Source organism: Papaver somniferum, chromosome 5, assembly GCF_003573695.1.
Source record: "Papaver somniferum cultivar HN1 chromosome 5, ASM357369v1, whole genome shotgun sequence".
Classification (NCBI taxonomy): Eukaryota; Viridiplantae; Streptophyta; class Magnoliopsida; order Ranunculales; family Papaveraceae; genus Papaver; species Papaver somniferum.
This window is the reverse complement of record NC_039362.1, coordinates 158056561-158128649: the sequence shown is the minus strand read 5'-3', so window position 1 is coordinate 158128649 and position 72089 is coordinate 158056561. Positions and strand designations below refer to the sequence as shown.

The 72089-nt window shown below is 37.5% G+C and overlaps 1 protein-coding gene across 1 annotated transcript; it reads right to left on the bottom strand.

The window, feature by feature from the left end:
• Window positions 1–38943: 38943 nt before the first annotated feature.
• LOC113279935 lies at window positions 38944–39591 on the bottom strand. The gene has a single exon (XM_026528573.1). It carries the CDS (start codon window positions 39589–39591, stop codon window positions 38944–38946), a length of 648 nt encoding a protein of 215 aa, XP_026384358.1.
• Between the last annotated feature and the right edge of the window lie 32498 nt (window positions 39592–72089).

The window sequence follows — 72089 nt, the reverse complement described above, 5'->3', positions numbered from 1 at the left end:
GTATAAATAGGTTCCTAGGATCACATAGAAGGAGGTCGGGAGAGTTTGGGAGAGTTTAGAGTAACAATAGAGGAGATTGATCGTGTTGCAGAGAAAACTTTTCTGCTGCTGCTAGGAAGAACACGAAGAACAAAAGACCACCAGAGGCAGTCGTTTATCAACAGTGACAACGACAGCCATAATATTTTTCATCAAGGCCGAGTTAAGAGAGAATTATCTTGAGTTATAGCGAGATTTATTGGTGCTACTGGGTATAAATAGGTTCCTAGGATCACATAGAAGGAGGTCGGGAGAGTTTGGGAGAGTTTGGGATAACAACAGAGGAGATTGATCGTGTTGCGGAGAAAACTTTTCTGCTGCTGCTAGGAAGAACACGAAGAACAAAAGACCACCAGAGCCAGTCGTTTATCAACAGTGACAATGACAGCCACACGAGGGTCGCAGAGATACAACAACAGTTCTTTTTTATCGTTCTTTGTAACAATGTTTTGCAACAATTATAAATGTTGCAAACACCCGATTTTCATTATTTTCTCTCCATTTCATCTTTGTAAACAAATTTTGAGCATGAATCAATACTTTGAGCAAGTTTATACAATGATGAGCTAAACCCATCCTCTGGGGCGACGGAGGAAGCTATTTCGCCAATAAAATGTGGTAATCTCTATTTTATTTTATTTATGCAATTATTATATGATTATTTGCCTTGATAAATAAATAGAAAAAAATGGTTTTTGTTAAACAATTGTTATTTCAATTGATGGAGCATGCTAGCCTAGGGTTTTGATGTCCCATACTTTCGATTTACAATTGTTATTTCTAAAAAAATCAACTTTTGCAATATTAAGAATCAATTTGAATGAAGGATTTGCATAATCATAATTAGAGAATAGAAATCACTTTGATATTGGTAATTAGTGGAATCCATAGCCCCAGGCTTCTCCATATTTTTCATATCACTTTTATTTAAGTTTCCTATATTTGTTATTTAAAATTAAGTCTAAAATCTGCTTTCACAAGTCTTGAACGAATCTTATTACTACAACAATTTTGAAAATACATCAAATTTTTGGCGCCACCGACGCGGATTTGTCTTTAGGCTAGAGTTTTTTGATTTTTTTTTTTAGGTTTTTATTTTATTTGTTCTTCTTTACCTTTTTGGGTTTTTGTCTTTTTCTTACAGAATTCGGAATTTGGAGCGAAAGAAAATTTTGCCAAAGCTTTTGGTGAATACTTAAAGACTTCGAGTGAAAGGCAAAGAGAAAGGTGCGAAAGAAGAAGATTTTTTTATTTAAAAAAAAAAGAGAGAAAAAAAAAAGAGACATTTTTATTTTTGTAGATTTTTTTTTTAAACTTTCTTTCTCTTTTGCACTTTATATTTTTGGACTTTGGACTTTAAATTTTGGGACGTTATTTTTTAAACCCCACGGAAGGGTAGTTTAAATATAAACTGTTTGCAGAGAAGGACGGTAATTACGATATCACCTTGGCCCCTCGGGTTCGTGCATGACATAGGAGTCGTGGCTCGAGTCGACTACAAAGGTTCATCCCCCGTCTGGTACGGGAGGTAAGTTTGTCGAAACACTCGCGAATCCCCTGTCAGCGAGTTACTGTCTTCCTTCGTATGCATATATGTTGAGGACTTGAAAACGGCTGCTTTAATTTCCTAGTAAAGGGCAAGGACTGACCATACAAGATAAGGGTTCGGATTTCATCACCGTTCTCTTCTTTCCCGCCTTAGGAAAACGACACCAAACGCGAACCTAAGCCTAAAATTTTGACTAGAAAGAGACCGATAGGGTAACGAGCTTAACAGGAAAGTCATTCGAAAAATATTGGTTACTCTTTTAAGCATACTTCGAAGTTCTTTACGGTTTCTGTAAGTTGAATGCGTGACTGCGCCGCCTTGTAATACCGGTGAGGCATTGGGTATCAAAGCTCCACCGAGCTTCCCTCGCCTCTATTCAACTTACTTTAACTCGGATTGATTCCAGAGGGGTTTGCTTAAATTGTAACGAATTCCCGTTCGAAGGATTATAAGCTGGTCTAGAAACAATCTAAGTTGAGCCATCATGCTTTTTATTTGCTAGAAATCAGTAGGTTTGCTGTGGTGGAGTCAGCCTTGTTTGTGTTTGCATAGAACATCCCTTCCTTTTTAGGACTTTTCTTTTTGATTTTGTTTTTCTAGTGTATGCACAAAGTTTTTAAACGGGCTTGGAAAAGAAACACTCTAGGTCGTTTGATTAGTGAAAAAACTAGTAGTTCTTCTTGTGAAGGCGGGGAGCTCAAAGACTCTTCTTTTGAGATCCCCGTTTTTTGGAAACTTCAGTTTTGAGAATCTGTCTCTTCGTGAGGAAAGTACCCCTAGTACTCCTAGTCCTTTGGTAGTGCCAGAAATGGAAACTTTGAAAGCTTTGCTAAACCCAACTAGGACCTCTCGTCCGTCTTGTATCAAGTTAGCTGAAACCGAGGCAAATTATGAACTGAAACCTGGGACTTTACAGATGCTCCCAATGTTTTTAGGAAAGGAGAATGAGAACCCCTATTTTCATGTTAGGGAATTTGAGGAAGTTTGTAGTACTCTGAAAAATTAAAAACCTAAGTGATGATGCGTTGAAACTTAGGTTATTCCCTTTTTCCTTAAAAGATAAAGCCAAATCTTGTTTGTATAGTTTGGACTCTGAGTCAATTGAAACCTATGACCAACTTACTTCTGCCTTTATACATAAGTTTTTCCCAAGGCATAAAACATCGTCTATTAGGACACAAATATGTACTTTTTCCCAACAAGAGGGAGAATCTTTATATAGGTACTTAGAAAGGTTCAATGACTTGATATCTCAATGTCCTCATCATGGTTTGGAGAAGGTTTGGTTAGTTCAGATTCTCTACGAGGGTTTAGATTATTCAACAACAACCATGGTTGAGTCCTTATGCACATGTGGGTTTGAGAATAAAACTGTTGATGAAGCGATGACATTTTCGAATGAAATCGCCGATAAGACCCAACAATGGGAAAATAGTAGGGAAACCCAAAAAACAATTCTTCTAAGTAGAGGAAATGTTAATAGGGTAAAAGGATCTCATGAGTCAGATGCCAAAATAGCAGCTATAGCCAAAAGATTAGAAGCCTTAGAATTAGGTCATTCTAGTGGTAGTAGTGGAAGAAATGAGCCTTTTTGGGAAGGCCATGCTGTTTCAGAGCAAGCCAATGCTATTTATAACAACACTAGGTTTGATAACCGACAAAAGTTTGACCCATATTCAGAAACCTATAACTCTGGTTGGAGAAACCATCCAAACCTTTCTTGGTCCAAGGGCTAGAATCAAGGTCAGTCTAGTAATGCTCAGGTTCCCCCAGGTTTTGGCTATACTAAGAATCCTTCAGCTCCGGCACAGTTCAGAACCCTTCGAATAAGAAGATTATGAGTTTAGAAGAGTCTCTTGCTTTGTTAACTCGTAACACTGTGCAGTTTCAGCAATCTGTTGCTCAAGGTTTAGAAGAAAATAAGAGAATAGGTCAGGCTAACTCTCAGGCTATTTCCGAGTTGAAAACCCAGGTTAGTCAGATAAATGAGTCTTTAAGAGAAAGAGGTAAGTTTCTTAGTCAGACTCAACCCAACCCTAGAGGAATTAATGAAATAGGTGAAAGACCATCTGATCATGTGAATGCCATTAAAACCCTTAGGAGTGGTAGAGTGATAGACAATGCTGATAGTGAACATGCTGTAGTTCACCCTTCTGAACCAGAAACTGAGGAGACTGATAGAGTCTCTAAAGAGACCAATGAGGGTCATATTGAGCCCGACTTTGTCCCTAGAGCCCCATTCCCACAGATGCTAGCTCCAACTAAGAGGGAGTCCAATTTTAATAATATATTGGAGGTTTTTAAGCAGGTAACTATTAACCTTCCACTACTAGATGCAATTAAGCAGATTCCCTCTTATGCCAAGTTTCTCAAGGATATGTGTACGCGAAAGCGAAAGCTTAATGTCCAGAAGAAAGCCTTCCTAGCTAGTCAGGTGAGTTCTATTATTCAGAATACCACTACTCCTAAGTATAAAGACCCAGGGTCCCCTACCATTTCTTGCACAATAGGTAAATACCATGTTGAGAAAGCGTTGCTTGACTTAGGAGCTAGTGTGAACTTACTACCATATCATGTGTACCTTAATCTAGGATTTGGTGAGATGAAACCTACCCAGATGAAACTTCAGTTAGCTGATAGGTCCATTAAAATTCCTCGTGGTGTGATCGAGGATGTTCTCATAGAGGTTGACAAGTTTATTTATCCAGTGGATTTTGTTATCCTAGATACCCAACCTGTCCCTGACCCAGAGAACCAGATACCGGTAATTTTAGGTCGCTCGTTTTTAGCTACATCCAATGCGATCATTAACTGTCGAAATGGTATTATGAAATTATCTTTTGGTAATATGACTATTGAGCTGAACATTTTTAATATTAGTAAGCTACCCTCTGAACTAGATGACTCGAACATAGAAGAGGTGAACATGATAGGAACATTAGTCGAGGAGTCATTACCAAACACTTTGTTAGAAGATCCATTAGAGAAATGCCTAGCTCACTTTGGGATTTATTTTGATGATGATAATGTGATTAATGAGGTGAATGCTTTGTTAGATTCAACCCCTTTGTTAGATACTAGTAATGAATGGAAACCTAAGTTCGAACCACTACCAGTTTCTAAGTCTACCCTAGTTCCTTCGTTAGAAGAGCCTCCTAAGTTGGACCTAAAACCATTGCCAGATTCCATGAAATATAGGTTTTTAGGCCCGTCTGAGACTTTACCTGTGATTATTTCTTCCGTCTTGGATAGTGACCAGGAAAGTAGGCTAGTAACCGTCCTTCAAAACAACAAGGAAGCTTTAGGGTGGACCATAGCTGACATTGAGGGTATAAGTCCCACTGTTTGTATGCATCAGATCTATTTAGAGAGTGATACCAAACCTTCTAGGGAGATGCAACGTCGACTAAACCCTAATATGAAAGAGGTAGTTCGAAACGAGGTCTTTAAGTTATTAGATGCAGGCATTATCTACCCCATTTCAGACAGTAAGTGGGTCAGCCCCGTTCAGGTTGTACCCAAGAAATCCGGTATTACTGTAGTCCAGAATGATAACAATGAGTTAATCCCGACCCGAGTGACCACGGGTTGGCGTGTTTGTATTGACTATAGGAAATTGAACAAGGTCACTAGGAAGGACCACTTTCCCCTTCCCTTCATCGATCAGATGCTAGAGAGATTAGCTGGACATAGTCACTACTGCTTTTTAGATGGCTACTCTGGATATAATCAGATCGTTATTGCCCCAGAAGACCAGGAGAAAACCACTTTTACCTGTCCCTTTGGTACCTTTGCGTATAAACGCATGCCTTTCGGGCTTTGTAATGCCCCTGCGACTTTTCAGCGTTGCATGATGAACATATTTTTTGACATGTTAGAACGGTTCTTAGAGGTCTTTATGGATGATTTTTCAGTGTTTGGTTCGTCTTTCGATGAGTGCTTGCATCATTTGTCACTAGTGTTGACTAAGTGTAAGGAAAAAAATTTAGTGCTTAATTGGGAGAAATGTCACTTCATGGTTCGTTCAGGAATTGTTTTAGGGCATATCATATCTTCTAAGGGTATAGAGGTAGATAAAGCCAAAGTTGACCTTATTAAGACTTTACAGGTCCCAAAAACCGTAAGAGATATTAGGTCATTCTTAGGGCATGCAGGTTTTTATCGTCGATTCATTAAGGATTTTATCCTAATTTCTAGACCTCTTTGCAATTTGCTTGCAAAAGATGTTAAGTTTGTCTTTGATGATGCTTGTTTAGAGGCTTTTGAGAAGCTTAAAAATTTACTCACTACCGCCCCCATAGTCCAGGCACCCAACTGGAACCTACCCTTTGAGATCATGTATGATGCTTCAGATTATGCTATTGGTGTTGTGCTAGGTCAGCGAGAAAACAAATTACTTCATGTGATTTGCTATGCTAGCAAAACTCTGAATGATGCCCAGTTGAACTACACCACTACCGAGAAGGAACTGTTAGCCATTGTGTTTGCCTTAGACAAGTTTAGACCCTATCTCTTAGGTTCTAATATCATCATATATACTGATCATGCTGCTTTGAAATATCTTGTGTCTAAGAAGGATACAAAACCTAGATTGATTAGGTGGATCCTTTTGTTGCAAGAGTTTTCTCTAGACATTAGAGACAAAAAGGGTGCCGAAAATGTTGTATCATACCACTTGTCTAGGCTAGTTGTTAGTTCCCCTGATGATTCCCTTCCTATAAGGGATAGCTTTCCTGATGAATAATTGTTCTTCGTTACCCAATTACCTTGGTATGCGAATATATTGAACTATCTTTTTACTGGTCGAATGCCCCAACATTGGGGTAAACAAGATCGTTCTAGGTTTTTAGCTGAGGTTAAGCACTTCTTTTGGGATGATCCGTATTTGTTTAAGTATTGTCCAGACCATATTATTAGGAGATGTATACCTGAGAGTGACCAGTCCAATATTATTTCCTTTTATCATGATCATGCTTGTGGGGGTCACTTTAGTGCTAAGAAAACTGCTGCTAAGATATTGTAGTGTGGATTCTATTGACCTTCGTTGTTTAAAGACTCCCACAATTACTATGTGACTTGTGAACGTTGCCAGAAATTAGGAACCATTTCACGTAGGAACATGATGCCCTTGAAACCTATTTTAGTTGTGGAGGTCTTTGACGTGTGGGGTATTGACTTTATGGGTCCGTTTCCTAATTCTTTTGGTAACTTATACATCCGTGTTGCTGTAGACTATGTCTCTAAGTGGATTGAGGCGGCTGCGTGTAAAACCAATGACCATAGGGTTGTGATTGAGTTCTTGAAAAATAATATACTTACACGTTTTGGTACACCGCGAACTATAATTAGTGATGGAGGGTCGCACTTTTGTAATGGACCTTTTAGGCTTTTGATGAAGAAATATGGTATTACACATAAGGTAGCTACCCCGTATCATCCACAGACTAGTGGTCAGGTAGAAGTTTCCAATAGGGAGATAAAACGTATATTAGAGAAAACAGTTAATCGTAATCGGAAAGACTGGTCGTCTAGGATTACTGATGCCTTATGGGCTTACCATACTGCGTTTAAGACCCCCATTGGAATGTCACCTTATGGAAAGGCATGTCACTTACCTGTTGAGTTAGAACATAGAGCTTATTGGGCTGTTAAGCAGCTAAATTTTTCACTTGACAAGGCAGGAGCCCATAGGAAACTCCAGCTCAATGAGTTGGAAGAGATTCGTAGAGATGCATACGATAGTGTTAAGGAGTATAAGAACAAAATGAAACTTGTGCATGATAGAAATATCTTAAGAAAGTCATTTTCTCCAGGTCAAAAATTTCTTCTGTATGATAACCGCTTGCATCTTTTCCCTGGGAAGTTACGTTCTCGGTGGACGGGTCCTTTTATTGTTCGCACTGTCTTTCCTCATGGAGATGTTGAGATCGAGACACCGGATGGTAGTAGTTCTTCGAAGGTTAACGGTCAGAGATTGAAACCCTTTTTAGAGCCCTTTCCTACAGGTGGTATTGAGGAGGTCCCTCTAGAGGACCCTGTTTACCCTTGATTGACCATCGAGGCGATTGTATGTTGTTGTATATTAGTTTTTGATGTCTCTCTTCACCCAGGTACTATCTTTCCGACTTCTCTCTTTACTAATTCCTCATGTTACTTTACTGTTTGGTATTGCTCTTTCTTTAGAAACATTGAGTAAAATGTTAGATTTAAGTTTGGGGGTGGGGAAGAAACTTTTTGTTAGCTTTTAGTTGCAATAAATAAACTCCAGAGCCTAGAAATTTATGCTTATTAAGGTTGGCACTAACCAATCTAAGTGGATGGGAACATCTTGGTTGTAGGAGTTGAGGAACCAATCTGATTAGATGGAAACATCTAAAGAGTCTATTCATAAAAGCACAGAGCTTAGGTGTTAGAATTAAAAAAAAACATGGTAGTTTCGCCATATCTCGTTGAATCCTAATCCTTCTGTTTTTATTTTTTAAGTGATTTGGTGGGGCACACGATTCAAGTTGTTACCTTTGTTAGGGTGGAATAGAGTGATAGAGAATACAAAAAAAAAAAAAATTGAAAAAATAAAATAAAATAAAATGAGACCAGACCATTAGACCAACCAGAATAAATTCAATAAAGTCGACCATTGGTGCCCTTGTATATGCCAGTTGTGTTGATCTAGAGTTAGGTTTATCGACCACTGGTCCCCTTGTATATGCCAGTTGTGTTGATATTAGTCAGACCGGTATCTCAGTCCATTAGGATAGGTTCATCTTGGCAGAGGCCTTCAGACAGATATGGGAAACACCGTTCACTTTTAACCATCTCTTTATCCATCTTCTTAATCTTTCCATGTGATTGGTTGACTCCGGTTATGATGTACATAAACTATCTGAGTAGAGCTCTGTCACTTATATACGAATTTTAGTATGCTGAGTGCAAACTCGTGTACAACAATTGGAATTTCTCATCAGGGTACTTCCTATTGTAGTCAATGAGAGTATGCCAACCAAGGAGATTCTTTAGTGCCTTCCAAGGTTCTGCGTAGATAGCTAGGGTCTGGAGTAATGGTTTTGTGGGTACACCTCTGGTAAACCCTCCGGAGAAAACACTCCGCCATTAGGGCCACCTAGTGGTTTAACAGCTTGCTGCACGTGCTAAGTGTAGTCTTTTTTATTTTCCAGATTAGATTTGCTCGAGGACTAGCAAATAATAAGTTTGGGGGTATTTGGTAGACACATTTTTGTGTCTGAATTGTCCTCAGTGTCTCTATTGCTAGTGCTTGATTTTGTACTTATTATGGTGTTTTTATGTTTGTGTAGGTGTTTTTGGAGAAATACACTTGTGTGGAAAAAGTTGCTCAAAAAGTGCTATTTGGACCCCTGGAGGACATTTGCTATACGGACCCCAGATTTGGCTAAGGGACACCCAAGGTTATGCGTAGCCCAAATTCATCCTCAGCACCCATCTGCTATTCGCACCCCAGAAAAGGATAGGGGCACTTCATCTTCAACATTTCAAAAATAAAAAATGGCGGGAAAAATATTCACTTCACTGGCAGATTTTTCGATCGGATTTTGAAGGAGTTTTTGTGCGATTCAATCGTTGAAACTTCATGGGTAGTTGTGATATGTCCTAACAGAGCTGGTATGGGTGTTTGTTTCGATCAAATTTGGCTAGATAACCCAAGATATGAAATCAGAGCATCAAGGGTTGGTTTTCCGTTCTGAGTCCTGATTGAGTGACCAAGAGATTTTCGCGTGGCTGCTGCATGTTAGAACACTTCTGGACAATGATTGGATGCGTTGAGAGTAATTTGGCGTGGGGAAACAGCGTGAGAAGCTAAATCAGGGAAGAAAATATTCCCAGAATATTTTTCATCAAGGCCGAGTTAAGAGAGAATTATCTTGAGTTATAGCGAGATTTCTTGGTGCTACTGGGTATAAATAGGTTCCTAGGATCACATAGAAGGAGGCCGGGAGAGTTTGGGAGAGTTTAGAGTAACAATAGAGGAGATTGATCGTGTTGCAGAGAAAACTTTTCTGCTGCTGCTAGGAAGAACACGAAGAACAAAAGACCACCAGAGGCAGTCGTTTATCAACAGTGACAACGACAGCCACACGAGGGTCGCAGAGATACAACAATGTCAGTTCTTTTTTATCGTTCTTTGTAACAGTGTTTTGCAACAATTATAAACGTTGCAAACACCCGATTTTCATTATTTTCTCTCCATTCATCTTTGTAAACAAATTTTGAGCATGAATCAATACTTTGAGCAAGTTTATACAATGATGAGCTAAACCCATCCTCTGGGGCGACGGAGGAAGCTATTTCGCCAATAAAATGTGGTAATCTCTATTTTATTTAATTTATGCAATTATTTGCCTTGATAAATAAATAAAAAATATGGTTTTTGTTAAACAATTGTTATTTCAATTGATGGAGCATGCTAGCCTAGGGTTTTGATGTCCCATACTTTCGATTTACAATTGTTATTTCTAAAAAAATTAACTTTTGCAATATTAAGAATCAATTTGAATGAAGGATTTGCATAATTATAATTAGAGAATATAAATCACTTTGATATTGGTAATCAGTCGAATCCATAGCCCCAGTATTCTCCATATTTTTCATATCACTTTTATTTAAGTTTCCTATATTTGTTATTTAAAATTAAGTCTAAAATCTGCTTTCACAAGTCTTGAACGAATCTTATTACTACAACAACTTTGAAAATACATCAATTGTCATAAGTTGGTACATGCTTGTAGTGAACAAAGAACTACCCGCTTAGCTCAACATCTGAAAATATGCCCCCAGAAGCCTGAAACAAGCCAGGCCAGATGAAGATTACCACTGCAGTTAAAAAAGCAGGTACTAACCAAGTTAAATTACTTAATTACAAGTATGATCCTATAGTTACTAGGAACTGCCTTGCTAAAATGATTGCTAAACATGATTACCCACTCAACATGGTTGAGCATTTCTATTTTAGAGAGTTTGTTAAGTCATTGAACCCTGCTGCGAGAATGCCATGTAGGAACACAAGTAGAGATGATGTGTTGAGGTGTTACGCTTGAAATGAAAGATGAATTGCAAGCACAATTAGAGAATTTGACTTCCAAATGTAGCCACAACTGATATGTGGACTGCCAAACACACTAAAGATGGTTATTTTTGTGTAACATGCCATTTTATATATGATGAGTGGAATTTGATTGCCAAAACCGTAGCTTACATTGTAGTGCCATCACCGCATACAGGAGATGTTGTCTCAGATTTTATCAAAACTTGCACAATGGAATGGAACATTGATAGGAAGTTTTTCGCTTTGACTGCTGATAATGCTCCAGCTAATGGTGTTATGATGAGAAATCTTATTAAGTGGCTAGATGGTAAGAATTGTTTGTTGCTTCAAGGAAAATTGTTTCACATGAGGTGTAGAAACCACATACTGCATTTGATTGTATTGTATGGCATGAAAGTAGCTGCTGGGTTTATAGAGGGTATTAGAGATTGTGTTAAGTATGTAAAGTCTTCAAAAGCTAGGAAAGAGAAGTTTGAAACAACATTGACACAAAGTAGCTTGTCTGGAGAAGTTAGTTTAGATGTGGACACAAGGTGGAACTCCACTTTTACGATGCTTAAGAATGCAATTAACTGCGAGAAGGTTTTGAAAGACTTAGTGAGTTCGATTCTGACTTCGATATTCTGCCATCAAGTGAGCGGTGGGAACAAGGAATAGAAATTTGTAATTGTTTAGAGGCTTTTAATAATATTTCAACTGAGTTTACAGGGATTAAGTATCCAACTGCGAATCTTTATTACAATGGGGTATATAAAATTAACCAAATCATCAGAAGGGAAGATAGTACTTTTGAGTATGTCAGAGAAATGGGGTTGAAAATGAGAGAGAAGTTTAATGCATACTGTAGTGAAAGTAATTTTATTATGAGCATTGGAGTGGTTTTAGATCCAAGATATAAGGCAAAATGGGTTAGGTTCACATATAAGATATTTTTTGGGGATAATGAACGTGCATCAGTTGAGTATGAGAAGTTCAGAACAGACTTGACCAAAATTTTCAAGGCATATGAATCTCAAAACAACACTTCAACTCCTGCTTTCTTTAGCAACTCTGTCTCTCACATGGATGTAAGAGGCCCAGGTACAACTAACCCAGATTATGCTACTTTTTTGTTGGAAAATGATGAATATGATGTTCAGAAATCTGAGTTAGAGACGTACTTAGAAGAACCAATTCTTCCAACTGTGTTACCCCAAGATGAATACAATTTTTATATATTGAGTTATTGGAAGCTAAATGCCGCTAAGTACCCAATTCTATCAAAGATAGCAAGGGATGTGTTGGCTGTTCCAGTGTCCAGTGTAGCATCAGAGTCCATGTTCAACGATGATGGAAGGGTTCTAACAACACACAGAGCTTCATTAAGTCCAGAATTAGTCCAAGCATTGCTATGATTAAGTGATTGGTTGCCAGGCTTCTTTGATGCAGGTAATCTTCTTTTCCCTTGCTTAGTTATTTGTTAAAAATTGAGACTATATATTGATTTTTTGAGTGAAAGCCTATGCATTTTGCTTGTTTACATTCTTCATAGTAGTGGTATATGCAAGTATTTTATAGTTACTGCGAAAAATCTATAGTGGAAGTGCTATTGAATCTTGTAATGTGAATGACCTAGTACCAACAACACCATAGAACATAAAGACTTACTCAGACTAGTTGAGATGATTTAGATTGAGTAAGGACAATGGCTTATGTCAAGTCCAAGTTATCATGAAAATTTGTACAATATAGGCCAATTTTTAGACTAGTACAAGGATAGAATATACAAAAGGGAAGGCAGTGATTCAAGATTTATTAGCATTCTTGCATTTTTGAACATTGATGTAAGAATGAGATTCAAGGAAGGAAGATGGAACTCTTTACGTTTCCCTCAGATATCCCCTTGGCTAAGGTCTGGCAACATTCAGCTCAACACATTCAGCTCAAAATTGCTAATGTTGAGATCCTATTACCAGTTTTATATGAATGCTTGACTAGGCCAATCCTGTAGTTTCGACTGATTGCATACTAACCATCTTAGTGTTCTGATTGTGGCTGTTAGTTCTCTACCCTCATTGTCGCTCTCCTATATCTCTCTGCACCTTGTTACCTCTGTGAATTTTTAGATTGCATATCTTTTGCTTGGTTAGCATGTGTGTTGCACTGTTGCTTATAGTGGTGAAAGCTTTGAGAAAATGAAATGTTGGATATTATAATTTTCTTATCAAGTGATTCTTTGTGATTTGTGAATGCAGATATGGAAATTGTGGAATGAAGTGAAGTTGATGCAATGATACAACATGCCAGGCAGTGAAGCAAGATCACACTAAGTTACACTACTCACTGGCGTGTTGAGATTGTTAGCCTCTGTGACTGTTAGACATTGTTTTTTTTTTATTTGGCTTTGTTGTGTACTTTCTTTTGCATTCACTAGACTGGGAGTAAACTCTTTAACTTTAAACATTGTGCTTGTGTGGGTTTTTACTTTTCACTGAACATTTTGAACTTAAAAAGACAAAGTCTCTGTTTTTTTCAAGCTTTTAGTTTTTTCCTAGTTATCGGATTTTAACGGATAAAAATCCGATAACTTAACCTTAACCTTATCGAATTGGTTTTTTGATATCCACCAGAAGTTATCGGATATTGGATATCTGATAATCCTTAACCTTAACCTTATCGGAACTATCAATATCCGCCGGATATTTATCCGTTGCCAGCCCTATTCGGGAATGACATCATATGGGAGAGAGTTCTTATTTGAACTTGTGCTTAATTGCCATATCTTTGTGGGGAGTGCGACTGTGGAATATTATAGGGGTTATCTTGTATCTTTATAAACTCCTTGATGAATGCATTTAGTTTCGGCTATGTGATTGCATCTAAAAAAAGTTGATATGTGATTCTCTTTTGGTCATGAAGTATCTTTACGGAAATTTCATTAGGATCCCACTAGTTTTCGTACCTTTGCCAATTTATATTGACAAAAAGGGGGATAATTAATTTGTAGTTCACACTACAAATAAATATGGTTTACGGATCATTATGTAACGGGGAGTGGTTTTCATGTGAGATGAAGTATTGAATAAGGAGGAGTGATACATATCACCATAGTATTGTTGTCAAAGTTGTGATACAATTGAACTTTGATGCTGTGTAATAATACTATGACATTGTATAACAATGATTGACAGCTATTGTTTTCTCATTGTTATTGCTACGTATCTTCAACAACTATGATGCTGAGTTGAACACATTTAGAACCATTGGAGTACTTGGAAGTGACGAAGATTTCGAGTAATATTGAAGAACCAAGAAGATCAAGAATTTGGATGAGAAGCTACAAACTTTATTCATTTTGTAATCCATATGTATTGATAGTTTCGTCATTAAAATTGACAAAGGGGGAGATTTTTAGAGCATTGCTCGGTCGAACTCGCAAGCGTTGCTACCTCAAGCTTGTTTGTCAAGTTTAGTTGTCAAAATTATAAGTATTGATTTCTAGTCTACTTATAGCTAAGTCTCGGATTAGGATAGTAAGTGTAGTTGAGCTTTAGACTCCACGGCGTTCATCGAATGGAGACGAAGAACTACTCAAGGGAAATTGTGGGACTTCATCAACAAAAGGTATGCAGAGACTTGAACTCATCTATCACTAAAAAGTCTATCTACTTTATCCCCTATTTGAGACAAAAAATCGTATTGATATATAGACTTTAATCATATACATATGGTATTTCGAGCTGAGTTTATCTCACTTATCTATTTCTCGAAATATGTGTTGGTAAGCTTTCGATTTAACCAAGTTCATCTTTTATTCTTGACGAAAGTCAAAAGATGATTGTGTGAAAATCGCCTTGTAACATCTTACATGATTTGTGTGAGACAGTCATTTGATGTAGACTCAGAATGTTTCGTATTGATCATTCGATCACTTGAAAATTTCTTTGAAGCTAATAGTTTGTATGAGATAGATATTGTCGTCTTCCGAGAATGTTTCAATGATTGAAATGAGGGTTTACAACATATAACCATGATTGGATATAAAAATAGTGTGTGTATTCACATTTGTGAAAGTCCAAGTCAGGGAACCATGGTATGCGTACCCGTACGCGTACTGGTTGGTTGATGGAAATTCGGACTTAAGTATGCGTACCCGTTCGCGTACCGGCGGAAGTTCAAGTCCGTGAATTTCTGCTGGAGTTTGGAAGAGTACTAGTATGCGTACTCGTTCGCGTACTGGCGAAACCCGTCCGGCTACTTAAGTATGTGTACCCGTTTGCATACTTCAGTAAGTTATGTTCTAAAATCGGTTTGTTCATGAACTAATACATTTATATAATAAGGAATGAAATCTTTTGCAAACTGTGGCTATAATGTTCATGAAATGATTCAAGTGAATCAAAATCGATTTTGCTTCAATTGTGTCTTGTATACTTCTATATGAATATAAACAATTGAACAACTCTCTAACTAGTTTCATTTGAGTCATTTGAACTAGTTATGATAAAGGTGAATTAGGTTGATATGAAACTGCTCATATGGCTAACCATTGGTTAACTATTGTTGAACCAACTAAGTGTACACGTTTAGGTACGGTTACCTTTATATGAATGATAGTACATTTGATTTGTGTATAACAACCTAAGTTCGATCTAACGGTTGAAAGATATTAGCTTGAATCTAATCAGGTTTTCATCTGACGATGAATATTGAATGCTTTGTTACGAAGGTAGCATTGATTGCAAACCCTGATTTGAAGACTATATAAAGGAGAACTCTAGCAACTGGGAAGCCTAATCCCCACACCTCCTGCGTGATACCACTTGCGACTAGAGTCGATTCTCCTTTAACTTTAGGTTTTTCTAAAACTCTGTAGGCTAACGACTTAAAAACTTATTGGGATTGTGAAGCCAGACCCAACTATTTTCTCTGTAGTTGCGTGTTCTGATCTTGTTGTTTCCTATCGTGATTGAGTACTATCTTCTTTAAGATTTACTCGAGATTTAATCTCCGATAGACAAGATTGAAAAGTAGTCGCAAACATCTTCGTCTCATCGTTTGTGATTCCATAATATCTTGTTTCGCTAACCGATTAAGATTATTGTGAGGTGATTGATAATACTAGACTGTTCTTCGGGAATATAAGTCTCGTTTATCAATTGGTTCCTGTTCACCTTGATTTATCAAAAGACGGAAAGCTCGGAGGTATATCTGTAGGAGACAGAATAGACTTTTCTGTGTGATACAAATTTGTTTATCAAGTCTTCGACTTTGGGTCGTAGCAACTCTTAGTTATAGGTGAGATCAGCTAAGGGAATCAAGTGCACAGAATCCGGCGTGGTTCAAGAGGCATAAGGAACGCGAATGTACCTTGATCAATGTGAGATTGGTTAGGGCTCAACTACATTCCAGTACGAAGTTAACTGGTAGTAGGCTAGTGTCTGTAGCGGCTTAATATAGTGTGGTGTTCAAATCTGGACTAGGTCCCAGGGTTTTTCTGCATTTGCGGTTTCCTCGTTAACAAAATTTCCGGTGTCTGTGTTATTTCTTTTCCGCATTATATTTGTTTAAATAATTGAATATCACAGGTTGTGCGTAAGTTCAATCAATTGTGAATCCGACCTTTGGTTGTTGATTAAATTGATTGACACTTGGATATTGGTTTTTGATACCGTCCAAGTTATTTCTTATATTCAGCCGGGTTCGCAAATTCTCATTTGTTTGATTGCGGATTGAATTGAGAAATTGAGATATAACTCTTGGATATATTTCCATTGATTGAGTCTGACTGTCTAGTTGATTCTCTTGGAATTATATTGGAGTTTGTCCATACAAATTGCTAAGAAAAATATTGGGTGTGGTTTTTAGACCCCTGCTTTTTCATGTTCAACTCAGCATCATAGTTGTTGAAGATCCGTAGCCATAACAATAAGAAAACAATTGTTCTCAATTATTTTTATACAGTGTCATAGTATTATTACACAACAATCAAAGTCCAATTGTATCACAACTTTGACAATAATAATACGGTGATATGTATCACTCCCCCTTAGTCAATAATTCATCTCACAATAAAAACCACTCCTCCTTACATAATGATACGTAAACCATATGTATTTCTAGTGTAAACTACACATTAATTCTCCCCCTTTTTGTCAATATAAATTGGTAAAGGTATGAAAACTAGTGGGATCATAATGAAATTCTCATAGAGATACTTCATCACTAAAAGAGAACATATCAACTTTGTTTCGATGATTTCACATAGCCGAAACTTAGTGTATTCATCAAGGAATTTATAAATATACAAGAAAACTCTTAAAATATTCCAAAGCCGCAATCCCCACAAAGATTTGGCAACTAAGCACAAGTTCAATTAAGAACGCTCCCCCATAAAATGTCATTCCCGAAAGGAACAACAAGAGCGACCTTACTTCCACAAGAAAAGAAGGATTTCTATGGACATTAACAAATCACATGAAACATGAATTTGTATCCAGAAAACTGAATTCCTATGATTAATTCAATCGGAAATGCTCAATATAAGGGAACTTAAGGATCCATACAGTAATTTCACATAGAAGTGGATCATGGAAAGATCAATACTACGAAATATTCAAAGATTCATTCTATTTTTCATCAATATTTTCATAATGATATCATAGAATTAATCTTTGCAATCAAAAGTTCATCCTATCTTTCGTCAATATTTGCATAATGTTATAATAGGCTTAACTTTTGACATATATGGGACAATCACGGTTCACGGACGCAAACACACATATCCCATAATAATTTTTTCAATATATAAAACCAATAAAGATTAATACTGCAAACTCATCTTCCAAATAAACTATAGATTTAAAGAAATAAATCTAAAAACATTGCAAGATGAAAAGCGTTGACAATAGTAATATGTGATCACAATATAGGCTATTCCAAACCCTAGTTATCCTTTTTAAAACACAAGAATAAATTCTCAAAAGAAGTTTCCTAGAAAAAATAAAAACCAACAAGCTAAAAACAAAGAGACTCCTAAACCATCAAACCTATCATGAACTGAAATCAATGAGCTTTTCCGGAACCCTCACGAGTCTTGAGACCTTTGAGCTTGTGATTGACAACATCCACTGCTTCTTCAGAGAAGATCTTTAACATGTGACTTCATGGAAACAAGGTCAAAATTAACCTTTTTCAACTCAGTTCTTAACACATCGAGACCCTTCTTAGTGTCAACGAGATGCAGTTTTGCTTCGTCAAAGTATTTAAGAAAATCATGAACCACTTCGGCCGAAACCATCTCATCATTCTCAACATCTTGATGAGAATAGGCATAGTAGCATGAGGTATCAGGATTTTTACCGTCAACTTCTACTAAGGTTCTTTTCTTCCTCTTTTTGGACTCGAAACCGATACCTTTATCAAGAAAACCTCTTGCAAAATCACAAGTGCGAGAAGGTGAAGACATTCTTGACAAATAAAAAATAACCTAGAGTACTCGTACGTGACTCAATAGGTTTGGTATTTAAATGGTTTCTCAGGGACGGTAAATTTTAGGGTTTCTAAAGAAAGTTCGTGACAAGTAAGTCATGGGTACCTGTACGAACACAACCCGAACCCAAAAGAAAAACAAAACTAAAAACGTAACGAACCCTTTTACAAGTTAAAACAAAACAATATAATTTTTCTACGTGAAGACTCTCTTTCACAATTTTTTGGCTCAATAAATTTTATATTTCCACAGAGAGAAAAATTTAGAGCACAAGATTAGCAGGCAACATAGTTGTGACAATTTTTTTTCTTCAAAAGACGACAATCGAAGAGATTTTCGAGACGCAAACAATACTTAGGCAACACTTATCCGTAGACAATAGTTTAGCTATAGACGATAAGAGAATAACTTAACTAAGAAGAAAGCGTTTTACCAATAAGTATACCTGATTATTAGTAAAACTTACTCAACATGATTTTTGTGAGTAAGGATTCAACCCTTGTGATTAATTAACACAGGTATGAGCATTACGCTCATCGAATGAATATTGTTCATGGTTGATCCTCTTTTTCCTTCTAATTTTTGGAGGAAACCCTTTGTGATGTGAGAAAGTATCATAAAACCTACTATCATCAAAGTATGAGACTAAGTTCGAATCCTTACGAGAAGAAGTTTGTATGGAGGACTTTGACATCCTGTTGATAAGATCCTTGTATCCTTGAATTATCAGATTAAGGTTATCTTTCATATCCCCATTGTTGCATCCACCTACTGGTACCCTTTTCACATCTTGAACAACATTCTTCACATTAGGTTGAGAAGAACGTCTCTGAAATCTACTTGAACGATTTGTAGTATTGCCACAATCGGTTCGAACGTTCGATGAGTATATTGAACTGACTTTCCTGGAATAATTCACAAGAAGAGTACTAAAACTAATAGGTTTAGACATTCGGATGTCAGTTACACCTTTGAGTATTAAATCTAAGGTATGCCGAAGTCAACCAAAGTAATTTTCATTCTTCAGATCACTCTTTCGTTGAACATGTCCTTTTGAATCACAAAAAAAGACATACTATCTGATCACCGGAGTGATTAGAGTGTGTAGCATTAGACACATCGTTAGAAGATTTCTTCCTTCCATGCGACGTGGTAAATCTATGATCAATGGAAGAACCAAGCACTTCTTTAGCAATAGGAAGGGTTTGCAGTTTATCTTCTGAAACTGTTTTCATTAGAGAAACATGATTAGAACTAGACACGTTTTCTAATATCACAACAGAGTCATAAGTGATTGGTTTGACGGACTCCACAAAATGACTTTTGTCTTGAATAGAGATATTACTCAAAAGTCATTCTATTTCAAGGGAATCTTCCTTGAGTTTAGCCTCGAGTAAGGTTCTGGAAGAGCAAACAACAACATTTTCCTCACGAAGAACCTTTAATTGGGAATCACGGTCTTTTACCATACCAATCATAGTATTGACTTTGTGTTCCAGCCTATTGATTTAAACTGCCTAAATTATAACAAGTTTTAGAATCGGTGCACTTTCTTGGGATACTTCCCTTTCTACTTCAGACTCAGACTCGTCAGTAAAATAGTTAGGGTAACACATAACAATACTTGTGTGTTTCGTGTGAACCGCATGTTCATCTATATGTGAGATCGAAAAGTATTTCTCTTCCATAGATTTCATAGAAGCAGAACTTTTATTTCTGGTGATACGTTTGTCAAAGATAACACAACTGTCCATAGAGTCAGATTGCTACAAACACAGATTTATGAGGTCTTAAACGTGTTTGCGTGCTCTGATACCAATTGAAAACCCGTGGGTCAAACAACCACACTCAATATTTTGTTTAGGAAATCTGTAAGTACAAACTCCAATATATTTCCAAGAGAATCAACTAGACAGTCAGACTCAATCAAGGAAAATACATCCAAGAGTTATATCTCAATTTCTCAAATCAATTTGCAATCGAACATATAAAAATCTATGAGCCGGATTAATATGAGAAATAACTTGGATGGTACCAAAGACCAATATCCAAGTGTCTATCAATTTATATCAACAACCAAAGGTTGGATTATTTAAATGATTGAACTACGCACAACCTGTGATATCTCAATTATATAAAAATATAATGCGGAAAATAAATAACACAGACACCAGAAATTTTGTTAACGAGGAAACTGCAAATGTAGAAAACCCCCCGGACCTCGTCCATATTTGAACACTACACTGTATTAAGCCGCTATAGAATCTAGCCTATTACAAGTTAACTTCGGACTGGAATGTAGTTGAGCCCTAACCAATCTCACACTGATTAAGGTACAGTCGTGTTCCTTACGCCTCTTGAACCACGTCGGATTCTGCGCACTTGATTTCCTTAGCTGATCTTACCCATAACTAAGAGTTTCTACGAACCAAAGTCGAAGACTTGATAAACAAATCTGTCTCACTTAAAAAAGTCTATTGAATAGATAAATCTGTCTCCCACAGAAATACCTATGAGTTTTATTCCGTCTTTTGATAAATCAAGGTGAACATGAATCAATTGATATACCAGACTTATATTCCCGAAGAACAACCTAGTAATATCAATCACCTCATAACAATATTAATCATATGAAAGCGAAACAAGATATAGTGGAATCACAAACGATGATACGAAGATGTTTGTGACTACTTTTTATCTTACCTATCGGAGATTAAATATCGAGCAAATCTTAGAGAAGATAGTACTCAAACACGATACAAAAAAGTAAGATTAGAACACACAACTATAGAGAAAATAGTTGGGTCTGGACAATGAAGTCATCAAGTCGTTAACCTATAATGGTTTTAGGAAAACCCTAGGTTAAAGGAGAATCGACTCTAGTCGCAACTAGTATCACACAGGAGGTGTGGGGATTAGGTTTCCCAGTTGCTAGAGTTCTCCCTTATATAGTCTTCAAATCAGGGTTTGTAATCAATGTTACCTTGGTAACAAAGAATTCAATATTCACTGTTACATGAAAACCTGATTAGAGTCAAGCTAATATTTTTCAACCTTTAGATCGAACTTAGCTTGTTATACACAAATGAAATGCGACTTCATTTAGGTATGAGTAATCGTACCCAAACATATGCACATAGTTAGCTCAACAATAGTTAACCGAAGTTAGCCATATGAACACTTTCATATCAACCTTGTTCATCTTAATCACAACTAGTTCAAATGAAACTAGTTATGGAGTTGTTCAATTGTTTATATTCTCATAGAAGTATACAAGACACAAATGGAGAAAAATAGATTTTGATTCACTTGAATCAATTTATAAACATTATAGCCACGGTTTGAAGAAAAGATTGCATCCCTTAATATATAAATGTATTAGTTCATGAACAAACCGATTTTAGAACTTAACCCACTCAAGTATGAAAACGGGTACACATACTTAGAGTTTCGTACTTGGTATGGGTTCGCCAGTATGCGAATGGTTACGCATACTGTCTACAAGACCAAACTATGTTGAATTCCCGGACTTGAACTTCTCATACGGTATGCATACGAGTATGCACACTAAGTTCACGGACTTCAACTTCCAAACCAGTACGCATATGGGTATGCATACTAAGGTTCCCGGAATTTGAATAACTTGCAACAGTTAACATACAAGTACGCATACTGTGCTATATTCAATCAATGGTTAATCGTTCTAAAATCCATCTTAATCATTGAAACATTCTTGGAAGACGGGAATAACTGTCTCATACAAACTATTAGCTTCAAATCAATTTTCAAGTGATCAACAGATCAATATGAAACATTCCGAGTCCACATCAAATGATTGTCTCACGCAAATCATGTAAGATGTTACCAGACGATTTTCACATGATCATCTTTTGACTTCGTCTAGAATAAAGATGAACTTGGTTAAAGCAAAAGCTTACCAACACATATTTCGAGAAATATGTAAGCGATTTAAACTCATCTCGAAATATCAAATGTGTATAAATTTAAAGTCTATATAGCTATACGACTTTTGTCTCAACAGGAGATAGAATATAAATAGACTTCTGAGTGATATATGAGTTCAAGTCTCCACATACCTTTTGTTGATGAAGTTCCACAAGATCCGCTTAGTAGTTCTTCGTCTTCAATCGATGAACGCAGTGAAGTCTAATGCTCAACAAAATATTCTATCCTAATCCAAGACATAGCTATAAGTAGACTAGAAATCAAGACTTATAGTTTTGGCAACTAAACTTGACAACAAGATTGAGATAGCAATGCTTGCGAGTTCGACCAATTAGTGCTCTAACATATAATATCAGTAATTGTTACATAGATGCCTCTAAGACTAAATGATAAAATGTTCAAATCAATTCATTTTTTCCAGGACAAAACCAGCCCTCTAGTTCTACCAAGGCAGGGAACATTACAGGTATTAGAGAAACCCATGTTTCTTTGCTTCCTAGCAGCAATATCCTTCTTCATTTTAGTCTCAGATAGGAAATAATATCAGGGTTGATGTTTTTAAATATGAGGGCACAATTCTTTATTAGCAGATTTTTTTCTTAAACTACGCACATTCCAGCACAACATATTAACATTGTTAACATGGTAAATAAATTGAGAGTCAAAAAATAAAGAATCAGTCTCAATAGAGGGATATTGAAAGGATTGGTTTACCTGATTGGTAGAAGTAGGAGCACCATTAAGATGAGAATTTTCATTTTCCCCACCCAATTGAGAACCTTGAGCACTATTCAGGTCCAGACCAGCAGCCCCATGAGAGGAATTATTTCGGGCATCACTAGTAGTCGAGGAATTGCCAGTAGGTTCACTGTAATGCCCATAATGGTTAACCAGGTTACGGATATTGAAGGCACAATTGATTTAGCTAGTTGACAGGGGGGACAAGTCCCACATTAGTGATAAGAGGAAAAAGGGAGTTATAATCTGGTTCATTTGGGTATAATAATTCTAGAAGGTTGACGACGATGCTTACAAGAGTTGGTTTAGTAGTTTTACTTCTATTTTTTCAGCTTATCTTTAGGATTAATCTTTCTTTTCAGATTGATAAGGGCATCATGTTCAGCAGCCAGAGATACCACTTCTTCTCTAGGGATGATAAATGTCTGAGTTGAAACGACATAACTTTTAAAAGCCCGGTTAAGTTCAAAAAACGAATCATCCCATTTGATAACGATTAGAAAACATCCATCGCGGTGGAGATAAAATCAAGAACAAAATTATCCTGGTTTGGAAGCTGCTTGAAGATAACGACAAACCATTTGCTACAATTGTAGGAGGATGAGCTTTAACCGCACCCACATCATAAATCTTTAGGGATTTTGATTTGTTAACAAAGGGACCCATGTTACTCTTTCTTATCAGCTTTTTTTTTTTTCTTCTTCAGAGGAACTTTTCTCTATGATAATTTCTTTTCCTTTACCATTATTCGCAATGTTGACACTCTTTTCTTGAGTATCCGTAACAATACCATCACGAGCAACAACGAGATTATCAATAACAATATCCGAGGAAGATTCAGCAGAGACAATATGAGGTAGTGGAGGCATCAACCTGGGCACTTTTAGAAGAACATATTTGGAGCTTGATGAAAGAATCGCAGCATCTTGGATGGATTTTCGTTAATTTAACTTGCAATTTAGGGCATTTAGCATCCTTATGATCAATAATACCACATGAGGTAGAAAAGAACCTTGGAAACATGAAGTATCTGCACTCAATAATAAAAGGTTGTATTCTTCCTGTTGTAACAAGTGTAGTCCCTAATGGTATGGTTTATGAAGAGAAATACAAACATATATATTGATATTCTTCTTGAGAGGATGGTTACCATATAGATCCTGATCTTCAATAAGATCTCCTAACTTGAAAGTCAGCCTTTTTAGATCTTCAAAATATGTACAAAGAATGAGATAAATTAATTTTTCAGAGTATGTAGTTTGGCAGTTAACCGACCAGCTAGTTGGAGGAAAAACACGTAAAAAAATAAGAAATCCAAAAAGAAAACCACGGACGTTATGAATCAATTCTATTGAAATCAATCTCCGTAATAAATCTTATAAATACTTTGTTCTTCAAACTAAAAGTAGTAGATGTATTTTTTTTGAACCAAAGGCCATTGAGAGCAGATGTACCCTCTGATTGAAGCAGTTGGAACCAGGGTTTCACTGTAGATATATCCTACCATGCACCCGTTCCAATTGTTATCATTCTCAGATAGAACCATCATTTTATCAATAAAGACTGGATCAGTGAGAGTTGAAGGTAAATTTGTTGATAAGACAAGTTTATCAACCATTTGGGATGAGAGGCCTTGAATATCCTTCTCAGAAGAAACAATAGTGTCTGAGATTTTTTGTTATTCCATATGCAAAGTGATGAAGATTAATATGTTGATATAGCTGAGATATTTTGGAAAGAGGGAGTCGAATTTTTGAATTGTATGGTTGGTGTAAGATGGAGAACATATATCTCGATGGGACATTACCAATTCATAGTGAGGCATGTGTTATAAAAGAGAAAATGCACTTTGGTACAAACATGGAGACATAAAGACATAGGTTTAGAGAAAATATCCTTAAAGTGGGAAGTATGAGAAGGATGAATATTTTTGCTAGACAAGTTGAGAAGATAGTTTGGTGAAATATTTCCAAGTCTCATGGAAGTAGATGTGGACCAAGATTCTTTTGTATGTTTAGATATAACGTGGTATTGAGGTTTGGGAGAGTATCTCAAAAATACAATGTGGTGGTATCGAAAGATCTCAGTGAGTAAATAGTGCCAGAAATATTGGATGATGTTGATATTTCATCTAGTCCGCATGACATAGATCAAGTACTTCTTTGGACAAAAGAAGATAGTTGTTGAGCAACAAAAAAAACTTGTAGTCTATCCTAAATGGAATTACAAAGAAACCTCTGAATTCCATTAAACCATTGGGTTCATAATGGTAAAATTAAGACAACATATATTTATTTTGGGGAAAGAACACTTAAGGTAATTGGGTTTTGAGGTAAATTTAGTAGCATAGGTAAAATGTTTGGACTTGACATTGTATAAAATTGTTGAGTGGGGTGTTAGGTTTTATGAATCTGGGTATATAGGATAAGTGGAATAAATGCAACCTAGCCAGCATACCCCGACTAATAATGATGCCTCCCAACAGCAATTGCCTGATCCAGACCTGCAAAAAATCAAAGATTTTAATTAGTTCCCATAAGTGCTTATTAGAATTAGGTGACCTGCATATAATTGGTGTGATTTTCAATTGAGTTGTAGTAAATAGGTTCGTTGAGACTTGTGAAAGCAAAAGATTCTAGATTTAATTTTAAGACTAAAAATATAGCAAACTTAAATAAAAGTGATATGAAAAATATAGAGAAGACTGGGGCTATGGAATCCACTATTTACCAATATCAAAGTGATTTGTATTTTCTAATTATAATCATGCAAATCATGCATTCAAATTGATTCTTAATATTGCAATAGTTGATTTTTTAGAAATAACAATTGTAGATCGAAAGTATGGGACATCAAAACCCTAGGCTAGCATGCTCCATCAATTGAAATGACAATTTTTTAACAAAAACCATTTTATCAATTTATTTATCAAGGAAAATAATCATATAATAATTGCATAAATTAGAGATTACCACTTTTCATTGGTGAAATAGCTACCTCCTTCTCCCCAGAGGATGGGTTTAGCTCATCATTGTGTAAACACGCTCAAAATATTTGTTCATTGCTTCAAAAATTGTTTACAAAGATGAAATGGAGAGAAAATGATGAAAATTGGGTGTTTGCAACATTTTTAATTGTTGCAAAACACTGTTACAGAGAACGATAAATGAAACTGTTACTGTAGCTTCTAAGACCCACGCCTCTGTGTCGTTAACACTGTTGATAAACGGCTGACTTGGTTGGTATGTTCTTCGTGTTCTTCAGCTATGCAGCAACAGAAATGGTAGCTCTGCAACTCGATTTTTCTTTGCACTGTGGTGTTCTAAACTCTCCCAAACTCTCCGTAGTCTCTCACTGCTATCCCAACATCTATTTATCACCCAACAACATCGAAATCTCACGTAATAACTTCCAATAATTCTCCCATCAATCGACAGTAATGAATATTTTCTCGGGAACATTTTCTTCCCATTCTTCTCTTCTCATGCTGTCAACGAGTGCTGAATCTTCCTTATTTAACTCGCACACGCTTCTGCAGCGGCCAAGCTCTATCCAAACACGAGAAGCACATGTAAAATCACGCTGTAATCCCGTAATTATCTCATCCGCACACGTACTCCATGTTGTGTAGAAAATCCACGTATTCATTCCACGTTTTTCAAATCTGAAGGACTTACCAGTCCTGTGTGAGTGTAACAGGCTAGAATGAGTCGATTGGAGTCATTGAATCTCGCCACAGCTCCTCCAAATTGAAAACATCAAACTCCGCAGGTGAACAATATTCAAACCTGCACTTTCCCGCCAAAACCACGTTGAAGAAGGGTGTCTCCTAACCAAACTGGGGGTGCGAATAGCAGGTGCCTAACTGAGGTGCCCCTTATCCGAATTGGGGGTCCGTTTAGCAAATGTCCTTCGGGGTCCAAAAAGCACGAGCAACTTTTTCCACACAAGTGTGTTTCTTCAAAAAAACCTAAAAAAACATAAAAACACCATAATTAATACGAAATTTAAGCACTAACAATACAGACATTGGGGAAAATTTAGACACAAAAACGTGTCTATCAATAATTCTCTAAATGGTGCCTCTGCAAAGGGTTTGGATAACTAGATGAATAGACTTTGAATGGGTAAATTCGAGGAGTAATGATGGTTCTGGAGAAGGTACACATGGTGTACATGGCTTTGAATGAGCGTGAATAAGCAAGACATGAGACATTTCACCCAACTCCTTAAAGGTCTAGTAATGGCATCATTTGAGGGTTTATAAGCATAAATCAGAGAGATAATCTTTAATTCGAAGCAAAAAGACTAAAAGAGGAAAAAGAATTAGAAAAAGTGAGAATATTAAGAGATAACTAATGGAAATTTAGGAAATAATGCTCATGATGATGATCAACCATCAAAAAACTATGAAGCACTAATACTGATACGGGGATTCATCAATTTTCGAAAAATAAGGATAAAAGATACGTGTACTTATTAAAAATATTTTACATATTCTAGTAAAAATATCACATATATATGATATAAAAAATCTCGTAAATACTAGTTGGAATATTAAAAAAAGATAGATAAAAACTATGTGACATCTCGCCCACCCATCACCCATCAAAATTGTCTTCATTAACCATTTCTAGTTCTAGCTCGTCAGGTGAAATATTTCCTATTTCAAGTTCTTACACATCGTCCGGTGTATCAAATTCTTCTTTACTACTATCTCAATATTTGTACCCAAAATTACTTTTAAGAACTAAACACGATTGATCGGTGATGATAATGCGAAACTAGGGTTACAAAATGAACTGAAGATAAAAAAAATATACAGAGAGTTTAACGTGGTTCGGAAAGTTGTGCCTACATTCCACGGAGGAATCCCATAGGGAGAGATATTGTATTGATATGGGGATTACAATAATCTTGTATGGTTATCTAACCTAGAATTCCATATCTCCTTAGGGTATAAGATACATGTATTTATATAGTTTATGTATACCCTAATTTTGATATAAACTTCATGTGCAAGTAACTTGGGCAACAAGACATGTGACAACATCTGGAATCTTCTTTAACGGGCTAGGCAGGCATGATTAAAGACTTTTCGTCTATTTATTGACGGTACAAACACTCACATTCTACTTTCTCCGATCCTTTTGTAAAAGATTACTATGAGCAAACATTAAATTCTTAGCATTTTGGGGTTTAATCTTATTTCTCTTAACTGAATGGATAAAATTATATGTGTTTCGTCTTCTCTCTGAACAATATGAGGAATATGGCCGCGTAGGAAGCCTTAAAGCTAAATTTTTGTAACACTGAAGCTGAAGCGTCAATGAGTTATTGGGTTATTATAATTATATGATTATTCGATGAATATAGATATATAATATATAAATTTTAGGTATAAAATTGTAAATATGTTGATTTTGCATATAAAAATATATGTTAAAACTATAAGAAGTACCCTCTATTAGAGTATCTGAGAGGTTTCCTAGAGTATTTTTTTGCCTTTTTCGTAATTAAAAAAGGTGATACTTTGAATGGAGTATCTGATACGTATCCCAAGGTAATCTGATACTAATACGACGCCGATACATATGTGTCACCAATTTTGAAGTATCCGTGCTTCATAATAGGGAAGAACTCTTGAGTTTGTGAAAAGAAATGCATTAAGGATCTTGATACCAGAGAATTGCAGAGTTTGAAGGATTTTCTTTAAGGGGTGATGAAAAGGCACGACCTCTTAACTGATTATGAGAGGAAAAGATAGGAAATGCTCAGGAATTTGTACTATGGAAGGAGAAAAGGTATACAATAATTGAAAGGGAAAAAAAGGGAGAGAGAATATGGTGATGATGATTACATCTGGAGAAAGATGCACAGTGAAACCAAGAGTGATTCTGAGCAATTAGATGGTATTTATGAATATCATGTTGAGGAGATTGAGTCATCTGAGACTGATTATGCTGTATAGAACGACAAGAAGAAAGAGGAATTAAGGATTGACGATGCTCATTACATAAGGTATTTCGCCAGACCCATTCAATAGAGAATAAAAATATATTCTTATGAAAATATAATAGAAGGCATTGATGCTAATGGAGTACCAATAAGTGAAGAAGATACAGAAGAGGAGGAAAGTGATTCTGATGAGGGAAGTAGTGATTCTAGAGATGATTGTGATTATAGGTCTGCTGTTGTGATTATGATGAAGAGGAGGGTTGGGGTAGCTATGATGGGGAAGATGAATGGTAGTCTTCCCAATCACATTAATAGGAACAAGGTTAGTAAGCTTGGAATAAAAAGTTTTTGTTAACATATTTCTCTGACAGTAGTTTTCGTCTTCCTTTGTTTGTTACTTTTTTTCAAGACCATTTTGCTCATCGGGTTGATGCGAATGGTATATGAAAAAGCGGAGGTCTAACAACCACACCCAATATTTCTGTTAGCAATCTGTATGGACAAACTCCAATATACATTCAAGAGAATCAACTAGATATTCAGACTCAATCTTTAGAAACGTATATCGAAGAGTTTATATCTCAATTTCTCAATTCAATCCGCAATCAAACAAATATGAATTTGCGAGACCGGTTGAATAAGAGAAATAACTTGGACGGTATCACAAACCAATATCCAAGTGTCAATCAATTCAATCAACAACCCAAAGGCCGGATTCAAGAACTGATTGAACTTAACATACAACCTGTGATATTTCAATTATATAAACAAATATAATGCGGAAAAGAAATAACACAGAACCATAAATTTTGTTAACGAGAAAACCGCATATGTAGAAAAACTCCGATACCTAGTCAAGCTTTGAACACCACACTGTATTAAGCCGCTACAGATATTAGACTGCTACCAATTAACTTCAGACTGGAATGTAGTTGAGACCTAATCAATCTCACACTGATCAAGGTACAGTTGCGCTCCTTACGTCTCTTAACCCAAGTAGGATTCTACGCACTTGATTCCCTTAGTTGATCTCACCCACAACTAAGAGTTGCTACGACCCAAAGTCGAAGACTTGATAAACAAATCTTTCTCACACAGAAAAGTCTATTGAGATAGATAAATCTGTGTCCCACAGAAATACCTATGAGTTTTGTTCCGTCTTATGATAAATCAAGGTGCACAAGAACCAATTGATAAACCAGACTTATATTCCATAAGAACTGCCCAGTATAATCAATCACCTCACAATAATCTTAATCGTATGGAAACGAAACAAGATATCGTGGAATTACAAACGACGAGATGAAGATGATTGTGATTACTTTTTATCTTGCCTATCGGAGATTAAATCTCGAGAAAATCTTAGAGAAGATAGTACTCAATACGATAGAAACCTGCAAGATCATAACACACAACTACAGAGAAAATAGTTGGGCCTGACTTCATAATCCCAATGAAGTCTTCAATTCGTTAACCTACAGGGTTTTGGAAAAAACCTAAGGTTAAAGGAGAATCGAGTCTAGACGCAACTAGTATCACAGAGGAGGTGCGGGGAGGTTTCCCAGTTGCTCGAGTTCTCCCTTATATAGTTTTCAAATCAGGGTTTGAATCAATGTTACCTTGGTAACAAAGCATTTCACCGTTAGATGAAAACCTGATTAGACTCAAGCTAATATCTTTCAATCGTTAGATCGAACTTAGCTTGTTACATACAAATGAAATGTACCTTCATTTAGATATGAGTAAACGTACCTAAACGTGTACACCTTGTTGGCTCAACAATAGTTAACCGAAGTTAGCCATATGAACACTTTCATATCAACCTTATTCATCTTAACCACAACTAGTTCAAATGACTCAAATGCAACTAGTTCCATAGTTGTTCAATTTTTTATATTCTCATAGAAGTATACAAGACACAATTGAAACAAAATCAGTTTGATTTAAGGGTGCACACGGTACGGTTCGGCTCGGTTCTTGCCGAGGCGGAGTACCTGTACCTCCCTAACCTCGGTTCCAAAATTTTGGACCGGTACCTGTACCCTGTACCTCGGTTCCGGTACCATTCAGTATACGTGCGGTACCAGGTACGGTTCCGGTATTAGTCTCGGTTCCAGACAAAAAAAAATTCTGTTAAAAACCTGTTTTACTGAGAAAATTTCCTGTTAAAAACCTGTTTTACTGAGAAACAATATATTAAGAAATACCTTAAAGAACAATACATAACAAAAAGTAGCAATAATATTAATACTAGCAAAGAAAAGTCTCAAATACCAAGTCTTGAAAAACTGAAAAAGTAACAAGTAGAAAAGAGTCAAAGACTGGCAGTATGTAACAAGTAGCAAAGTAACAACTAATCTAACAAGTAGCAGTAGCATACTAACACTGGTGGCAGAAGGCAAAAACAAAGTCTTGAAAATATATTCCATGGCAGCAGCACTGGTGGCGGCATTATTGTTGATAGGACCAAGTATCGCTACAAAATCTATTCTATGTATACTACTGCCAAAAACAAGTAATAATGTAATATGTATACAATCAAAAAGACAAATATTACCTGCAAGTTCAGCAACTAATCAACAAGCATAAATCAAGATTACCTGCAACAACAACCGAAGTGAATGATGAGAAAACAAAGACAAAGATTAGTTGCACTCTATCAAATCAACCTTATATGTTGATAGTATATATATCTAAGACTTTATAAAGCAAAAATGATGAGAAAACAAAGACAAGTCTCAGTTAATTACATTTCTGCTACATATGTACACCCCAAATAGATTGTTAGAGATTTCAGTTCATTATATGTACATTAACACAAACATCCCAACTGCAAATAAAATCACTCTTGACTAATGCAGCTAATCAAATGCATAAGATCAAATCAACTCTCCACTACTCCTAATTCAGTTGAATTAAATCCATCCAAGATTATCAACTTAATTGACTATTCAACGCTCATTTATAATTACAAACCAAATCAGTTTAATTGACTATTCAACTCCTAATGCAATTCACAATTCACAAAAGCTACAAACTTACACAAAACTAAGCAGAATTGAACTGATTAAAAGCCTTCATGAATCATGATGGAAAAAAACAAAAAAAAATCAATAAGATTACTGAAATCAGTCACAAAAGTTACAAATCAATTAGAGGCAGAGCAAATCAATTTCAATATTCTCAAAATCAATTAGAGGCAGAACAAATTCAATTGAAAAAGGTAAGAATTTTCATTCATTTTCCAACAGATCTAGATTGCATCTTACCAAATCAAGCTTAAATTAAAAGATTCAATGAACCCAGCAGTCCAAATCGAGAAGTGGTGTAATGAAGTTCGTGGAGTTGAAGTCTTGATACAACAGAACTCTGCACATAATGTAAATCCTTCAATCACAGGCATAAAAAACTTAAAAACAAATTAAACAAAAAAAAAATGACGAACCTGGTTTCTGAGAGTAAGAAATTAAGAGATGGATCTAGACTCTAGAGAAATGATCGAAACAAAGAAGAATCAGAAGATGGATTTAGTCCGAGAATAACCCCATCTGGTGTGGTGTTCGCTCAGAGAGGGAGGAGGAGGAGCTGCAAAGAAGATGAAAAAAAAGAAAAGAAAATAAGAAACCCTAGTAATTTTTCTATATATACCGACACCATCAGATACTCAGATTAATCTCTAAATCTAACGGGTATTACTAACCGGTACATTCGGTCCGGGACGGTACGGGACTGGGATAGGACCGTGTACATGTACCTCCCTAGCCTCGGTTCCTATTTTTTGGATTGGTACCTGTACCCTCTTCCTCGGTTCAGTACAAAAACAGGTACGGTTCCACCGGTTCTGGGACGGTCCGCCGATCCGGCTCGGTTCCTGTGCACCCTTAGTTTGATTCACTCGAATCGATTCATGAACATTATAGCCACGATTTGCAAAAGATTGCATTACTTATTATATTAATATTTTGGTTCATGACATAACCGATTTTAGAGCATAACTCACTCAAGTATGCAAATGGGTACGCATACCTAAGTAGCCGGACTTGGACTGTGTTCGACAGTACGCAAACGGGTACGCATACTGTCACACATCCAAACTTCCGCTGAAATCAGTATTGTTGATGGTGGTTTTTAGTTCAGGGTCAAAATTTTAAAACCCTGTATTTAGCGTCGTGATCCTGCAAAGGAATAAAGGTCATTTGAAAGTGATGAGTTCTCAAACCTCTTTATTTACACATGTATTGAACAACTCAGTATATATATGAAATTCACCCAGAATGGTGCGTGCAACAACAATCCCAAATATTATGTGAATTTTATTAACATTATTAATTAATACATTATTTGCCTAGTATTTTCCGTGCTATGTTCTCAGCCGAACTCTCATTATTGACATGACATGACGATTGAGTCTCAGCAGAGTAGCATGAATCTCCCGAAGTGCCAATATAGAGATGTGCATGAAATACCCACACATGCTACATCACTCTCTGACAGAGAGAGTCTCGCATTGACGCGCTATGGTTATCCCGATCTAGTATGCTTAATTTCCTTCAGGGAAATCTAGACTGTCCATATCAGTCTCAGAAACGATCGCGACCAATTTAACAAGCCTAGCCAAACCCTGTCAAGAATAGGCGATTGTCGTGATGATCACCGGCGGTCCCACTTATGCCCTAGCCGGTCGGACATCACACGAACATCTCCTAGAACCGTCAAACTCCAACCCTAAGTTAGGTGGCCGTGCTGCTTTGTAGAGATTCGATCGAACATAAGCTGTTCAGGGCAGTCTTAAAACGATCACAACAGTCCAACTTCGCCAGCCTGTTTGGACGGTCATCCCATGAATGATTGGGGAAGCGCTAACGCACACGTTGGCGGACCCACCCTACCCTTACCCGATCGATTTTCTCACGGCATGGTCATGGAGCAATGAACGTTTTCTCAAAAAATGGCGAGCGTGATGCTTTCAAGGGTCGCGGAATTACACTGGCATCTTAAATCGATCGCGACCATCCAACTTAGCCAGCCTATTTGGATGGCTTAGATCGTATTTGGGACCACAAGGAAGGTACACATGTGTTCACCACCGGCCCAATGTTGGCCCCACATGATCGATCTCCCCAAAGGAGGCCCACAACGTGCCAAACCATGCCGTCTATTTGGATGGCTTAGATCGCATTTGGGACCACCAGGAAGGTACACATGTGTTCACCACCGGCCCAATGTTGGCCCCACATGATCGATCTCCCCAAAGGAGGCCCACAACGCTTGGCCGAAATCGTGAGGGCGTGACTGTTTCAAAACCCTAATTAGGGTTTGCGGCAATGCACATCTGTCGTAAATCGATCGTGACCATCCATCTTCCTAGCCTAAACGGACGGTGTAGATATAGACTCAATAGGTCCCAAGGATGTCAATGTGTTCACCGTGGGCCCACCTTTGCGTGTGACTGGATGTCCTATGCAGACGAGGGCCCGACGCCTCGAATCGCGCGCCCCAAAGGTGGCATGCCACACGGCCTTTAAACCTCTTTGCGGAAATATGATTTTGTCGCAAATCGATCACGACCACTCATCTTTACTGGTCAAATTGAGTGGCCAAGATCGAATATTTGTTGGACTGAGAAGGGCAGGCATGCACGTCAGTGAGCCATCTTCACGCACACCCGATCGGCTCACTCATAAATAGCGCCCCTGCTTGGATTCGACCAAGCCAAACAGGGATGTTGCGTACCTCTAAAAACCCTAAAATCCATCAATGACAACAAATATGTGTCGTAAATCATCTCGTCCGTCCAACTTTGCCAGCTTGGTCGGACGGCTTGGATTAAAAGTTAGGTGATCAATGAAACGTCTCAATGATTACCGCCCGCCACTTTGCCACATGGAGTGATCGGCCATATGGTGGCCCGCCCATGCGGCCTCTAAAAAATCACTAGAAGACAACTGGACATGCTTCCATTTTAAGAAACTTAATCCACGACTTATTCAATCGATCCTTAAAACAGCGATGCTTCATGCATGTCGATTGTTTTTAGCTGCTTACTTGAAAATGATGCCTTACATGCATCGAGCACGCACGATATTTCATGAATATCAATTCCATAAATAACTTAGTTATATAACCTAATAGCGTCGTACGCTATTTCTTGCGGCGGGTCCCACGACTCGACCCACTCATTCGAGACATCAAACATGTCACAAACTGGGGGATGCTTACTGGGGTATTGGTCTGGCGGTTTACAACGTGCGGCGTGCAACGCGCCCATTACGAGAACGTGTCAAGAGGCATGTACGGTTAACGATGATGAGGGAAGTGGGTAAAGGCATGATTGTGTGACAATCACCTACACGACCCCACTACTCCATCACTCAACTTCCTCCACTTCCTACGAGATGAGGGTTGCGCTCAAATGACTTGTATAAATAGGTTCTTCAAATTATTTTAACACAACACAGAGAAACCAAGTGTTGTCACAGTATCCATAGAACACCCAGAACTGATAGCTTACATTGTGCAAGCCAGTTCAACATTCTGATACAAGTCATAAACAGTCAACACCTTCACAATCTCAACACCTTCTTCGCTTCCCTCCCTAAGATCAACTCTTCTCCTTCACTTTGTGACCGAATTGAATCTGGAACGGCCATTTCTTGGTTTAGGTCAGAGTCTTACAGATTGATCTCTCGAACCTAAAAGCATTCCCGTGCAGTGCATTTGTTTAGGGTTTGAACTCGTTTCTCATCAACACACCCCAAATTACCAAAAACAGTAGAATCAGTTTTTACTCCAAAACAACTAGCGACCACAGTGGGAGATTAATTTCTCGGTTGCAAGATCAATTTCAATTTTCAATTTTCACGAATTCGGGAAGGTGGCTTTAGGATCTAAACACATTCTTTAACTCAATTTCGTTTCAATCACAAATCTCAAAACTTCCATTCTGTGATGCATCCTCATCTGCCAAGCCCTCCGAAAGTCATGAATGATGGAAACACGGAAGACATAGCTAAGGTATTAAGATATATTCTCGCAAGTCAGGCCGATATCTCCAAACGGAAAAACGAGATGCTTCGTATTTTACGAAGTATGGTAAACCGATTGTGGAAAGAATCGACTAATACCATTAACGATAAAGATGATATTGGACCTTTATCTGAAGTCCACACTTCTACCAGCGGTGATGCAGAGAGGATACGTACCGTAGATATGAGCCGAAAGGAAACTATCAAAATCCACCCAGCAACGAAGGGCCAAAGACATTTCGCAGGTAACATGGATCGCCAGGAGTGTCACAACACCTGCAAAATAATAATCGAGGCCCAGCTTATGAAAATCTGTTAGAGAGTATATATCTCAAGACCCTTGCAGAAGTTCAGAGAGCTGTTCAACAGTCCACGCCCCCAACCACAACGACTTTACCAAACAGAGAGGCACTTGAAGAAGAAGAAATTTACCAAGTCCACCATGAAGATGAAAACTTCACTAACGAACGGTACTCGGCTCAACCGCATCGTAATGCCATTGATGCGGGACCCTCAGAAGGAGTTACACTTCGGCAAAGCCACCAAATTAAACGGTCTGCGTCTATGTCAATGCACAACTCATCCCCACTCTCGAAACGAGCCTCGTATCAAAATCCGCAAGAATTCTCACGACAACAACTACAAACCCAAGAAAAGTCGGACTCAGAGTACCCGCATTTCCCGTTTTCAATAAGAAAGGTTCTGGAGTTGTTGGAGGCTTGGGGTGCAAGATGGAGTAATTCAACTACCTCTTGTATGGCGTTCACCAACTGATCAAGAGATGATTGATCCGCAATATTGCAATTACCAAAGATTCATCCACCACCCCACGAGTGAATACAACGGGCTGAAATGCATTGTCTGGGAAAAAATTAATTCAAGGGAACTGTGCCTATGAACTGGGAATATTTCCTCTCTCCACAAGCCGACATGCACAGTTTCACAGGAGAGATCGAATCAACTGAGGACTTTTCATTAGCAGAGGTCGTTAGCAGAGGCGTGTTACAACAACTCAAGACACAACTTGGATTTTAAGTAATCATCTGGGGAAGCCCAATTTCGTCGGAACTTCGTCAACAAGTAAGTCTCATTAGAACAATTATTTGTACGAGAAATCTTTTGGAAATTTGCTGGGGACTCACACACATCCCATTTTTTGAGAATGAAGTCATTATCGTTCCCAATCTCCATTTTATGTTTTGCTTTACATGCTTTCCTTTCATGTGATGTTTGCAATTTTCATGCAACATGCACAATTTTCTAAGGCACATTACCTGCGTTCAAAAATGAGAATTTCTATTGACCCGCTCATAATTCCTCTTAGAGAAAACTACTCATAAATTATCCCAAAATCAAATTCAAATATCTTCATAAAAGCAATCACTTGCTGATTCAAAAAAAAAATCAAATCAAACCATGAAAGGAATTCCTCACATCACTCAAAATGTCTAAAAGAGAAGTATAAGAAAATAAGACGCAAAGTATCAAAGGAAGTCTTTCAGCAACAACTCACTCTTCTTAGAAAGAGCAGCTTTTGCGTTTTGAAGGGCGGCCTGCTTCAGATGCAACTCCTTATACAACTTCTCGATCTCTTCCTCCTGACGAGCAATGCAATCCATGGAAGGAACTTCGTTTATTTCGCGTTGCAGCTTCTCGATTTCAGAAAGTCCTTTGCAGAACCAGGAGGCGTTAAACTCATACTGCACGAACACGTCTCGATGAAACTTCCAGCTTTCAATTACTTCCTCGGAAACGGTGCGTCCAGTCATGATGCTCATACCATAAATGGACGATAAAGCTTCTTGGACACGACTGACTAATGCAAAGCGACTTTTAAGCTTCTTGGAAGTAGCTATATGGCCGTACTTCTTCCATATCTTGGTGTATAACTCTTCATACTTAGCTGGAATACTGAACCCTCCAACCAGCACGTGATCGTCAAAAGGGACCTCGTTAAAAGTGACCCCAGCAGCAGAGTGAACAACAACGGAGTGCACAACCAATGTTTTATCGGCCACATGGGGCTCCTTAAAGGGAAGCGCCACTACAGTCATAGATGTATCCTCTCCAGCATCCCCCGCGTCGTTCGCTTCACCCCGAAGGTTGATTTCTGCCACGGCATCCACAAGCTCACTGAAACGATCAGACTCCTTGACACTCTGGAAGACGCTTCCTTCGTCACCGACCGAGTTTGCATCATCCTTATCATCATCGCCTTCGAGAGATTCAGTTTCACCGGATTTCTCTAAAGCCGCATTACGACTACGTGCAAACCTCGTCAAAGCATTTTCCTTCATGGTGCCCTGATTTTGAATAAAGATCACGTTTAGTGGAAATGGAGCATAAAGTCGGCGGATCAAAATAAAAGTTTAAAGTACCTGCATATAGGAAGAATTGAAAACCACCGGTCCATTTGCATGCCTCTTAGATCTTGCTCCTTCATTCTGGGGACTGCAATCACCAGAAGATCTAGCCATGGTTCGCTTGCCCGGAAGTGGCTTCAATCGTTTATGCTTTTCCAAAATTGCAAGGGTGGGCTCATCACGAGGAACTGTCACAATCTCTTCCGAGAATCTTTAAAAAGCTAGAAGCTCTTCTCGCCAAAAACTTCTATACCTACCAGTCGGGGCTGGTTTTCTTCCGAGGGGCAGGAATGGAAGGCTCTGCTTCGCTGCAAATAGGCTAGCATCAAGAACAGACGGCACGAGCTCCTTTGAAGGCATTGGTGGGCGATCAAACGGGATGCCTTGATCAAGTCTCATCTGACGGGCGGATCTGTCAATATTATAAGGAACCGCAGTGAGGAATTCATCAAAATAAGATGAAACATATCCCGGAATACAGCTTCGCAGAAATATAATCTCTCCAGAGCTCATATCCTTTCCATCGGTGTGCAACACAGTGCCGGAAGCAGTGGTGAAGGTCTTTGGTTGAACCACATAAGAATGAACCGGTCCCCATGGACGGAAATCTATGGCGTACACGTTATCGAGAAAATCGACAAGCCCCACCCCTGGTTTTTGTCGTTGTTTTGCCAACATAGTATTCTCGAGCTACCATACAAGCTAGAAAACGAAGTTGCAGGGACGAGAGCATAATCCTTGAAATGTTCCCATAATCATGCTTGGAGGAAGGCTATGTGAATATGCGACTCAACTTTCTTGTACCCGTTGGAGGCATGCATGTCTGCTGCCAAAGCATCCAGATGAGAGTACAACGATCCAAGGAATAAACTACCTAAGGGGAGAACCATGCCTTTCGCTAACTTTATGGAAAACATGACGATGTCGTGTATTATAGTCTTCTTCCGAGAGCCGTCATCGAAGATGTCCCTGGACAGCCACAAAGACAGAAATGCGACCACGCTGAGTTCATCATCCAGTGCCTGACCCGACCTTGGTTTTGTAGGAAACCATTGAGACACCCACCAAGTGTAAAAGCATTCCTCGTCCTTTTTATGTTGATTATACTCTTCTTCCTTCTGAACAATAGCATCGAGGGTGGAATTTTCTTCGGTGGATAGTTTATAGTGGAAACTTCCCACAATGGAGAGATTCAGCAACACGGCTACGCTTTCCAGAGTAATAGTCATTTGTCCCCATCTACATATACCCGTGTGTGTGGAAGGACGCCATCTAGAAATGAAAGTAATCAAACCTGCAAAGTCTTTCTTGATGTGAAGTGTTGCAGACGCCATGATAGATTCAACAATTTGCGCCTTGGCCAAATTATCTCTAATGCGCTCATTACTCAACATATGCCTCATCTATCCTTCATAAGAGTTCAGTGGGGGTGTGGAAAACCTTGAAATCAATAGGAGAAGCCGGATACTCATTTTTCCGAAGACAGAACCTCATCACATATGTTGGGGGAGCGGATGGAGAAGTCTTTTCATTTTCTGAGCCTGTGAGCAGGACCCACTTATGGCCAGGATGAGTTCTAACGTTTGGAAAAGGCATGGTAAACAACTCATAACCATGTTTGCCATGTCTTTGGAGTTGTTAACACCTCCCGATTTGGCAGCAATATTATCCTCAGGTGACATCTTAACGGGAGCTTATTTGTTCACTTTCAAATAACTACAATGAAGCGCAATAAAAATGAGTCATTACTTCGTACTAAGGGAGAAATCACACATGCATACGATGCAATATGCGAGACGATGGCCGCAATATGGGTGATGATGGCCGGAGCCGATGGAAGAAGAAGTATAAAAAAGAATATTATCGCGGGATGAATGTCCACAGCAGACCTCCGCAAGTTCGATCACCCCCTACCTCTTCTCCTATTCTATTATTGACCGTGGCATGCTCGATCACTCTCTTGGACTGCTCTATCGTGTTTCCTATGGACCGAACACACACAGCCGTGCCTAATAGGGTTTTCGTTCACAAAATTCTCGCCGCGGACATTGCATTCGCAATCACAACCTAAAGCTAGGTTTTGCATGCAAATACAGTATGGAGCAAACATCACATCTACATGGGATTCTTTGCTCGCTTTACTAATGACTCTAGCAACATTAAATACTTTGCTATTGATTCTACATGTGGAGTTCGTTACAATATGGCTAACAAAGAAATTTCGTTCGTAACGAGATAGTTTTCTCAAGTTCAAGGAAGTTACACCTAAAACTAAGGTTTACATCCGCAAAAAAAAAAAAAAATGAAAATGAAGAAGAGGTGGAGCACTCACCTCGCTGCTGAAGGGTGCTCGACGGCAGAGATGGCTGATGGCAGTGGCAAGGATGGCAGGAAGTTGGAGCAAACGAAAATAAAAAGAAAAAGAGAAAAGAAGAGAGGGTCGATTCCATTTATATAAGAGATCTTCTGGCGGAGTTCTAATAAGATAAGGTTTCCTATTTCGATTAGAACACGAAGCAAGGAAGTTGGGCCGACCAAGCCGACGCCCAATGGTCGCACCGACGCCGCCATGCACGCTCGCTGATGGTCGACTTCCACCGGTAAGCCGCTTCTCTTTTGTCTTCATCATATCCTGTATGTCACCATCTATTGCTTACCTCGCAACAGTGTCACCATTACGTGCCAAGCATGAGACTTAATGTTGATGTTGGTTTTAGTTCAGGGTCAAAATTATAAAACCCTGTATTTAGCGCCGTGATCCTGCAAAGGAATAAATTCCATTTGAAAGTGATCAGTGCTCAAACCTCTTTATTTACACATGTATTGAACAACTCAGTATTTATGAAATTCACTCAGAATGGTGCGTGCAACAGCAATCCCAAATATTCTGTGAATTTCATTAACATTATTAATTAATACATTATTTGCCTAGTATTTTACGTGCTATATTCTCAGCCGAACTCTCATTATTGACATGACATGACGATTGAGTGCTCACTCTCAGCAGAGTAGCATGAATCTCCTGAAGTGCCAATATAGAGATGTGCACCACACAGGATACATCACTCTCTAACAGAGAGAGTCTCGCATCGACGCTCTTTGGTTAGCCCGATCGAGCATGTTTAATTTCCTTAAGGGAAATCTAGACTGTCCATATCAGTCTCAGAAACGATCGGGGCCACACAAGTTGGCCGCACAATTTAACAAGCCTAGCCAAACCCTGTCAAGAATAGGAGATTGTCGTGATGATCACCAGCGGGCCCACTTCTGCCCTAGCCGGTCGACCACGCACACCCGATCGGCTCACTCATAAATAACGCCCCTGCTTGGATTCGACCAAGCCAAAGAGGGATGTTGCGCACTTCTAAAAAACCCTAAAATCCATCAATGACAGCAAATATGTGCAGTAAATCATCTTGTCCGTCCAATTTTTCCAGCTTGGTCAGACGGCTTGGATTAAAAGTTAGGCGATCAATGAAGCGTCTCAATGATTACCGTGCGCCACTCTGCCACAGGGAGTGATCAACCAGATGGTGGCCCGCCCATGCGGCCTCCAAACGATCACTCGAAGACAACTGGACATACTTCCGTTTTAAGATGCTTAATATGCGACTTATTCAATCAAGCCTTAAAACAACGATGCTTCATGCATATCGATTGTTTTGAGGTGCTTACTTGAAAATGATGCATTACATGCATCGAGCATACACGATATTTCATGAATATCAATTCCATAAATAACTTAGTTATTTAACCTGATAGCACCGTATGCTATTTCTTGCGGCGGGTCCCACGACTCGACCCACTCATTCGAGATATCAAACATTCCACAAACTTGGGGATACTTGCTGGGGTATTGGTCTAGCGGTTTACAGCGTGCGTCGTGCAACGCGCCCATTAATAAAATGTGTCAGGAGGTATGGACGGTTAACGATGATGAGGGAAGTGGGTAAAGGCGTGATTGTGCGACAATCACCTACACTACCTCACTACTCCATCACTCAACCTCCTACGATATGAGGGTTGCGCTCAAATGACTTGTATCAATAGGTTCTTCAACCTATTCTAACATAACACAGAGAAACCAAGTGTTGTCACAGTATCCAGAGAACACCCAGAACTAATAGCTTACATTGTGCAAGCCAGTTCAACATTCTGATACAAGTCATAAACAACCAACACCTTCACAATCTCAACACCTTCTTCGCTTCCATCTATAAGATCAACCCTTCTCCTTCACTTTGTGACCGAACTGAATCTGGAACGACCATTTCTTGGTTTAGGCCAGAGTCTTACAGATTGATCTCTCGAATATAAAATCATTCCTCTGTAGTGCATTTGTTTAGGGTTTGAACTCGTTTCTCATCAACACACCCCAAATTACCAAAAACAGTAGAATCAGTTTTTACCCCAAAACAAGTATGTGTACGGGTACGCATACAAAAGTTCCCGGACTTCAACTGAGTTCGCCAGTACGCGTACGCATACCAAGGATCCCGGACTTCACCTGACCTTGCCAGTACGCATGTGGGTATGCATACTACACCGGTCTTGGATCAACATAGATGCAAGTACGCATACTATGTCTATAATTCAATTAAGTTTAAGTTTTCTAAACTCTATTTCAATCATTGAAACATTCTTCGAAGATGGCAATAGATGTCTCACATAAACTATTAGCTTCAAAGCAATTTTCAAGTGATCGAATAATCAATATGAAACATTCTGAGTCTACATCAAATGACTGTCTCATACAAATCATGTAAGATGTTACCAGGAGATTTTCACATGATCATATTTTGACTTTCTTCAAGAATATAAGATGAACTTGGTTAAAGCGAAAGCTTACCAACTCATATTTCGAGAAATATGTAAGCGAGTTAAACTCAGCTCGAAATATCAAATGTGTATAAATCGAATACTATATAGTAATACGACTTTTTTCTCAAAGAGGAGATAGAGTAGAATTTCTGAGTGATGGATGAGTTTCAGTCTCCACGTACCTTTTGTTGATGAAGTTCCACAAGCTCTCCTTAGTAGTTCTTCGTCTTCAACTGATGAACGCCGTGAAGTCTAAAGCTCAACTCCACAATCTATCATAGTCCGAGACATCACTATAAGTAGACTAGAAATCAAGACTTATAGTTTTAATCACAAAACTTAACAAACAAGCTTGAGATAGAAATGCTTGCGATTTCGACCGAGCAGTGCTCTAACAATCTCCCTCTTTTTGAATTTTAGTGACAAGACTATCAATATATATGGATTACAAATTAAATAAAAATTTGTAGCTTCTCATCTAAATACTTGATCTCCTTGGTTCTTCAACATTACTCGAAATCTTCGTCACTTCCAAGTACTCTAGTGATTTTGAACGTGTTCAACTCAGCATCATAGTTGTTGAAGATACGTGGCCTTAACAATGAGAAAACAGTTGCTCTGAATCATTGTTATACAGTGTCATAGTATTATTACACAACATCAAAGTTTAATTATATCACAACTTTGACAACAATATTATGGTGATATGTATCACTCCCCCTTAGTCAATAATTCATCTCATAATGAAAACCACTCCCCCTTACATAATGATCCGTTTAAACCATATGTATTTCTAGTGTAAACTACACATTAATTCTCTCCCTTTTTGTCAATATAAATTGGCAAAGGTACGAAAACTAGTGGGATCCTAATGAAATTTTTATCGAGATACTTCATGACCAAAAGAGAACATATCAACTTTTTTTAGATGCAATCATATAGTAGAAACTAAATACATTTATCAAGGAGTTTATAAAGATACAAGAAAAGTACTACAATATTCCACAACCGCACTTCCCACAAAGATATGGCAGTTAAGCACAAGTTCGAATAAGAACTCTCCCCCATAAAATATCATTCCCGAAAGAACAACAAGAGTGATCTTACTTTTGCAAGAAAAGAAGGATTTCTTTGGACATAATCAAATCACATGAAACATGAATTTGTATCCAAAAATCTCAATTAAATTAACCATAAAGAAAATGATTAATACAATTGGCCATGCTCAACATAAGAAAACTTACGGAGCAACACAGTACATTCACAAAGACGTGGATCAAGAAAAAGACCAATACTGCGGAATAATCAAAGATTCATTCTATTTTTCATCACTATTTGCACAATGACATATACTAGACTTAATCTTTGGTGTCAAAATTTCATTCAATCTTTCATCAATATTTGCATAAAGACATATGATAGACTTAACTTTTGAGCAGTATGCGACAATCATAGTTCACGGATGTAAACACAAATATCCCATAACAATTTGCAATATGTAAAACAAATAAAGATTTATACTGCAAAATCATCTTCCAAATAACTTAGAATAAAATAAATAAATCTAAAAACATTGCAAGATGAAAATCGTTGATAATAGCTATGTGTACTCACAATATTTGTTATTCCAAACCCTAGCTATCCTTCTTAAAACACAAGAATAAATTCTCATAAGAAGTTTCCTAGACATCGTAGAGCTTTCTCATAGCATCTACTGAGAATTCCTTCTTATTATTGAAAAAACCATTGATTATGTGATCGTTCAATTCCTCCAAATATTCAGAAATATCAGTTAACTCACTAAGTTCTCTTTTTAGTTCACACAAGGTGTTCTTTGTTAGAGATAACATACGTTCATAGTGAGTTATCCTTGTTGTGGGAGATAGCCAAACTAACCGCACCACTTGTTAGGTAAATCCAAATAGAATTAGCCACTAAATCTTTGGATCGACGTAGAATGAAAGATAAACGATGTAAACACATATTAGAAGCAATAAGTAAAGGACACAAGACTTAACGTGGTTCGGCAATATGCCTACATCCACCAAATCGGTTACGACTTCTTCATTATTATGGAACCACTAAATAGAGAATTACATACTTAACAATTGATGAATCAATCAAAAAACTACGATTCAACATCGTGTTGATCATAAACCCTAAAATAACTCTCTTGAACAAAACGCTCCAATATTACAGAATAATGTCTAACTAAACAAGATAATACTTATCTCATATAACCGAGATGATCTCATTCTAAACGATGTCTCTTCCAACACCAACGATGATCTTCCACCATCAACGAACAAGGTGATCTTCTCTTCGCTAAACGATGTCTTCCACATCTCCCTAAAACCATAAAGATGTACTCTTTCAACACCAATGGTGTATCTTACAACACCCGAGAATGGTACCTCTCTTTCCCTAAAACTCCACCCCAAGAGGTGGGATGGAATCCTTAGAAACCTTAGAGAACTACATTGTGTATTATCGAATTCTCTACTGATTTTCCATTGAGAAATCCATGTCTAAACACATAGTCTATACCTCCTTATATAGGAGTCACAAACTTGATTCCCAACTATTAGTCTCCTTGGAAAAGGAAACTGTAACCAACTAGGAAACCTAATGTTATTTAGATAACCTATCTAAATAAAGAAATCAACCTAAACTAGGAAACCTTGTGTTTCTCTACACAAAGGATTTCTAATATGTTCCAGAACTTTCTGGAACCTTCCAAAACACCGACAATTATCTAACAATCTCCACTTTGTCGATGTTTCAATAAATCTCCACATCGGTAAAGATTTCACTAATCTGAGCCAATTTTCAAACCACGACAATCGTCTCAGCACCTCAACGACGAGCAAACTGGATCAAGTATCAACTCAACCCCCAAACTTCTGCACAAGCGTCTTCTTCGCGGAACGTAACTCCTTCATCTCAAAACTCCAAACCGTATTTCTTCTTCAAACAATCAAACACTGAATTGCTCTTTTCCATGAGCATATCCCCGAAAGAGTAGCGATACAATAAGTTACCAAACATGTCAAGCTTCACAAAATCACTACATTAGTGAACAAACAAAACAGAGGCTCCAAAAGCTGACATACCAAATGGGCTGTGACAAATTAATGTCCTCCACCAAATCTCCAGGAAAAAATGCAGTTTGGACTTCGTCGACTAAGTCAAACCACCACACTAAAAACTAACAGGACTCGGATATATAGAAATGTGATTAATCACGGAGGAAAAACTTCATAACAATCACGTTCTGTCTTGTGCATATCCTTTAGTCAAACTTACCCCAAAAATGTGTACCAGTACGTAACTATTCCAAACAAGATCTGGCAATCATCTTTAAAAAACAAAAAGACCCAAACACACCCAGACGTCTTCTTAACCTTAGGAAACTCCACCAGCTCCCAAGCAACTATCCAAAACTTTGTTGTGCTCACCCATTGTCTTTTTACTCTTAAGCAATCGTAATAAGTTCTTAAGTACGACAATAGTGCTAACTTCTTGCGCTAAACTGAGAAGCAAAGGATGATAAAACTAAATTGTTGCTGAATAAATTTCTTGAAAGAAATCTTTGATCCTATTTTCTACTTCCTATGTAATTACTGAAACCGCAATCTCAATATTTGTAGAAGATGAGCAAAGTAACACACTGCTTCACCCAAACCAAAACCTCTTAAAATACCATCACTGCTATAACATAACTCTCTTTACCGAGAATTCCAAATTGATCAAGAATTACAAACAAAAATTTTGGAATACTAAAGAAAGAACACCTTCTTCAACACTAACACCAAAACTATTTTCTCTTGCGAGAAATAAACTTGGCAACAAAAACTTGATCACTATCCAGAAGTACTTAACCAAATAACAGTTGATGATAAAAGGTTCACGAGATAGCACACCGAAAAATTAGCCCCAAACTTGTCCAAGAAACTTGAACAACATGCATTGTGCTTTCTCCAGCTAGTATGCGATAAAATCGCTTTCTACACCAAACAATAGAATACCTAAACTTATAAAGTTCCCAAACGATACCTTATTCCTCTCAAACGGGTCTTCACCTCCAAATTGGAACGTATCAACACTAAAAGACCAACCTGTTTTTCAAAACGGTCTTGCACTTCAAACCACTTCGATGATCCCTGATACACTACCAAAATCCCTCGCCAAAACATCATCGAAACAAAGGTCACAATCTACTTAGCATCTCTCTCAGAAACAGTAAGAAAGATTCCCTAAACACCAAAATGGATGTCATTACACGTATCATGTATACGAAACATAATGATACCCAAACCTGTAGCCACATCATTCTTCAAAGGTACACTCCCTTCGAAGCTAAAACGTTCACAGAAACACAACTAAATAACTCTTTCTTCAATCATATGCTTAAGATGCATATTCCATAACTTGTGCTAACAAAATTGTTTCTCATTAAATAATAAGAAACCATAGCTCCACCACAACTGAAATCCCCGTGTACGAAGTCCAAAACATACCACTGATAGGTGTCTAAAACACCTTGATATTTATCTATTGTTTATGCTTTCTTGGCTAAGTTTTCTTGTAAATTATGTATTTTATGTTTAATTTTGAGTTTTAGGTACTTTGGAACAAAAGAGAAGAAACGTCGCTTAAAAGGGTCTAAAGTGTCATTTCATGTGCAACTACTGTTGGCGGCGACTTATTTCTCATTTTTTAATTCTTCTCTATCTGAAAGGCATGTCGGCTTTAGTGATGCGAGTTATGTCTGAAAAGCATGGCAACCTTAGTGATGTATAAAAATTGAAGAAAAGAAGTGAATATGAGAGGTAACAGATGGCGGCTCGAGAAACTACTAAAAGCACCCAAAAAAGTGTTAAGGCACCCCCAGAAGTGGTCCGGAGGAGTTGATAAAGGCATCCCAGGAGTTTTCACTATTTACATCCCAAAAGTCATCTTTGTACCCCACGAATTGCTAAACGTAACCCAAATTGCTAAAGGGACACCGTTGTTGGATAAGGGGGAGGTCATCTTCTCCATTTGAATTTCAAATTCTGGCGGGAAAACTGGTTTTTCAATGGCATCATATTAGGGTTCGTGATTTGGACAAGTTTTAATGAGACTAAAGCTCTGAAATTCATTGGGTTTGTTCCTAAGGACTAAACACGGCTGGTAATGGTCTTTGTTTTGACCAGAATTGGCTAGATCATCGGCAAAAGATGAATCAGGTCTCATGTATTTTGGCGGGAAAACTGTTCTTCATAAACCCGAATTAGGATTCGACTTTTCAGCAAGTTAGAAGCAGATTCAATCGATATTATGACTTGGGATGGGCCTGTTACATCTTAACATGAATGGTATGTGTGTTGGAATTGATTGGATTTGGCTACAACGTGGATTTGAACAAAACATCATGGCAAGTATCTACGTGGTGTTATTCTCGGAAAGTTCTGTCTGGATTCTGGAAAGGATTTTATGCAACTTAATCGCTATGGTTGGTTGCAATCGGCCTGTTTTGGTTAGACATGCTTGGTGAACTGTTTTGATTCGGCTATTTTGGGATGGATAATCCCCGGCGATGATTCAGAGTTTCACGGGTTTTGTGCTATTCCGGGAAGTTACGTGGAGATTTCAATGGTTTTACGGCCTGGTTACATTGTTGCCAAATCAACAAGGGATAATGACGTGTATTGGAGCTAAAAGAAGGAGCAAATCTCGGTATAATTGGAATGTTTCCATGAAACAGGGAGGTGAAGAAAGTCCGGTATTTGGATATTTGGAAGGTATGTGTGATATGGGAGAATATATTCTCCTAGTATTTGCTTCTATCAGTAATGAAGAGAGTTTGGAAACAACTGGTGGAAGTTTGGAAATAAATAGAAGACCAAAGGAAAAGAAGGAAGAAAAATCCGTAGCTTGCGGTGGAGGAAAAGTAGAGAATTTCTAGGGATTTCTCGATCCTGTTGTGTATAAATAGGGTGGTTCGAGTTCAAAAAGGGATATATGGAGAGCCTTAAAAGAATATTTAGCTAGAATTCAGAAATAAGAAAACATAAAAAGTTCTTGCTGCTTCTGCAAACCAAGAACACGAAGAACGTAGCCTGTCCGAAACAGTCGCAGAAAGATATCGTTAATCAACATCAGAAGATATATATCATATTTTTTTGGTAGCAAAAGACTTCCATCCACTAACATGTAATAGCTAAGCTGCTCAATTCAGTATCTAAACACCTTTAGCGACTGCAGAATCATTGTAAGCTTATTTATATCTTTTTGAATACAATGATTAATGAAATTTTCTCCTTCTCGATATATGAGTAGCTAAATTTCTTTTCTAGGGTTTTGGAGGAAACTATTTTTGATGAGTGAATTTTAGTAATTATTTTCTTTGACAATAAATACTCTATTTTTGTGCTTTTAATTTATTAAAAATTCTCTCTTCTTTATATGCTTCATAATAATTTGGGTAGTTTCTACCGATATTTTACAAGCGAGGGAGAATTAAGCCTTAGTATAGTGACAAGAGTCATAAAAAAGAAGAGCTTGTAACGTTTTATTTTCCAAAGCATGAGATTGGGTTCGAAACTGTTTTGAGTAAAGTAGGAGTATTTGTCAAAGAAATTGTTATTGAGTTTACAATATTGGAAGTAGTGGAATCCAAAACCCTAGAATCATCTCTCCTTGGTGACAAAAATCAATTTAATTAGTTTTTATTTATTTAATCTTAAACCAAATCTTCAAAAGAGTCCGAGCAACGAATCCTTTCTTACCACACTTTAAAACTACATGAACCACGTCTCATCAAACGATCATCACACTTCAACTTACTTGTAACCAACGCGCAACAAGTACTCCAAACGAAATTAAACTCTTTGAAACTGAAACATATTGATCCTTGATAATGGTCATCAATTCCCAAAACGAAATCTTCAGAAAGATCTCACCAAATCTTCACTGCCTTGTGCAATTTAATCCGTAACATCTTCGAGTGTAACTTCCTCTTAACATCTTTCGACTTCTTAGGTCAAAAAATTAGTAACATAATCAACCTGATGAAAACCGATATCAAACTTGCACCCTCCGTACCGAAATAATGATAAGAAATTGACACACTAAAAATTGTCTCCTTTACTTCAAACAACATACAAACCAAAACTTGTATCTCAACCACAACGCTCTTGCTTTCTCAAACGTGATTTGCGAAGCAAACACTCCCAAACGAAAACAACTTGGTCTTCCAAATAGTCCACAAGAGCCTCATACTAAACGAAGTAAAAAAACACAATCAACTAACCAAAATATGGGTACACAAATACTTACTTGGAGCTACGCGGAATGCATAAGGTCATACGCTTCAAGAAGTATAATATCAAATTCTTCAAATGTAGAGCACCACCAAAAAACGAATGTGGAATATCAAAGTATCCCATTCCTCCGAAACACTTTAACTTGCTTCATACCCAAAATTGATAACATCAAATCCTTCAAATCCGAATGCTTGATGACATCAACCTATGCATCTTCAAATATTTGAAAACTTCAAATCCTGCGTACTTGAATACTTGAAAACATCAACTCCTTCTAAACCACAAATTCTGTTACCCGCAGAAAACCGACATCTCCACTTCTAACTTCGATCCTCTCCATGATCACCGCACTTTTGTTGCGGGAGATATCCAAACTAACCGCACCACTTGTTAGGGAAATCCAAATAGAATTAACCCACAAGACACTAAATCTTTGGATCGACATAGAATGAAAGATAAACGATGCAAACACATATTAGAAGCAATAACTCTCTTGAACAAAACGCTCCAACATTACCGAATAATGTCTAACCAAACAAGATAATACTTATCTCATATAACCGAGATGATCTCCTTCTAAACGATGTATCTTCCAACACCAACAATGATCTTCCACCATCAACGAACAAGGCGATCTTCTCTTAACTAAACGATGTCTTCAACATCTCCCCAAAACCATAACGATGTACTCTTTCAACACCAACGGTGTATCTTACAACACCCGAGAATGGTCCCTCTCTTTCCCTAAAACTCCACCCCAAGAGGTGGGATGGAATCCATAGAAACCTTAGATAACTACATTGTGTATTCTCTAATTCTCTACTGATTTTCCATTGAGAATTCCGTGTCTAAACACATAGTCTAGACCTCCTTATATAGGAGTCACAAACATGGTTCCCAACTATTAGTCTCTTTGGAAAAGGAAACCGTAACCAACTAGGAAACCTAATGTTATTTAGGTAACCTATCTAAATAAGAAAATCAACCTAAACTAGGAAACCTTGTGTTTCTCTACACATAGTCCTGGTGAATTCATCATTAAGACGATCTATCTCAAGATTTTTCACTTGAAGTGATGATTCAAGTTTCTCCAACGAAGCCTTTAGTTGGAGATTTTCTTGATGAATTTCTTCACACTTATCCAAGAAATCAAAAATCTCAGTGTCAGACTCAAACTCAGAATCAGAATTTGAGTAGGAAGAAGTTTCTGCTGCGAGAGATGAAAATTCATTGCACACAACAGAAGTATGCAAGGTATTGACAACCTGGGATGATTTTTCTTGCATTGAATCATCTGGAGCATTAACCAGAGAGAGACCTTTCTCACATCTTTTGATTATTTTTACAATATCCTTGATTTTTTGTGTAATCAGTGATTTATCAAAATCAACATGATTGGAACAGCATTCATCATCCCAAGACAAGTTGGAAGGTTCGCTTGGGTTGGTCACAACATTGAACGCAGATGTTCTGACTGTACCTTGATCAATGTGAGATTGGTTAGGGCTCAACTACATTCCAGTCCGAAGTTAACTGGTAGTAGGCTAGTGTCTGTAGCGGCTTCATATAGTGTGGTGTTCAAATCTGGACTAGGTCCCAGGGTTTTTCTGCATTTGCGGTTTCCTCGTTAACAAAATTTCCGGTGTCTGTGTTATTTCTTTTCCGCATTATATCTGTTTAAATAATTGAATATCACAGGTTGTGCGTAAGTTCAATCAATTGTGAATCCGACCTTTGGTTGTTGATTAAATTGATTGACACTTGGATATTGGTTTTTGATACCGTCCAAGTTATTTCTTATATTCAGCCGGCTTCGCAAATTCTCATTTGTTTGATTGCGGATTGAATTGAGAAATTGAGATATAACTCTTGGATATATTTCCATTGATTGAGTCTGACTGTCTAGTTGATTCTCTTGGAATTATATTGGAGTTTGTCCATACAAATTGCTAAGAAAAATATTGGGTGTGGTTTTTAGACCCCTGCTTTTTCATGTTCAACTGAGCATCATAGTTGTTGAAGATCCGTAGCCATAACAATAAGAAAACAATTGTTCTCAATTATTGTTATACAGTGTCATAGTATTATTACACAACAATCAAAGTCCAATTGTATCACAACTTTGACAATAATAATACGGTGATATGTATCACTCCCCCTTAGTCAATAATTCATCTCACAATAAAAACCACTCCTCCTTACATAATGATACGTAAACCATATGTATTTCTAGTGTAAACTACACATTAATTCTCCCCCTTTTTGTCAATATAAATTGGTAAAGGTATGAAAACTAGTGGGATCATAATGAAATTCTCATAGAGATACTTCATGACTAAAAGAGAACATATCAACTTTGTTTCGATGATTTCACATAGCCGAAACTTAGTGTATTCATCAAGGAATTTATAAATATACAAGAAAACTCCTAAAATATTCCAAAGCCGCAATCCCCACAAAGATTTGGCAACTAAGCACAAGTTCAATTAAGAACGCTCCCCCATAAAATGTCATTCCCGAAAGGAACAACAAGAGCGACCTTACTTCCACAAGAAAAGAAGGATTTCTCTGGACATTAACAAATCACATGAAACATGAATTTGTATCCAGAAAACTGAATTCCTATGATTAATTCAATCAGAAATGCTCAATATAAGGGAACTTAAGGATCCATACAGTACTTTCACATAGAAGTGGATCATGGAAAGATCAATACTACGAAATATTCAAAGGTTCATTCTATTTTTCATCAATATTTTCATAATGATATCATAGACTTATTCTTTGCAATCAAAAGTTCATCCTATCTTTCATCAATATTTGCATAATGTTATAATAGGCTTAACTTTTGACATATATGGGACAATCACAGTTCACGGACGCAAACACACATATCCCATAATAATTTTTTCAATATATAAAACCAATAAAGATTAATACTGCAAACTCATCTTCCAAATAAACTGTAGATTTAAAGAAATAAATCTAAAAACATTGCAAGATGAAAAGCGTTGACAATAGTAATATGTGATCACAATATAGGCTATTCCAAACCCTAGTTATCCTTTTTAAAACACAAGAATAAATTCTCAAAAGAAGTTTCCTAGAAAAAATAAAAACCAACAAGCTAAAAACAAAGAGACTCCTAAACCATCAAACCTATCATGAACTGAAATCAATGAGCTTTTCCGGAACCCTCACGAGTCTTGAGACCTTTGAGCTTGTGATTGACAACATCCACTGCTTCTTCAGAGAAGATCTTTAACATGTGACTTCATGGGAACAAGGTCAAAACTAACCTTTTTCAACTCAGTTCTTAACACATCGAGACCCTTCTTAGTGTCAACGAGCTGCAGTTTTGCTTCGTCAAAGTATTTAAGAAAATCATGAACCACTTCGGCCGAAACCATCTCATCATTCTCAACATCTTGATGAGAATAGGCATAGTAGCATGAGGTATCAGGATTTTTACCGTCAACTTCTACTAAGGTTCTTTTCTTCCTCATTTTGGACTCGAAACCGATACCTTTATCAAGAAAACCTCTTTCAAAATCACAAGTGCGAGAAGGTGAAGACATTCTTGACAAATAAAAAATAACCTAGAATACTCGTACGTGACTCAATAGGTTTGGTATTTAAATGGTTTCTTAGGGACGGTAAATTTTAGGGTTTCTAAAGAAAGTTCGTGACAAGTAAGTCATGGGTACCTGTACGAACACAACCCGAACCCAAAAGAAAAACAAAACTAAAAACGTAACGAACCCTTTTACAAGTTAAAACAAAACCATATAATTTTGCTACGTGAAGACTCTCTTTCACAATTTTTTGGCTCAATAAATTTTATATTTCCACAGAGAGAAAAATTTAGAGCACAAGATTAGCAGGCAACATAGTTGTGACAATTTTTTTTCTTCAAAAGACGACAATCGAAGAGATTTTCGAGACGCAAACAATACTTAGGCAACACTTATCCGTAGACAATAGTTTAGCTATAGACGATAAGAGAATAACTTAACTAAGAAGAAAGCGTTTTACCAATAAGTATACCTGATTATTAGTAAAACTTACTCAACAGGATTTTTATGAGTAAGGATTCAACCCTTGTGATTAATTAACACAGGTATGAGCATTACGCTCATCGAATGAATATTGTTCATGGTTGATCCTCTTTTTCCTTCTAATTTTTGGAGGAAACCCTTTGTGATGTGAGAAAGTATCATAAAACCTACTATCATCAAAGTATGAGACTAAGTTTGAATCCTTACGAGAAGAAGTTTGTATGGAGGACTTTGACATCCTGTTGATAAGATCCTTGTATCCTTGAATTATCAGATTAAGGTTATCTTTCATATCCCCATTGTTGCATCCACCTACTGGTACCCTTTTCACATCTTGAACAACATTCTTCACATTAGGTTGAGAAGAACCTCTCTGAAATCTACTTGAACGATTTGTAGTATTGCCACAATCGGTTCGAACGTTCGATGAGTATATTGAACTGACTTTCCTGGAAGAATTCACAAGAAGAGTACTAAAACTAATAGGTTTAGACATTTGGATGTCAGTTACACCTTTGAGTATTAAATCTAAGGTATGCTGAAGTCAACCAAAGTAATTTTCATTCTTCAGATCACTCTTTCGTTGAACATGTCCTTTTGAATCACAAAAAAAGACATACTATCTGATCACCGGAGTGATTAGAGTGTGTAGCATTAGACACATCGTTAGAAGATTTCTTCCTTCCATGCGACGTGGTAAATCTATGATCAATGGAAGAACCAAGCACTTCTTTAGCAATAGGAAGGGTTTGCAGTTTATCTTCTGAAACTGTTTTCATTAGAGAAACATGATTAGAACTAGCCATATTTTCTAATATCACAACAGAGTCATAAGTGATTGGTATGACGGTCTCCACAAAGTGACTTTTGTCTTGAATAGAGATATTACTCAAAAGTCATTCTATTTCAAGGGAATCTTCCTTGAGTTTAGCCTCGAGTAAGGTTCTGGAAGAGCAAACAACAACATTTTCCTCACGAAGAACCTTTAATTGGGAATCACGGTCTTTTACCATACCAATCATAGTATTGACTTTGTGTTCCAGCCTATTGATTTAAACTGCCTGAATTATAACAAGTTTTAGAATCGGTGCACTTTCTTGGGATACTTCCCTTTCTACATCAGACTCAGACTCGTCAGTAAAATAGTTAGGGTAACACATATCAATACTTGTGTGTTTCGTGTGAACCGCATGTTCATCTATATGTGAGATCGAAAAGTATTTCTCTTCCATAGATTTCATAGAAGCAGAACTTTTATTTCTGGTGATGCGTTTGTCAAAGATAACACAACTGTCCATAGAGTCAGATTGCTACAAACACAGATTTATGAGGTCTTAAACGTGTTTGCGTGCTCTGATACCAATTGAAAACCCGGGGGTCAAACAACCACACTCAATATTTTGTTTAGGAAATCTGTAAGTACAAACTCCAATATATTTCCAAGAGAATCAACTAGACAGTCAGACTCAATCAAGGAAAATACATCCAAGAGTTATATCTCAATTTCTCAAATCAATTTGCAATCGAACATATAGAAATCTATGAGCCGGATTAATATGAGAAATAACTTGGATGGTACCAAAGACCAATATCCAAGTGTCTATCAATTTATATCAACAACCAAAGGTTGGATTATTTAAATGATTGAACTACGCACAACCTGTGATATCTCAATTATATAAAAATATAATGCGGAAAATAAATAACACAGACACCAGAAATTTTGTTAACGAGGAAACTGCAAATGTAGAAAACCCCCCGGACCTCGTCCAGATTTGAACACTACACTGTATTAAGACGCTATAGACTCTAGCCTATTACAAGTTAACTTCGGACTGGAATGTAGTTGAGCCCTAACCAATCTCACACTGATTAAGGTACAGTCGTGTTCCTTACGCCTCTTGAACTACGTCGAATTCTGCGCACTTGATTTCCTTAGATGATCTTACCCATAACTAAGAGTTTCTACGAACCAAAGTCGAAGACTTGATAAACAAATCTGTCTCACTTAAAAAAGTCAATTGAATAGATAAATCTGTCTCCCACAGAAATACCTATGAGTTTTATTCCGTCTTTTGATAAATCAAGGTGAACATGAATCAATTGATATACCAGACTTATATTCCCAAAGAACAACCTAGTAATATCAATCACCTCACAACAATCTTAATCATATGGAAGCGAAACAAGATATAGTGGAATCACAAACGATGATACGAAGATGTTTGTGACTACTTTTTATCTTACCTATCGGAGATTAAATATCGAGCAAATCTTAGAGAAGATAGTACTCAAACACGATACAAAAAAGTAAGATTAGAACACACAACTATAGAGAAAATAGTTGGGTCTGGACAATGAAGTCATCAAGTCGTTAACCTATAATGGTTTTAGGAAAACCCTAGGTTAAAGGAGAATCGACTCTTTTGACTTCGTCTAGAATAAAGATGAACTTGGTTAAAGCGAAAGCTTACCAACACATATTTCGAGAAATATGTAAGCGATTTAAACTCAGCTCGAAATATCAAATGTGTATAAATTTAAAGTCTATATATCTATACGACTTTTGTCTCAACAGGAGATAGAATATAAATAGACTTCTGAGTGATATATGAGTTCAAGTCTCCACATACCTTTTGTTGATGAAGTTCCACAAGATCCGCTTAGTAGTTCTTCGTCTTCAATCGATGAACGCAGTGAAGTTTAATGCTCAACAAAATATTCTATCCTAATCCAAGACATAGCTATAAGTAGACTAGAAATCAAGACTTATAGTTTTGGCAACTAAACTTGACAACAAGATTGAGATAGCAATGCTTGCGAGTTCGACCAAGTAGTGCTCTAACATATAATATCAATAATTGTTACATAGATGCCTCTAAGACTAAATGATAAAATGTTCAAATCAATTCATTGTTTCCAGGACAAAACCAGCCCTCTAGTTCTACCAAGGCAGGGAACATTACAGGTATTAGAGAAACCCATGTTTCTTTGCTTCCTAGCAGCAGTATCCTTCTTCATTTTAGTCTCAGATAGGAAATAATATCAGGGTTGATGTTTTTAAATATGAGGGCACAATTCTTTATTAGCAGATTTTTTTCTTAAACTACGCACATTCCAGCACAACATATTAACATTGTTAACATGGTAAATAAATTGAGAGTCAACAAATAAAGAATCGGTCTCAATAGAGGGATATTGAAAGGATTGGTTTACCTGATTGGTAGAAGTAGGAGCACCATTAAGATGAGAATTTTCATTGTCCCCACCCAATTGAGAACCTTGAGCACTATTCAGGTCCAGACCAGCAGCCCCATGAGAGGAATTATTTCGGGCATCACTAGTAGTCGAGGAATTGCCAGTAGGTTCACTGTAATGCCCATAATGGTTAACCAGGTTACGGATATTGAAGGCACAATTGATTTAGCTAGTTGACAGGGGGGGACAAATCCCACATTAGTGATAAGAGGAAAAAGGGAGTTATAATCTGGTTCATTTGGGTATAATAATTCTAGAAGGTTGACGACGATGCTTACAAGAGTTGGTTTAGTAGTTTTACTTCTATTTTTTCAGCTTATCTTTAGGATTAATCTTTCTTTTCAGATTGATAAGGGCATCATGTTCAGCAGCCAGAGATACCACTTCTTCTCTAGGGATGATAAATGTCTGAGTTGAAACGACATAACTTTTAAAAGCCCGGTTAAGTTCAAAAAACGAATCATCCCATTTGATAACGATTAGAAAACATCCATCGCGGTGGAGATAAAATCAAGAACAAAATTATCCTGGTTTGGAAGCTGCTTGAAGATAACGACAAACCATTTGCTACAATTGTAGGAGGATGAGCTTTAACCGCACCCACATCATAAATCTTTAGGGATTTTGATTTGTTAACAAAGGGACCCATGTTACTCTTTCTTATCAGCTTTTTTTTTTCTTCTTCAGAGGAACTTTTCTCTATGATAATTTCTTTTCCTTTACCATTATTCGCAATGTTGACACTCTTTTCTTGAGTATCCGTAACAATACCATCACGAGCAACAACGAGATTATCAATAACAATATCCGAGGAAGATTCAGCAGAGACAATATGAGGTAGTGGAGGCATCAACCTGGGCACTTTTAGAAGAACATATTTGGAGCTTGATGAAAGAATCGCAGCATCTTGGATGGATTTTCGTTAATTTAACTTGCAATTTAGGGCATTTAGCATCCTTATGATCAATAATACCACATGAGGTAGAAAAGAACCTTGGAAACATGAAGTATCTGCACTCAATAATAAAAGGTTGTATTCTTCCTGTTGTAACAAGTGTAGTCCCTAATGGTATGGTTTATGAAGAGAAATACAAACATATATATTGATATTCTTCTTGAGAGGATGGTTACCATATAGATCCTGATCTTCAATAAGATCTCCTAACTTGAAAGTCAGCCTTTTTAGATCTTCAAAATATGTACAAAGAATGAGATAAATTAATTTTTCAGAGTATGTAGTTTGGCAGTTAACCGACCAGCTAGTTGGAGGAAAAACACGTAAAAAAATAAGAAATCCAAAAAGAAAACCACGGACGTTATGAATCAATTCTATTGAAATCAATCTCCGTAATAAATCTTATAAATACTTTGTTCTTCAAACTAAAAGTAGTAGATGTATTTTTTTTGAACCAAAGGCCATTGAGAGCAGATGTACCCTCTGATTGAAGCAGTTGGAACCAGGGTTTCACTGTAGATATATCCTACCATGCACCCGTTCCAATTGTTATCATTCTCAGATAGAACCATCATTTTATCAATAAAGACTGGATCAGTGAGAGTTGAAGGTAAATTTGTTGATAAGACAAGTTTATCAACCATTTGGGATGAGAGGCCTTGAATATCCTTCTCAGAAGAAACAATAGTGTCTGAGATTTTTTGTTATTCCATATGCAAAGTGATGAAGATTAATATGTTGATATAGCTGAGATATTTTGGAAAGAGGGAGTCGAATTTTTGAATTGTATGGTTGGTGTAAGATGGAGAACATATATCTCGATGGGACATTACCAATTCATAGTGAGGCATGTGTTATAAAAGAGAAAATGCACTTTGGTACAAACATGGAGACATAAAGACATAGGTTTAGAGAAAATATCCTTAAAGTGGGAAGTATGAGAAGGATGAATATTTTTGCTAGACAAGTTGAGAAGATAGTTTGGTGAAATATTTCCAAGTCTCATGGAAGTAGATGTGGACCAAGATTCTTTTGTATGTTTAGATATAACGTGGTATTGAGGTTTGGGAGAGTATCTCAAAAATACAATGTGGTGGTATCGAAAGATCTCAGTGAGTAAATAGTGCCAGAAATATTGGATGATGTTGATATTTCATCTAGTCCGCATGACATAGATCAAGTACTTCTTTGGACAAAAGAAGATAGTTGTTGAGCAACAAAAAAAACTTGTAGTCTATCCTAAATGGAATTACAAAGAAACCTCTGAATTCCATTAAACCATTGGGTTCATAATGGTAAAATTAAGACAACATATATTTATTTTGGGGAAAGAACACTTAAGGTAATTGGGTTTTGAGGTAAATTTAGTAGCATAGGTAAAATGTTTGGACTTGACATTGTATAAAATTGTTGAGTGGGGTGTTAGGTTTTATGAATCTGGGTATATAGGATAAGTGGAATAAATGCAACCTAGCCAGCATACCCCGACTAATAATGATGCCTCCCAACAGCAATTGCCTGATCCAGACCTGCAAAAAATCAAAGATTTTAATTAGTTCCCATAAGTGCTTATTAGAATTAGGTGACCTGCATATAATTGGTGTGATTTTCAATTGAGTTGTAGTAAATAGGTTCGTTGAGACTTGTGAAAGCAAAAGATTCTAGATTTAATTTTAAGACTAAAAATATAGCAAACTTAAATAAAAGTGATATGAAAAATATAGAGAAGACTGGGGCTATGGAATCCACTATTTACCAATATCAAAGTGATTTGTATTTTCTAATTATAATCATGCAAATCATGCATTCAAATTGATTCTTAATATTGCAATAGTTGATTTTTTAGAAATAACAATTGTAGATCGAAAGTATGGGACATCAAAACCCTAGGCTAGCATGCTCCATCAATTGAAATGACAATTTTTTAACAAAAACCATTTTATCAATTTATTTATCAAGGAAAATAATCATATAATAATTGCATAAATTAGAGATTACCACTTTTCATTGGTGAAATAGCTACCTCCTTCTCCCCAGAGGATGGGTTTAGCTCATCATTGTGTAAACACGCTCAAAATATTTGTTCATTGCTTCAAAAATTGTTTACAAAGATGAAATGGAGAGAAAATGATGAAAATTGGGTGTTTGCAACATTTTTAATTGTTGCAAAACACTGTTACAGAGAACGATAAATGAAACTGTTACTGTAGCTTCTAAGACCCACGCCTCTGTGTCGTTAACACTGTTGATAAACGGCTGACTTGGTTGGTATGTTCTTCGTGTTCTTCAGCTATGCAGCAACAGAAATGGTAGCTCTGCAACTCGATTTTTCTTTGCACTGTGGTGTTCTAAACTCTCCCAAACTCTCCGTAGTCTCTCACTGCTATCCCAACATCTATTTATCACCCAACAACATCGAAATCTCACGTAATAACTTCCAATAATTCTCCCATCAATCGACAGTAATGAATATTTTCTCGGGAACATTTTCTTCCCATTCTTCTCTTCTCATGCTGTCAACGAGTGCTGAATCTTCCTTATTTAACTCGCACACGCTTCTGCAGCGGCCAAGCTCTATCCAAACACGAGAAGCACATGTAAAATCACGCTGTAATCCCGTAATTATCTCATCCGCACACGTACTCCATGTTGTGTAGAAAATCCACGTATTCATTCCACGTTTTTCAAATCTGAAGGACTTACCAGTCCTGTGTGAGTGTAACAGGCTAGAATGAGTCGATTGGAGTCATTGAATCTCGCCACAGCTCCTCCAAATTGAAAACATCAAACTCCGCAGGTGAACAATATTCAAACCTGCACTTTCCCGCCAAAACCACGTTGAAGAAGGGTGTCTCCTAACCAAACTGGGGGTGCGAATAGCAGGTGCCTAACTGAGGTGCCCCTTATCCGAATTGGGGGTCCGTTTAGCAAATGTCCTTCGGGGTCCAAAAAGCACGAGCAACTTTTTCCACACAAGTGTGTTTCTTCAAAAAAACCTAAAAAAACATAAAAACACCATAATTAATACGAAATTTAAGCACTAACAATACAGACATTGGGGAAAATTTAGACACAAAAACGTGTCTATCAATAATTCTCTAAATGGTGCCTCTGCAAAGGGTTTGGATAACTAGATGAATAGACTTTGAATGGGTAAATTCGAGGAGTAATGATGGTTCTGGAGAAGGTACACATGGTGTACATGGCTTTGAATGAGCGTGAATAAGCAAGACATGAGACATTTCACCCAACTCCTTAAAGGTCTAGTAATGGCATCATTTGAGGGTTTATAAGCATAAATCAGAGAGATAATCTTTAATTCGAAGCAAAAAGACTAAAAGAGGAAAAAGAATTAGAAAAAGTGAGAATATTAAGAGATAACTAATGGAAATTTAGGAAATAATGCTCATGATGATGATCAACCATCAAAAAACTATGAAGCACTAATACTGATACGGGGATTCATCAATTTTCGAAAAATAAGGATAAAAGATACGTGTACTTATTAAAAATATTTTACATATTCTAGTAAAAATATCACATATATATGATATAAAAAATCTCGTAAATACTAGTTGGAATATTAAAAAAAGATAGATAAAAACTATGTGACATCTCGCCCACCCATCACCCATCAAAATTGTCTTCATTAACCATTTCTAGTTCTAGCTCGTCAGGTGAAATATTTCCTATTTCAAGTTCTTACACATCGTCCGGTGTATCAAATTCTTCTTTACTACTATCTCAATATTTGTACCCAAAATTACTTTTAAGAACTAAACACGATTGATCGGTGATGATAATGCGAAACTAGGGTTACAAAATGAACTGAAGATAAAAAAAATATACAGAGAGTTTAACGTGGTTCGGAAAGTTGTGCCTACATTCCACGGAGGAATCCCATAGGGAGAGATATTGTATTGATATGGGGATTACAATAATCTTGTATGGTTATCTAACCTAGAATTCCATATCTCCTTAGGGTATAAGATACATGTATTTATATAGTTTATGTATACCCTAATTTTGATATAAACTTCATGTGCAAGTAACTTGGGCAACAAGACATGTGACAACATCTGGAATCTTCTTTAACGGGCTAGGCAGGCATGATTAAAGACTTTTCGTCTATTTATTGACGGTACAAACACTCACATTCTACTTTCTCCGATCCTTTTGTAAAAGATTACTATGAGCAAACATTAAATTCTTAGCATTTTGGGGTTTAATCTTATTTCTCTTAACTGAATGGATAAAATTATATGTGTTTCGTCTTCTCTCTGAACAATATGAGGAATATGGCCGCGTAGGAAGCCTTAAAGCTAAATTTTTGTAACACTGAAGCTGAAGCGTCAATGAGTTATTGGGTTATTATAATTATATGATTATTCGATGAATATAGATATATAATATATAAATTTTAGGTATAAAATTGTAAATATGTTGATTTTGCATATAAAAATATATGTTAAAACTATAAGAAGTACCCTCTATTAGAGTATCTGAGAGGTTTCCTAGAGTATTTTTTTGCCTTTTTCGTAATTAAAAAAGGTGATACTTTGAATGGAGTATCTGATACGTATCCCAAGGTAATCTGATACTAATACGACGCCGATACATATGTGTCACCAATTTTGAAGTATCCGTGCTTCATAATAGGGAAGAACTCTTGAGTTTGTGAAAAGAAATGCATTAAGGATCTTGATACCAGAGAATTGCAGAGTTTGAAGGATTTTCTTTAAGGGGTGATGAAAAGGCACGACCTCTTAACTGATTATGAGAGGAAAAGATAGGAAATGCTCAGGAATTTGTACTATGGAAGGAGAAAAGGTATACAATAATTGAAAGGGAAAAAAAGGGAGAGAGAATATGGTGATGATGATTACATCTGGAGAAAGATGCACAGTGAAACCAAGAGTGATTCTGAGCAATTAGATGGTATTTATGAATATCATGTTGAGGAGATTGAGTCATCTGAGACTGATTATGCTGTATAGAACGACAAGAAGAAAGAGGAATTAAGGATTGACGATGCTCATTACATAAGGTATTTCGCCAGACCCATTCAATAGAGAATAAAAATATATTCTTATGAAAATATAATAGAAGGCATTGATGCTAATGGAGTACCAATAAGTGAAGAAGATACAGAAGAGGAGGAAAGTGATTCTGATGAGGGAAGTAGTGATTCTAGAGATGATTGTGATTATAGGTCTGCTGTTGTGATTATGATGAAGAGGAGGGTTGGGGTAGCTATGATGGGGAAGATGAATGGTAGTCTTCCCAATCACATTAATAGGAACAAGGTTAGTAAGCTTGGAATAAAAAGTTTTTGTTAACATATTTCTCTGACAGTAGTTTTCGTCTTCCTTTGTTTGTTACTTTTTTTCAAGACCATTTTGCTCATCGGGTTGATGCGAATGGTATATGAAAAAGCGGAGGTCTAACAACCACACCCAATATTTCTGTTAGCAATCTGTATGGACAAACTCCAATATACATTCAAGAGAATCAACTAGATATTCAGACTCAATCTTTAGAAACGTATATCGAAGAGTTTATATCTCAATTTCTCAATTCAATCCGCAATCAAACAAATATGAATTTGCGAGACCGGTTGAATAAGAGAAATAACTTGGACGGTATCACAAACCAATATCCAAGTGTCAATCAATTCAATCAACAACCCAAAGGCCGGATTCAAGAACTGATTGAACTTAACATACAACCTGTGATATTTCAATTATATAAACAAATATAATGCGGAAAAGAAATAACACAGAACCATAAATTTTGTTAACGAGAAAACCGCATATGTAGAAAAACTCCGATACCTAGTCAAGCTTTGAACACCACACTGTATTAAGCCGCTACAGATATTAGACTGCTACCAATTAACTTCAGACTGGAATGTAGTTGAGACCTAATCAATCTCACACTGATCAAGGTACAGTTGCGCTCCTTACGTCTCTTAACCCAAGTAGGATTCTACGCACTTGATTCCCTTAGTTGATCTCACCCACAACTAAGAGTTGCTACGACCCAAAGTCGAAGACTTGATAAACAAATCTTTCTCACACAGAAAAGTCTATTGAGATAGATAAATCTGTGTCCCACAGAAATACCTATGAGTTTTGTTCCGTCTTATGATAAATCAAGGTGCACAAGAACCAATTGATAAACCAGACTTATATTCCATAAGAACTGCCCAGTATAATCAATCACCTCACAATAATCTTAATCGTATGGAAACGAAACAAGATATCGTGGAATTACAAACGACGAGATGAAGATGATTGTGATTACTTTTTATCTTGCCTATCGGAGATTAAATCTCGAGAAAATCTTAGAGAAGATAGTACTCAATACGATAGAAACCTGCAAGATCATAACACACAACTACAGAGAAAATAGTTGGGCCTGACTTCATAATCCCAATGAAGTCTTCAATTCGTTAACCTACAGGGTTTTGGAAAAAACCTAAGGTTAAAGGAGAATCGAGTCTAGACGCAACTAGTATCACAGAGGAGGTGCGGGGAGGTTTCCCAGTTGCTCGAGTTCTCCCTTATATAGTTTTCAAATCAGGGTTTGAATCAATGTTACCTTGGTAACAAAGCATTTCACCGTTAGATGAAAACCTGATTAGACTCAAGCTAATATCTTTCAATCGTTAGATCGAACTTAGCTTGTTACATACAAATGAAATGTACCTTCATTTAGATATGAGTAAACGTACCTAAACGTGTACACCTTGTTGGCTCAACAATAGTTAACCGAAGTTAGCCATATGAACACTTTCATATCAACCTTATTCATCTTAACCACAACTAGTTCAAATGACTCAAATGCAACTAGTTCCATAGTTGTTCAATTTTTTATATTCTCATAGAAGTATACAAGACACAATTGAAACAAAATCAGTTTGATTTAAGGGTGCACACGGTACGGTTCGGCTCGGTTCTTGCCGAGGCGGAGTACCTGTACCTCCCTAACCTCGGTTCCAAAATTTTGGACCGGTACCTGTACCCTGTACCTCGGTTCCGGTACCATTCAGTATACGTGCGGTACCAGGTACGGTTCCGGTATTAGTCTCGGTTCCAGACAAAAAAAAATTCTGTTAAAAACCTGTTTTACTGAGAAAATTTCCTGTTAAAAACCTGTTTTACTGAGAAACAATATATTAAGAAATACCTTAAAGAACAATACATAACAAAAAGTAGCAATAATATTAATACTAGCAAAGAAAAGTCTCAAATACCAAGTCTTGAAAAACTGAAAAAGTAACAAGTAGAAAAGAGTCAAAGACTGGCAGTATGTAACAAGTAGCAAAGTAACAACTAATCTAACAAGTAGCAGTAGCATACTAACACTGGTGGCAGAAGGCAAAAACAAAGTCTTGAAAATATATTCCATGGCAGCAGCACTGGTGGCGGCATTATTGTTGATAGGACCAAGTATCGCTACAAAATCTATTCTATGTATACTACTGCCAAAAACAAGTAATAATGTAATATGTATACAATCAAAAAGACAAATATTACCTGCAAGTTCAGCAACTAATAAACAAGCATAAATCAAGATTACCTGCAACAACAACCGAAGTGAATGATGAGAAAACAAAGACAAAGATTAGTTGCACTCTATCAAATCAACCTTATATGTTGATAGTATATATATCTAAGACTTTATAAAGCAAAAATGATGAGAAAACAAAGACAAGTCTCAGTTAATTACATTTCTGCTACATATGGACACCCCAAATAGATTGTTAGAGATTTCAGTTTATTATATGTACATTAACACAAAACACCTCAACTGCAAATAAAATCACTCTTGACTAATGCAACTAATCAAATGCATAAGATCAAATCAACTCTCCACTACTCCTAATTCAGTTGAATTAAATCCATCCAAGATTATCAACTTAATTGACTATTCAACGCTCATTTATAATTACAAACCAAACCAGTTTAATTGACTATTCAACTCCTAATGCAATTCACAATTCACAAAAGCTACAAACTTACACAAAACTAAGCAGAATTGAACTGATTAAAAGCCTTCATGAATCATGATGGAAAAAAACAAAAAAAAATCAATAAGATTACTGAAATCAGTCATAAAAGTTACAAATCAATTAGAGGCAGAGCAAATCAATTTCAATATTCTCAAAATCAATTAGAGGCAGAACAAATTCAATTGAAAAAAGTAAGAATTTTCATTCATTTTCCAACAGATCTAGATTGCATCTTACCAAATCAAGCTTAAATTAAAAGATTCAATGAACCCAGCAGTCCAAATCGAGAAGTGGTGTAATGAAGTTCGTGGAGTTGAAGTCTTGATACAAGAACTCTGCACATAATGTAAATCCTCAATCACAGGCATAAAAAACTTAAAACAAATTAAACAAAAAAAAATGACGAACCTGGTTTCTGAGAGTAAGAAATTAAGAGATGGATCTAGACTCTAGAGAAATGATCGAAACAAAGAAGAATCAGAAGATGGATTTAGTCCGAGAATAACCCCATCTGGTGTGGTGTTCGCTCAGAGAGGAGGAGGAGCTGCAAAGAAGATGAAAAAAAAGAAAAGAAAAAAGAAACCCTAGTAATTTTTCTATATATACCGACACCATCAGATACTCAGATTAATCTCTAAATCTAACGGGTATTACTAACCGGTACATTCGGTCCGGGACGGTACGGGACTGGGATAGGACCGTGTACATGTACCTCCCTAGCCTCGGTTCCTATTTTTTGGATTGGTACCTGTACCCTCTTCCTCGGTTCAGTACAAAAACAGGTACGGTTCCACCGGTTCTGGGACGGTCCGCGATCCGGCTCGGTTCCTGTGCACCCTTAGTTTGATTCACTCGAATCGATTCATGAACATTATAGCCACGATTTGCAAAAGATTGCATTACTTATTATATTAATATTTTGGTTCATGACATAACCTATTTTAGAGCATAACTCACTCAAGTATGCAAATGGGTACGCATACCTAAGTAGCCGGACTTGGACTGTGTTCGACAGTACGCAAACGGGTGCATACTGTCACACATCCAAACTTCCGCTGAAATCAGTATTGTTGATGGTGGTTTTTAGTTCAGGGTCAAAATTTTAAAACCCTGTATTTAGCGTCGTGATCCTGCAAAGGAATAAAGGTCATTTGAAAGTGATGAGTGCTCAAACCTCTTTATTTACACATGTATTGAACAACTCAGTATATATGAAATTCACCCAGAATGGTGCGTGCAACAAATCCCAAATATTATGTGAATTTTATTAACATTATTAATTAATACATTATTTGCCTAGTATTTTCCGTGCTATGTTCTCAGCCGAACTCTCATTATTGACATGACATGACGATTGAGTCTCAGCAGAGTAGCATGAATCTCCCGAAGTGCCAATATAGAGATGTGCATGAAATACCCACACATGCTACATCACTCTCTGACAGAGAGAGTCTCGCATCGACGCGCTATGGTTATCCCGATCTAGTATGCTTAATTTCCTTCAGGGAAATCTAGACTGTCCATATCAGTCTCAGAAACGATCGCGACCAATTTAACAAGCCTAGCCAAACCCTGTCAAGAATAGGCGATTGTCGTGATGATCACCGGCGGTCCCACTTATGCCCTAGCCAGTCGGACATCACACGAACATCTCCTAGAACCGTCAAACCAACCCTAAGTTAGGTGGCCGTGTTGCTTTGTAGAGATTCGATCGAACATAAGCTGTTCAGGGCAGTCTTAAAACGATCACAACAGTCAAACTTCGCCAGCCTGTTTGGACGGTCATCCCATGAATGATTGGGGAAGCGCTAACGCACACGTTGGCGGACCCACCCTACCCTTACCCGATCGATTTGCTCACGGCATGGTCATGGAGCAATGAACGTTTTCTCAAAAAATGGCGAGCGTGATGCTTTCAAGGGTCGCGGAATTCCACTGGCATCTTAAATCGATCGCGACCATCCAACTTAGCCAGCCTATTTGGATGGCTTAGATCGTATTTGGGACCACAAGGAAGGTACACATGTGTTCACCACCGGCCCAATGTTGGCCCCACATGATCGATCTCCCCAAAGGAGGCCCACAACGTGCCAAACCATGCCGTCTATTTGGATGGCTTAGATCGCATTTGGGACCACCAGGAAGGTACACATGTGTTCACCACCGGCCCAATGTTGGCCCACATGATCGATCTCCCAAAGGAGGCCCACAACGCTTGGCCGAAATCGTGAGGGCGTGACTGTTTCAAAACCCTAATTAGGGTTTGCGGCAATGCACATCTGTCGTAAATCGATCGTGACCATCCATCTTCCTAGCCTAAACGGACGGTGTAGATATAGACTCAATAGGTCCCAAGGATGTCAATGTGTTCACCGTGGGCCCACCTTTGCGTGTGACTGGATGTCCTATGCAGACGAGGGCCCGACGCCTCGAATCGCGCGCCCCAAAGGTGGCATGCCACACGGCTTTAAACCTCTTTGCGGAAATATGATTTTGTCGCAAATCGATCACGACCACTCATCTTTACTGGTCAAATTGAGTGGCCAAGATCGAATATTTGTTGGACTGAGAAGGGCAGGCATGCACGTCAGTGAGCCATCTTCACGCACACCCGATCGACTCACTCATAAATAGCGCCCCTGCTTGGATTCGACCAAGCCAAACAGGGATGTTGCGTACCTCTAAAAACCCTAAAATGCATCAATGACAGCAAATATGTGTCGTAAATCATCTCGTCCGTCCAACTTTGCCAGCTTGGTCGGACGGCTTGGATTAAAAGTTAGGTGATCAATGAAACGTCTCAATGATTACCCCGCCACTTTGCCACATGGAGTGATCGACCATATGGTTCCGCCCATGCGGCCTCTAAAAATCACTAGAAGACAACTGGACATGCTTCCATTTTAAGAACTTAATCCACGACTTATTCAATCGATCCTTAAAACAGCGATGCTTCATGCATGTCGATTGTTTTTAGCTGCTTACTTGAAAATGATGCCTTACATGCATCGAGCACGCACGATATTTCATGAATATCAATTCCATAAATAACTTAGTTATATAACCTAATAGCGTCGTACGCTATTTCTTGCGGCGGGTCCCACGACTCGACCCACTCATTCGAGACATCAAACATGTCACAAACTGGGGGATGCTTACTGGGGTATTGGTCTGGCGGTTTACAACGTGCGGCGTGCAACGCGCCCATTACGAGAACGTGTCAAGAGGCATGTACGGTTAACGATGATGAGGGAAGTGGGTAAAGGCATGATTGTGTGACAATCACCTACACGACCCCACTACTCCATCACTCAACTTCCTCCACTTCCTACGAGATGAGGGTTGCGCTCAAATGACTTGTATAAATAGGTTCTTCAAATTATTTTAACACAACACAGAGAAACCAAGTGTTGTCACAGTATCCAGAGAACACCCAGAACTGATAGCTTACATTGTGCAAGCCAGTTCAACATTCTGATACAAGTCATAAACAGTCAACACCTTCACAATCTCAACACCTTCTTCGCTTCCCTCCCTAAGATCAACTCTTCTCCTTCACTTTGTGACCGAATTGAATCTGGAACGGCCATTTCTTGGTTTAGGTCAGAGTCTTACAGATTGATCTCTCGAACCTAAAAGCATTCCCGTGCAGTGCATTTGTTTAGGGTTTGAACTCGTTTCTCATCAACACACCCCAAATTACCAAAAACAGTAGAATCAGTTTTTACTCCAAAACAACTAGCGACCACAGTGGGAGATTAATTTCTCGGTTGCAAGATCAATTTCAATTTTCAATTTTCACGAATTCGGGAAGGTGGCTTTAGGATCTAAACACATTCTTTAACTCAATTTCGTTTCAATCACAAATCTCAAAACTTCCATTCTGTGATGCATCCTCATCTGCCAAGCCCTCCGAAAGTCATGAATGATGGAAACACGGAAGACATAGCTAAGGTATTAAGATATATTCTCGCAAGTCAGGCCGATATCTCCAAACGGAAAAACGAGATGCTTCGTATTTTACGAAGTATGGTAAACCGATTGTGGAAAGAATCGACTAATACCATTAACGATAAAGATGATATTGGACCTTTATCTGAAGTCCACACTTCTACCAGCGGTGATGCAGAGAGGATACGTAGCCGTAGATATGAGCCGAAAGGAAACTATCAAAATCCACCCAGCAACGAAGGGCCAAAGACATTTCGCAGGTAACATGGATCGCCAGGAGTGTCAACACCTGCAAAATAATAATCGAGGCCCAGCTTATGAAAATCTGTTAGAGAGTATATATCTCAAGACCCTTGCAGAAGTTCAGAGAGCTGTTCAACAGTCCACGCCCCCAACCACAACGACTTTACCAAACAGAGAGGCACTTGAAGAAGAAGAAATTTACCAAGTCCACCATGAAGATGAAAACTTCACTAACGAACGGTACTCGGCTCAACCGCATCGTAATGCCATTGATGCGGGACCCTCAGAAGGAGTTACACTTCGGCAAAGCCACCAAATTAAACGGTCTGCGTCTATGTCAATGCACAACTCATCCCCACTCTCGAAACGAGCCTCGTATCAAAATCCGCAAGAATTCTCACGACAACAACTACAAACCCAAGAAAAGTCGGACTCAGAGTACCCGCATTTCCCGTTTTCAATAAGAAAGGTTCTGGAGTTGTTGGAGGCTTGGGGTGCAAGATGGAGTAATTCAACTACCTCTTGTATGGCGTTCACCAACTGATCAAGAGATGATTGATCCGCAATATTGCAATTACCAAAGATTCATCCACCACCCCACGAGTGAATACAACGGGCTGAAATGCATTGTCTGGGAAAAAATTAATTCAAGGGAACTGTGCCTATGAACTGGAATATTTCCTCTCTCCACAAGCCGACATGCACAGTTTCACAGGAGAGATCGAATCAACTGAGGACTTTTCATTAGCAGAGGTCGTTAGCAGAGGCGTGTTACAACAACTCAAGACACAACTTGGATTTTAAGTAATCATCTGGGGAAGCCCAATTTCGTCGGAACTTCGTCAACAAGTAAGTCTCATTAGAACAATTATTTGTACGAGAAATCTTTTGGAAATTTGCTGGGGACTCACACACATCCCATTTTTTGAGAATGAAGTCATTATCGTTCCCAATCTCCATTTTATGTTTTGCTTTACATGCTTTCCTTTCATGTGATGTTTGCAATTTTCATGCAACATGCACAATTTTCTAAGGCACATTACCTGCGTTCAAAAATGAGAATTTCTATTGACCCGCTCATAATTCCTCTTAGAGAAAACTACTCATAAATTATCCCAAAATCAAATTCAAATATCTTCATAAAAGCAATCACTTGCTGATTCAAAAAAAAAATCAAATCAAACCATGAAAGGAATTCCTCACATCACTCAAAATGTCTAAAAGAGAAGTATAAGAAAATAAGACGCAAAGTATCAAAGGAAGTCTTTCAGCAACAACTCACTCTTCT

Excerpts from the sequence above, each read along its gene's own strand:
- LOC113279935 (XM_026528573.1), bottom strand. The coding sequence starts at position 39,591 with ATGAGGCATATGTTGAGTAATGAGCGCATTAGAGATAATTTGGCCAAG.